The sequence below is a fragment of the Nicotiana tabacum genome, chromosome 17 (assembly GCF_000715075.1).
Source record: "Nicotiana tabacum cultivar K326 chromosome 17, ASM71507v2, whole genome shotgun sequence".
NCBI lineage: Eukaryota > Viridiplantae > Streptophyta > Magnoliopsida > Solanales > Solanaceae > Nicotiana > Nicotiana tabacum.
The window spans coordinates 26623766-26695854 of record NC_134096.1 but is presented as its reverse complement, the minus strand read 5'-3'; the positions used below and the strand labels follow the sequence as shown (position 1 = coordinate 26695854).

Genomic DNA, 72089 nt, shown 5'->3' with positions numbered 1-72089 from the left:
AAATGAGATTTTGAAAGAGATATAAGATGTTTGTATTTTAAGAAAGTATGTGAAAAGGAGAACTAAATTAAATCACTTGTTCCTAAAGCATAGAGGTGCATATTCTTCTAATGAGAAGAGGGTACTATGGGGAGTAGGCCTAAGATGTACCTTAATTTTTTAGACTTAAGAAAACCATTTTTGAAAATCGTTTTGGGCGACAACACTTCATGTTTTCGAAATGAATTGATTTCCCTTTTGAAGATAAAGCTTACGATTCAGTTTTGGTGTTTTCTTTTTTTGAAAGAGGGGCTGCCGTCCTTTGCTAAGCTTTGGGAATCAAAATCTTTAAGAAACGTTAGCGTAAAACACAGCAGAATAACATATAATTAGCGAAGGTGGGTTTGGTTACTAACTAATACTTCTTTTAATCCTATGTTATTCAAGGCTTGCCTAAGTTTTATATGACTTAAGATATAAAGTAAAGCATCCAAACCAATATATAATTGTTATATATATGTGAGATAAAATAACAACAAGGATGCAGCAAAGTGCGACAAAGCTATAAAACTAAGGTAACGAAGCAGTAAATAATAAAGGAGTTTAAAGGAGAGGATTGAACTCTAGCATTTGGGCCTCAAAGAGGCAAGCCCAGTAGTAATAGGGACGACGGCAACTGACTTCGAATTTCCAGGAAGATACAACAATGTTGGACTTGAACCTGAGTTCCTTAAGAACCCAGCAGGCCCAAACAAAGGTACATGTTCAAAAAAAGAAAGAGAAGGTCATTAGATACACATTCTATATGTTCAACCATGCATGAAACACATAAGCAAATGATTAGAGCAAAATATAACAAACTATCAATACTCAAATACCATGAGAACTTATACTAATATGGTGGTTGTATATGGTAAATAATTTATATTAAAAACCTTTCGTTGTTATTAAACACTAAACCCAAGGAGAATAACAAGTGTCAATGAATTAAGGGCGAATAAGAGAGTTCCACTCAAGGCCGATGCCCCCTTTGAATCCCCGATACTTCAAAGTTCCCAAAGGTCTCAAGGCCCAGGGCAATGCTTGTGACGGGGAGAGCAGCCCAATCTAGAGTTAAACTCTACTCCCAAATACCTTTAACCACTGACAAATCATTTTTCTCTATAGGTTTAAGTGTCAATGAGGCTCTTTCAATGTAAACAAACTACCATGATACACCTACCATAGAAGTATACTTTCTCTTGGTAGAATAACATAAGGACACAGAAAAAAAATTATTTTTTATAACTAAATTTCCAATACTAAATGAAACACACATTAACAAGTCTGAAGGACAGGTTCCAACCACACATAGAGATAGGAATACTATGATGTTACTGCCAAAAGAACCAAGAACTTGAGATCCCTTCTAAAAGAGCACACAGTTCAGATATGCAGCAATACGAATGCATTTGTCTTAGCAGACTAATCATAGATTGGTTAGCCTAGGTTTTACTACTAGCACATACATAGGTTAACAATATGGCTTGGAACTCTTTAAAAGCATCAATAAACGTTCAGACAAACAATCATAGTTAGCAAAGTCCATAGGTGTTATTAAAGATACCAGAATATTATCTCAATTCTTAGGCTGACTACAAGTTTACAGATTCAAACATAGAATTCCAAAAGGTGCTCAACAAGATCGCATTTTCATAATAGTATTAACCTTAAGCAAACCATTATGCCCATGCAGTAGAAATAAAGAGCTTCTCATAGGATTTACATACCAGATTCAGTTCAGATTAGCATGAAGGAGAGGACTGAGTGCAATTTCAAAGAAATGTGAAATCGTGAAGACAAACAATGGTACAACATTTTTATCAACTACACATAGATATTTCAAATGAGGTTATGATCTTACAAAGACAGGGTAAGTTTCACCTATTATGATACCAAGTCAGCAATGTCATAAAGGGGATTAAAATCAAGGAAAGTATTATGGCAAACATGTTTAACTCAGCTATACAGACTGAGATTTACATCTAAACATGAGGCAGTTATACTCAGCTTGAAAACAACTATCATTTAACTATAACAAACATAACTATAACCTATTTTTATGAAAAAAGATAACTTGATCATAACAGAATATATGCAGAAGGATTGCGGATATTTATAAATGTTCACCTTAATGAGATTGTTTCATGTAGAGAGACCTAGAGATGCAACCAACAGTTAAACTCAAACATAAGACTATCATAGTAATGATTCATATGCTGCTCTTAGAGTTAACAAACACATATATAGGGAAAGAGAGTCTTTAGACACTTAAACTTTTCATGCTTCGGTTAAATGGTGAAGGATTAGACTATGAACTTTCATGTTTCTCCTAATTAGAACTATCAAACAACAATCTCGACTACAGAACAACAGAATGCAGGAAACAGTATGGTAGAGACAATGATCACAACAGAATCATTAAAAGAAAATATGAAGTCTAGGCAAACATGAGAAATCATTAAGGTACATTAAGGAAACTTTAATCATGTAGACTATTTGAAATCAGAATGAAAGTCATTAGGGTCACATAGCAACTCGATCAACACTAATTAAAGATATTCAGAAGTATGGCAAATGACCACAAAATTAACGACACACTATCATGAACTGGAAATAACATCTACATACTAATACCAAACATCATAAACGAACACAATCAGTAAAAAGATAACAACATATTCGTGATACTTGAAAAAATAATCAAAAGAGAAAAGTTGGAGGTGTACTGACCTTATCTAGGGCGGCAGACCAAACACAAATTTCTTTCTAATTGCTTAGGACCAAAGCTTCAAGCTTGAGCAATGAAAGCACTCAGAAACATAGAGAGAAAACCAGAAATCAGTAAAGAAACCTAAATATTTATGAAATCTAGTGTTGCTTTTGTGTTCGTGTTAGGTCTGATATGGTATTTCTGGTGAGAGAATTGAAGGCTTCTTTTATAGTGGCATTCAATACCTCTAGGGTTAAACAAAATTCAAAATGATAGTGGAAGATGACGATGAGCCGATGATGATAGCAGAGAGGGTAAAATCAGAGTGAATCTGAAGGGAAAATGAATGAGACTCTTACCTGAGTGCAAGACAGTTGTTACAAGTGAAGAATCCATCGGATAAAGACTAGAGGTCTAGAGGTCATTGCATTTGACCTCTGGTTCATAATAATCATCATGAGGAGCTCATGCATGCTCTAATTTGGTTGCAGCATAAAGAAATATGAGGACTTGAGTTTTTACCTTTGTGTTTGGGTTAGAACACTCGAGATTTTGAATCTCTATGACGAAACGGGAAAGCGACGGCGAGAATCACGGATAGGGAAGCATAAGGAATGATTCTGGGTCAAGATTTGTGACCTTGCACAAATTTGTGCAAGGTCGAGAGAGTTTAGAGAGGAAAAGGAAAGAGAGGCGGCATAGTTAGTAGGAAATGATTCTAGGGTTTGAGAGATTTGGGGGGGGGGTTGTCTCTAGGTTAAACTTAGGAGATAAAATATTGGCCATTGATCTTTGAGATCAACGGTCCAAATAATTTGAGACTAAACGTGCTTTATGGACGAAATTTGAGGGCCGTTAGATTCCTTGGTTTCAACGACCAAGATTAAGCTTGCTGGGGTTATTAAAATTAAAAGGGAAATGGAGACGAATTCAGAGCTATTGATCTGTGGAATGGACGGCTCGTATCAGTTGTGTTTTTTTTGTGAGGGGATGGGAAAGGCGACATGGCATGTTGTGATTGGCTCAATCGTGATGGCATAGATTGCCAAAGTGGAAAAGAAGAGATTGTTTGGACTAGGTATTTTCGGATTGGGCTTAGGTGTTGGGCTGGAGATGATTTAAAGAATGGCCAATTGATCTTTAATAGAAAATTGCGATTATAGCCTTTAGCCTATTTTGATCCTTTTTATAATTAAATTAAATAAGCTTAATAATTTTCAATATAATGTAGTAAAATTATAATTATTATATACATTTCTAAATAATATAATTAATTGTTTATAAATACTTCATTTTAGCATTAATTCAATTTTTAACATAGTAGTCTAATTAACTAGACATTAAGGAGTAATTTATCAAATTAATTATAAGGCCTATGTGATGTATAGAAAAGTTATTTTAATAATCTTAAAATAATAAGTATATTTGTAATTACATAATACTAATGCTAGGTGACTAATTTCAAAATTAATAATTAAGTAATTTGCAGAAATAGGTATTTATTATTAGAAAATACTTTCAAAATATTTATTGTAAATTATTAAGTATAAGTAAATTAATTTTAAAAGGGAGGATCAACACCGGCCTAGGATGATTTTTGGGAATTCTTCAAAGATCAAAGCTTTATGGATTGGGATCGCTTCCTATGACATTGTTTGACGTCCTTGGATGATGCTTGGCTTGGATTTGCATGATTGGAGGGCTAGAACGTGGTTTTGATGCGATTTGTAGTTGAAGCTAGCCCGAAAAGAGGTAAGTCTCTTGGCTAACCTTGTTAAGAGGGAAACCCCTAGGATTTGACTTGTTTGTTATGTGTTTAAGGTATTGGAGGTGGTGTATATGCGTGGTGGCGAGCGTATATGTATTTACCGAGTTTATATCATGACCGGGTATAATTTGAATATTGTATGCCTTGTTTTAACTATGTGCTCATTTGATTCATGATTTATTTGACTTATGTGACTCAGTTTTCTCTCTTATTCATGTTAGAAATCATGCCTAGGTTTATGATTAATTACGAGGTATGGGAACTTACCCTTGATATGTTGAATTATTTAAATTGCCCGTAGTCACATAGAGATTCCATGAGCACATATCCATATGATTTTTATTAATTCCTTGTGCACCTTTTATCTATAATTCTTGAGCATATGATTACATTTTGAATATAGATACTTGATTTGGATTGAGAATTTGGGCACGAAAGGTAAAGCGTGCGGATAATATATAGTTATGGCACACAAGACATGATGATCAGATATTGATTTATAAGGGATGTGTAACACCCCGGAAAATTTTTGAAGTACTTAAGTGTAAAGCCCGGTAAAGTTTGCAAAGAAAATAATGTTTTATGGTGTCGGATTAGGCTTACCCGCGGCTCGAACATTTTGGGTTGAACAATGTACCGGAAAGTAAAGGAAATTTTTTGGTGGAACAGTGCATTTCTGCAGTCCATTATGCGACCGCAGAATCACTCCGCGAACCGCATAATGGCCGCATAGTAAGGTAGTTAATTGGGCCAATTGGAAGCAATTATGCGGTCGACTATGCGACCGCATAACTGTTATGCGGTGCATTATGCGACCGCATAACGGATATGCAGACCGCATAGTGACCGCATACACACACAGTTCTTTTGGCTATTTTGTAACTAACTATGCGACCGATATACGATCCGCATATCATTTATGCGATCGCATACCTTGTTCCGGAGCTCCATTTTTGGATTTTTAAAACCCGACCCTAATTCATTAAATACACTCTTTGGGTCATTTTTGAGCTATTATCTGACATTTTAGAGTGAGAGAGGGTGCCCTAGAGTGAGAAGGTGTTCTTCAATATTTGTCCTTCAATTCTTGCCCAAGTTTTGGAAGATTAAGAAGGGAAACTCACTAGGTCTTCATCCTAGAGGTAAGATTCTACACCCTAACCCTCAATTTTGAATTTTGTGTAGAAATGGATAATAAGCAAGATAATTTATGGGCAAGAGGATTGGTTATCTTACATGCATGTGTTGTCAAAGGATGTAGGAAGATTGTTGAGCTAAAAATGATAATGATTGGGTTGTGGGATGATGGAATCCTTCATAAAAAGGGCCGTGAAACCTTAATGCACACCTAGTGTTTGATAAAATACTCAAATGAGCTAGAACCATAATCATCTTCCTAATTTTGGTTCAATTTGTTATATTTCTAAAATAGATTGAAGTTGCTAAGAATTGTGGAACGTTTTAGAGTTTAAGGAAGCTCAATTGAGGTATGTTGGCTAAACTCTTCTTTAAGAATTGGATTCCCAATATCCTTGTAAGTCCGAGATGTTGATTATAAATGGAGTATTCCGATAAGTTTTGTGATGAAGATATATGTTCAATTTGTGTTTCAAATGCTCTTATCATATTGCATTATAAATTGAGGATGTGTCCTAAACTATGGGATATGTATCCACATGTTATAATTTCTAGTTGTGATTTATGTGAAAGTTATTATGACAAGTTGTGTAGAGATTGTGATTGTGATACACCTCCACCCACATACATTGGGGTGAGGCGGCATGACCGCTTTGTGTGGGGATTATGGTATAGAGATTGTGATTGTTATACACCTCCACCCGCATATATATTGGGGTGAGGCGGCATGACCGCTTTGTGTAGGGATTATGGTATTGTGGGACTGCACCTCCACCCGCTTACATTGGGGTAAGGCGGTACGACCGCTTTGTGTATAGTTTTGGTATTGTTGTGACACCACCACCCGCATACATTGGGGTGAGGCGGCATATCCGCTTTGTGTTGGTATTGGTATCGTTGATGCATTTCCACCCGCATACATTGGGGTGAGGAGACATAGCTGCTTTGTGTTGGTTCTTGGTACTGTGGTTATACATCCACTCACATGCATTGAGGTGAGGCGGTAGGACCGTTTGATTTGAGTTGTGGTATTGTACGTACACCTCCACCTGCATACATCGGGTGAGGCGACGAGCCCGCTTTGTGTGAAGATGGTTACAGAGGATCTCATCATAAATCCTGTAAATGTTGTTGATAACTTTTAATAAGCTTGCTATGGTTGAGACAGTGATCTACATTATTTTATCGCCGCATTGGTTCATCATAATTATCTTGTATTTCTATATTCTTAAATTGGTGTTTAGTTTTCATACTAGTACTATTCGGCGATACTAACGTCCCTTTTGTCGGGGGCGTTGTATCTTTAAATGGATGCAAGTGGTTCCATAGCGGGAGACCTTGATCAGTGATAGCAGTACACCTTCTTCCTAGCTAAATTGGTGAGCCCCACTTCATCCTGGGGTCATGTATTTTTTGTTCTTTATGTATTATGGTTGAGGTATAGCCGGGGCCTTGTTGTTGGCATTATCATTGTACTCTTCTTTATCTATAGAGGCTCCGTAGACATAGTGTGGGTTGTGTATTGGTGCTAGGAAAGACAAACTATGCTATGTTGTGGTTGTATTACTTGTCCATTTGAGACTTTAAAAATGGTGAAACTTATGGTAAGAAATTGGTAATTGCAGACATGACCACTTTATTGTTTAATTAAGGAAAACATATATTCTCTTTATTCTTGAATGAGTTTGGGTAGAAGGAATCTAACAGGCTTGCTCGGTCGGGTTCACTCGGTTGAGTGTCGGTCGGGCTCATCGGTTTTGGGGCGTGACAGGATGCTATTATGTCCCTCTTTGCGCTTTGATTTGGATTCGTCCCTCCAGAGTCAAGTAATAACCCATGTTACTTTGGGACTTGTGAGTGTGGTCGGTACATGGATTTTGTATCGAGTCGATACATGAATTTTGTATCAGATTATTGTGATACAAGGATTTTGTACGGGATACATGGATCTTGTATCGGGGTACATGGATCTTGTATTGCTTTGAGCATGCATTCATATTCTTGATTCATTTAGAAGCATACTTTTAAATACTAATTGTTGCATGCCATGTATACATGCTAGTTGGAGCCTCGACTCTGCTGATTGAAGCATGCCAGCTTCACTTGCCATACTTGAGCAGCACTATGATTATCTCTTGAGTTGGAAAAGCATTCTTTAGGTATTTGGACTGTTTTATATCTTGATACATGTTGATCACGAGGATATTTACCGTTCCAGCTCCAGGCTTGTTATTATATATGTTGTAACAATTCAGATTCATATAGCCTCGCCACTACTTCTTCGAGGTTAGACTTGATACTTAATAGGTGCCGACTGTGGTGTACTCATACTATGCTTTTGCACATTTTTGTGTAATTTTTGAGACTGGTACTACGGTACCCTTTGAGCTGTCTAGGAGTGTGTTATTTGAGACTTCATGGTGAGCTGCTATATTGTTTCACCACATCACATGGAGTCCCTGTCCTTATTTATCTCCTGTCTATTTTTCTTTCTCACAAACAACTATGATCATGCATTCAGACTTGTACTTATTTAGAGGTGCTCGAGTACTTGTGTCACCTAGTTATTGGGGGTTGTACTGATTTGGTCATGATTAGACCATGCTACACTTGTAGCACATATTTTACTGCTTGAGAATATTCCTGCTTATATTATGATATCACTTTTTTAATTAAAGGAAATTGGACTATATTCTGTTGACTGTGAGTTGGCTTATTTATCAAGTACGAGCACACCATCGCAATTGCAAGGTCTGTAGCACCAGCAAAATCTAAACCTTCCCAAAACCAATCTGAAACTCACCTGAGCCCCTCAGGCCCCACACGAAACATCAACACTAATATATAAACCTCATATGAATTCGCTCGTAAGCTCAAAACATCAAAACATCATACATCACCAACAATCAAACACCAAAACATATCATGCAAGCCTTTAAGTTCAAGAACTTAAAATATTCACAACCAAACCTCTGATTCATACCAAACCAACTCAGAATTAGACCAACCTTGCACACAAGTTCCAAATGATAAAACAGACATATTGCAAGTCCCAAAATAACAATCCGAACCCAATAGCCTCAAAGTCAACTCATGGTCAAACTTATAAAATATTTAAACCTTCAAATTGTCAACTCTCGGCAAATAGGGCCAGATCATTCTAGGAACATTCAAATAAAAATTTGAACATACACCTAAGTCCAAAATCACCATATAAACTTACTGGACCCCCCCCCCCCCCACAAAAAAAAGCTAATTTGAGGTCGTTTACACAAAATTCAAACCTTGGTAAACTCTTACAACTTAAGCTTCCAACAATAGAACTAAGTATTCTAATTCACTCCAAAACCTTCCCGAAATCAAACCAACCATCCCCACAAGTTATAAACAATAACTAATCATACAAGTGTTATCAAATGGGGAAACGAAGCTCAAATATACAAAACGACCGGCCGTGGAATCCAAATCCTACTGAACAATTTCATTCCAAATGATAATAATTGGCAAGGAGATGGGGAACCACGAAGAACACTTAAACAGAAGGCAAGATGTGTTATTGAGCTTGATAATTTCTCAACCATGAGAGAAGATATAGCAAAGTTAGCAAATCAGATGAATAAGATGACAAGGCAACAGATGCAACATATGCAACAGATGTCCACTTGCTGCGAGTTATGTGGTGAAGGTCACATGGTGACATATGTCCCTCGAATCGTGAATCCATCTATTATGCGGGGCGATAAGCTAGGGGTCTAATAAATCAGAATGCACAATATGGGAATACATACAATCCAAATTGAAAGAATCACCCTAACTTTTCTTGGGGTGGAAATCAAACGACTCGGAATCAATATAGACCTCAAGGAAATTACAACCAACCTTAGAAGCCACCCAGCAAGTAGATGAGAGTACGAATGACCTGTTAAAGAATTTGTTGCTTAACAATCAATAACTCACGACCAATTTTAGAAATCGTGAGAGACAAGTTGGGCAGTTGAGGAATATTTTTGGCTGAATAGGGCATTTTTGCGGTCGCAGAACCGATTTGCGAACCGCAAATCTGGCGCAGAGTGAAGCAGAGAACTGGGCAATTTTTGGATGTATTTTGCGGTCAATTATGCGACCACATAACCATTTCACGGGCTGCACATCATCCGCAGAACCCGACATTATGAATTTCGGAGGGGAGTTCTACGGCGCATTATGCGACCGCAGACCTGCCGCAGACCCAATCAGAACATCCCAATTTTGGGACCCTTTCTGCGGTCCCTTTTGCGGGCCGCATACCTGTTTTGCGGTCCGGTATACGACCGCATACCCGACTTCGTAGAGTTTAAGTTTGAGAAATTTCACCTGATTCCATTTTCATAAAAACACCTTGTGGGTTATTTTAGCTGATCCTAACTAATATTTAGAGATATGGGAGTGATCTAGAGTGAGGGGGGAAGTTCCTAAGGTTATTGTTCATCAACTCTTGCTCAAAGTTGAAGAATTCACAAGGGAAACTCATTGGGTCTTCATCCTAGAGGTAAGATTCTACTCCCTAACCCTCTATTCTGGGATTTAATTTGAAAATAGATAATGAGAAAAACAATTCCTGGGCGTGGGAGTTATTTATTATGCATGCATGTACCATCAAGGGTAATGGGAGGATTGTTGAACTCTTTTGGGTAGACTTTGGGTAGTGGGATGAAGGAATCCACCATAGAAGGACCTTGAAACCTTAATGCACACCTAATGCTTGATAAAATGCTTAAATGAACGGGAATCATGAACTCCTTCCTAATTTGTGTTCAATTTTACTATATTTCTAAATAGATTGAAGTGGCTAAGAATTTTGGAATGTCGTAGTAATTTAAAAGCTCAAGACGAGGTATGTTGGCTAAACTCTTCTCTGAGAATTGAACTCCACGATGTCCTTGTAAGTCCCAAATTGTTCATTATAATTGATTATTCCGAATAAGCTTTGTGACATAAGGAATATACTAAATATATGTTTCAAATTCTCTTATTAAGTTGTGCTATTATTTGAGAAAGTGTTCAAAGCATGGATCACATATCTAAATATTATAATCTCAAGTCATGTGTCCAATGATAGCTATTATGCCAAATTGCGTAAGAAATCCTTATGTGCTTAAGGATCTTACTTGCTCACATGTGGACTTAAAGTCTTGCATATAAATGCTTGTTGTTGATGTTTGAAAGTGAAAAGAGGTGAACATGAAATATAAAACGCGGCCAATGTGCCATGAATGATATTACAATTGGGGCCACTAGAGCCAATGAAATTGAGAGACGTGTAAAAGATATTGAAATGCGTTGAAAGCCCTTTAAATAAATAAACACTTTGGGAGTATCGCTAGTCATCCAGGAATGGTAGGTTAAAATAACCTAGCCTCGAAACTACACGTGCTGGTGTAGTAGTAAATTGTGGCTATTCCCCTTATTTGGGGTGAGATTGATATGATGAGAGCATTACCTGTTATTGGGATGAGATGATTACTAGAAAAGGGTGATGTCGATCCATATGGCATTGTGGTGAGACGGCCTAGCTGGTCGGGTTGTGATCGGACGTCATGCCGCACATATGGTGGTGATTGTGCTTGAAATGGTGAATGAGATAATGATTGAGATTGAGATAGTGATTGCGATTGTAGTTGATGTATTAGGTGAGACAGCCTAGCCGATCGGGCCGTGATCGGACTCCGTGCAAAATACACGGTGGTATATCTATATCGGTGCTAAGATCTCCCAATCTAAAATATGAAAATTAAATGAAAACTTGTCTTATTCCTAATTTGATGTTTTGGGTATTGTTTGAGACTCCCATTGATTTTTATGATTTTTCCCTTTCTTTCATTGGCATTCTATTTTGAAAGAGGACAGTTAGCTTTTCATACTAGTACTATTCCATATGTACTAACGTCCCTTTTGCCGGGGGCGCTACATCTTTAATGGATGCAGGTGGCTCATCAGCGGGCTACTTTGGTCCTCGTTAGCAGTCACACCCTCTTCCCAACTGACTTGGTATGCCCCACTTCACTTCGGGGTCGTATATATTTTGTCCTTATGTACTATGTTTTGAGGAATAGACGGGGCCTTGTCGCCGACACTATCAGTGCACTCTTTTGTATCTATTAGAGGCTCCATAGACATAGTGTAGGTGGTATGTTGGTGTTGGGAAGTCAAACTAGTAATGCTGTAATTATATCACACGTTCCACATCAAACTATGGAAGTGTATATATTTTGAAACTTATAAATGATGTAAATGCTGATAACGAATTTGTGTTGTTGTTCACATGATCCTTCTTACTGTTTAATTAATGAATTGGATTTTATCATTATTCATGAGTAAGTTCGGGTAGAAGGTATTGTGCATGCTTGCTCGGTCAGGTAATCTCAGTTGAGCGCCGGTCGCGCTCCCCGAGGTCGGGGCGTGACAGCAGTTACCGAGTGCCGAGTGTACCGAGTGTGAGACAGTGAGATTGAGTACTCTGAGAGTGCGAGTACATGAGTTCATCACTATGATGCATTACATTTGACATGCATACTTGGCATGTAGGCATAGAGATGCATTTCCTCATGCTAAATGGTATTGTGACATTCATGGCTTCACATGCACATTGACATGTAAACATAGTGGTGTACTTTTTCTCATGCTATCTGGCAATAAAACATTTTATCTGTTGTTGAAAGTTATTAAGAAAAATCACAGTTTTATGATATACTCATATTTTGGTGATTTTGGTGAAAGATTTGGGTTTTATTGTGATACCTGGAAAGCATGCCTATTTTAAGTAACTGTGAACGAGCTGAGCATTATATCTTTGAGTTATTACTTGTACTGCTTTCATTATACTGTTACGATTTGTTCTTGGCTATTGGTGTTGGACTTATTGAGTACATGAGGTCTGTTGTACTCATACTACACTTCTGCACCTTGCGTACATATTTTGGAGTTGATGTTGCTGCATATGGCGGGAGCTGGCATTGAAGATATACCTACGTTCAGGTTATAACTGCCTCTTGTTCTTGGTGGCTTTATATTTATAAATTTGTTTATGTATATTTCGAACAGATGATGTATTTATTTCATACCAACTTTGTAAACTCTAAATCTTAGAAGCTCATGATTTGTACTACTAATCCCTGGGAAGTTTTATATAAGTTCAATTATTTCTTCATTTATTTTCTCTATAAATCTCATTTGAATTGGATTGTTACTAATTGATTTACCTAGTGAGTTGAGTTAGGTGCCATCACAACTTGTTGGATTTTGAGTCGTGACAAACACATAGTTCAAGGATCCCTAATTCTCTCAAGTCAAGGTTAGACCCAACACTTATCTCACTTTGCGAATTAAAGCAATCAACCAACCACGACCTTGCCTTTCCAACAAGCCTCCAAACCAACCAAATATAGCAAATTGTCGATCAAATGATTCAAAATAAGCTTTAGAACTACCCAATAATGAAAGAGATTCAATTTTGATCATTTTTTAAAAAGTTAACCCCCGGCCTGCTTGGTCAAAACCCGAGGTTCAGACTAAAACTCAATTACTCATTCATCCCCGAGCCCAGTTATGTGATTTGTTTCGATATCCGACCTCAATTTGAGGTTTAAATATCAATTTTATAAAAATTTCCAATTTCTACCTAAGCCCCTAATTTCTACTATAGAAATCCTAAATTTGATGTTGGAATCTCATGAAAAGTAATGGGGAATTGAAAAAAATTGGATTAAAGTCACTTACCAATAAATTTGGGAAGAAAAGTCTCTTGAAAAATCGCCTCTAGAATGTTTAGGGTTGAGAAATGGTGTAAAATGAGCTAAGTCCCGATTTTCCCTCTTTTACCCACCTACAAATGTCACATTTGCAAAGACTTGTTCACAATTACGAGCATCGCAAATGCGAGACAAGGGTCGCAAATCCGAACCCTGCCTTAGAAGAACAGAAGTCGCAAATACGGCAAATTGACCGCAAATGCGAATAACCAGCCATCGCAAATGCGACCCTTGTCTCTGAGGGCCGCATTTGCCAGGCAACGCAAATGCGACCAAGTCCCTTTTTTGCTGCATCGCAATATCTTTGTAATTCCGAAGAAGTCCTATTTTTGCCAGGCATCGCAAATGCGACCAAGTGATCGCAAAAACGATCATGTGCTGTTCGCAATTGCGAACCATTTCCTCGCAAATGTGAGGTTACCCAATCCCAAGCCCTGCTCGCAAATGCGAACTCTTGTCCGCAAAAGCGAGGCTCGCAAATGCGAGCCAGACCTCGCAATTGCGAGATCTGCATCAGAACACCAGAGCTGGAAGGACACCAGCTAACTTCAAACCATCCAAACTCATCTGAAACGCGTCTGAAACTCACCCGAGCCCCTCGGGCTCCAAACCAAACATGCACACACTGTAATAACATCATATGAACTTGCTCGCGCAATCAAATCACCAAAATAACATCTAATTTTATAAATCGAACATCAAAATGAATGAAATTTCAAAGTAAACTCAAGAACAACTAGAATCATATCTAAGCGTCCGAATCATGTAAAATCAATTCCGAATTGGAACAAATTTTGCAGACAAGTTTCAAATAGCAATATAGACCTATTCCAAGTTTCAACATCAAAATCTGAACCCGTTAGCTATGAAGTCAACTTACAGTCACACTTAGGAAATTTTCAAACATTCAAAATACTAGTTTTCGGCAAAATGAGTCAAATCAATATAGGACCTCTAATTTCAATTCCGGGCATACGCCCAAGTCTAAAATTACGATACGGACCTGCCAGAATCGTCAAAATACCAATCCGAGGCCGTTTTCACAAAATGTTGAGTGTGGTCAACTCAAGTTGCTTTTAAGGCCAAAATTCATGTTTTTTTAAAATTTTCACATAAAAATTTCAAAAGCGACACAAATCACGCACGCAAACCAAGAAACATCAAACGGAGCTAACGTGGGTCTCGAAATACGGAAATAAAGGCTAATATTCAAAGCGACCTATCAGATCGTCACATCTTGAGATATGTACACGCGCAAATGCAAAGCACGTACCTCAAGACTACTTCTTGAAATAGTATTAACTTGTTAATTAGATAAACTCAATGCCTGACAACTGCCCTTAAAAAGTAAGAACCAGTTATTTGAAAAATAAAACATGAAAATTATTAGAACATATTAAATTACATTTAAAGATAAAAATCAAGTGTAGATAAGTTAAATCTTTAGCTTATATATATGAGATTATATGCACATCTCAACTCTCAAGCAGCCTTTGAGCTCGTTGCCCCGAGATAAAGGAGGAGTAGAAATCTCCTAAAAATGGCGGATGCCTCAATATCTATTCTTTAAAATATCTATAGGCGAGGGCATGGGCATGGGCATGGGCATGGGCATGGAGTAATATATAGTAAGAAAAGAATGGGAGAGATGCTGACATAACAAGCAACAAGCTTCGGCGCCAGCGAATTTGACGGCCAAATCACTAACTCCTATTTATGGCGTCATTGGCACCAATATTTCATCATCATTATTTCCCTCAATTTAAGCACCATTCTCATTCCAAAAACAATTCCTTCTTATCTTCCAATCCATATTCCTCCTCTTACCCTTACTGTTGTTCTTCATCGGCGTCCTTTAATTGGAAGAACTTTGTCATCTTTTTTGGTAAGTTATTTTCCCTCCTTTTACAGCTTATATCAAATTCTAATTGAAATTTGTGCTTGCTCAAATGAATGTTAACATGAGGTGTTTGTTCTGTTTATTGTTTGGCTACGCTTATGCATTTTAATTTGATCGTTAATTGGATGCAGTAATGATTCCATTAAATTTCATTCAATTAGTAAATTGGTTAATGCTTGAAGGCAGAAGCAACTGATACACGGATTAACATAGTAATGCTAAATACAACTGAAATCTTTGTTTTGAATTCTGTGCCTTGAGCAGATATGTGCAGATATTCTGTTGAAGCTGAAACATTCAACTCGTCTTCTTTAAGTTGAAAGCGATAAGCCAGAAATACGTATCTGTCTTAATTTGTCTTATTATTGCTAAGAAGCTTTCGTACACCTCAACTATTCCATCAGGGGCCACGATTTAGGTAGATGAGAAGAAATCACTCAACCATTTTGCCTCTGCTGGAATTCAGACCTTGGTCTCTCATGGTCTTCATCCTAGCTTCATCGATCGCTAGGCGGCACCCTTGGATGCAAAGCTTGCAATTTTAATCTCAAATAAATAACTAAATTGTTTCTTACATAGGGGCTTTATCTGAAGCCTTTTGTTTCCATTCCTATTGTCAATGGCATTTAACTTACTGTTTGTTTGACACTTCTGTGGCTAGAGAAAAGTAGCAGACTATGGTTTCTATTGCTAAATAGTTATTGATTATTAGTGTACTTGCACTAAATAGTAGGACTCTCTCTCTGTACATCATTTATCTGCGTAGTTATTCATTTGACTCTATGTCTTGTTCTTTATGTTATCTTTTGGGACCTTCAATATCAACTACCTTTGCTTGGAGTAGCTGGTATATCATTATAACTTTATTCTGTAAGAAAAACTCTAAAAGTAAACTTGGGTGGGTCAATTCCATAGAGCACCCTAAATGGGGTCATTTGCAGGGTTGAACAAAGCTGGTGTTATACCATAGTCAGCCTAGGACAACCATTTGCACCACTAACCGAGTTTATGATGAGTCATACATTTAGGGTGGTCTAAACATCTGTACAGTCTCCCTTTTTGTCTACTGGTTCGTGGTTGATAGGTTGAACTAAAGAGAATTTCGGTCTGTGGTCCCTTAAAGCAACCCCTCCAAAATATGCTAAGAAACATCTTGTCTTGGTCAGTCACGATACTATCTGGGGAACCATGTAACTTGTAGATATTTTCTAAAAATGGCCTGGTCACTTGCTGAGCAGTGGAAGGACCTGACAATGGGAGGAAATGAGCGAAGTTACTATACCTATTCACTACCACAAAAAAGTATCCGTACCCCCCGATTCAGGAGCCCTGTGTGGTAATGTTCGTCCAAACCTTATGAAGTATAAGCTAGGGCTACAAGTGAAATGTTAAGGAACATATCAACAATCTTGTATCTACTTCTTAAAATCAGTCAACATTGAAGGCCAGTAAAATACACCTGTCATCATATGTTGACTAGCTAGGATCCTTCAATGACCCCAACCCCAAGAGATGAGGGGTGTGTAGCACCAGTGTTGTGAAGAGCGTGAAGCGAGGAAAAGCGACAACCCCCATTTCGCTTAAAGCGAGAAGCGAGAAGCGAAGCGATCGCTTTTTTGAAGTGAAGCGGAATTTTTAAAAAAAGAATATTAAAATAAATATTGCATAGACAACACATGTAACTGTGTAACTGTAAGCAAATGTTCAATACTTCAATGTAAAAATTAAAGAGTAGCATCAATTAAAGCACAAAATGAGCATCCTATTCTTCTACAAGATTGTCATTAAAAGGACAACTACATAACACATAATAAAGGCAATATTAACTAAGAATAAATGATATAAAAATAAGAGGAAGGGCAGTATACCATTCTGTTAAAAACTGGGCAGCATAAAAATAATGAAAGAAGAACTGGGCAGCATTTCAACGAAGAGGAGAAGACGGAGAAAGAAGAACCGAAGGTCCAAAAAAAAATTCGCCAGCATTTCGCTGCTATTTGGACGCTGAAACAGTGAAAGAAAAAGAAAAAGAAGAAGAAGAAGAAGAAGAAGAAATCATCACATACTTGTTGCTGCTGAATCTCTGTTGAAGTTGAAAAGGGAACCCTACTTAGAATCTCTGTTGCTGCTGGTCGTGTTTTAATAAAAGAACACTGAACACCTTTCTGTTTTAATTAAATAGGCTGGCAGCTGTTTAAAACAGAGAAGCGACCGAAGCGCTTTGATTCTCGCTTCGTCGCTTCTCGCTTTTTAGTGGGAAGCGCACGCTTTTGTCTACCTGAGTCGCTTCATATAGCAGAAGCGGGTTAAGGGTCGCTTCGCTTCGCTTCTCGCTTTAAGCGAGGAAGCGACCGCTTTTCACAACCCTGTGTAGCACTAAGTAGCTGTCCCCCAAGCTTACAAGTGCTGCCAGTCTATGTTTTAACATTCATTTCTGCAAAGTCAAGGATTGCATGCGGGTTAATATTATTGACTGCAACTATGACTTAGCCTGTTTGGCCAAGCTTCTCCAATCCTAGAAGCACTTTTTTTGCTTTTTTTTTCAAAGTTGAAGTGTTTGGCCAAGCTTTTGGACGAAAAAAAGTGCTTTTGAGGAGAAGCAGAAAAAAGTAGCTTCTCTCATGTGAGAAGGCACGGGAGAAAATATGTTATTGATATATTGAATGAATAAATACAATACAAGAGGTCCCTATTTATAGCTATACACTACAAGGAGATATTACTCCTCTTCCAATGTGGGACAAGACTACACTATACATATCTATAAACTAACACTCCCCCTCAAGCCGGTGCATACACATCATATGTATCGAGCTTGTTACACATGTATGTAACTAATACGAGAACCAGTAAGAGACTTAGTGAAAATATCTGCTAGTTGATCATTCGACTTTACAAACTTTGTAACAATATCTCCTGAAAGTATTTTTTCTCTGACAAAGTGACAGTCGATCTCAATGTGTTTAGTCCTCTCATGGAACACCGGATTTGACGCAATATGAAGAGCAGCTTGGTTATCACACACTAGTTCCATCTTGCTGATTTCTCCGAACTTTAACTCCTTGAGCAACTGCTTGACCCAAACTAACTCACACGTCGCCATAGCCATGGCCCGATATTCGGCTTCGGCGCTAGATCGAGCAACTACATTCTGTTTCTTGCTCTTCCACGAGACCAAATTACCTCCTACTAGAACACAATATCCAGACGTAGAACGTCTATCAAAAGGTGATCCTGCCCAATCAGCATCTGTGTACCCAACAATCTGCTCGTGGCCTCGATCCTCGAATAGTAATCCTTTGCCTGGAGCTGACTTTATATACCGAAGAATGCGAACAACTGCATCCCAGTGACTATCACATGGAGAATCCATAAACTGACTTACAACACTCACCGGAAAAGAAATGTCAGGTCTAGTCAATGTGAGGTAATTCAATTTGCCAACCAACCTTCTATATCTCGTAGGGTCTCTAAGAGGCTCCCCATGTCCAGGCAGAAGCTTAGCATTCGGATCCATAGGAGAGTCAATAGGTCTGCAACCCATCATTCCAGTCTCCTCAAGAATGTCTAAGGCATACTTCCGCTGTGAAATAACAATACCTGAGCTAGATTGAGCGACCTCAATACCTAGAAAATACTTCAATCTGCCCATATCCTTAGTCTGGAAGTGCTGAAAGAGATGTTCCTTCAGATTAGTAATACCATCTTGATCATTACCAGTAATAACAATATCATCAACATAAACCACTAGATAAATACACAGATTAGGAGCAGAATGCCGATAAAACACAGAGTGATCAGCCTCACTACGAGTCATGCCGAACTCCTGAATAATTGTGCTGAACTTACCAAACCAAGCTCGAGGGGACTGTTTCAAACCATATAGTGACTTGCGCAATCTACACACACAACCATTAAACTCCCCCTGAGCAACAAAACCAGGTGGTTGCTCCATATAAACTTCTTCCTCAAGATCACCGTGGAGAAAAGCATTCTTAATGTCTAACTGATAAAGAGGCCATTGACGTACATCAGCCATGGACAAAAAGAGACGAATAGATGCTACTTTAGCCACGGGAGAGAAAGTATCACTATAATCAAGCCCAAAAATCTGAGTATATCCTTTTGCAACAAGACGAGCCTTAAGCCGATCAATCTGGCCATCCAGGCCGACTTTGACTGCATAAACCCAACGACAACCAACAGTAGACTTACCTGCAGGAAGAGGAACAAGCTCCCAAGTGTCACTCGCATGTAAAGCAGACATCTCGTCAATCATAGCATGTCGCCATCCTGGATGAGATAGTGCCTCACCTGTAGACTTAGGGATAGAAACAGTGGACAAAGAAGATATAAAAGCATAATGTGGTGACGACAGACGATGATAACTTAAACCGACATAGTGGGGATTAGGATTAAGTGTGGATCGTACACCTTTGCGGAGTGCAATTGGTTGACTAAGAGGAGACAAGTCCGCAGTAGGTACAATTGGTTGTAGTAGTAGCTGAAGAAATAGCTTGAAAAACACTGTTTACAGCAGGAAAACAGAACACTGTTTTGCGCCGGAACACTGTAGCTCGCCGGAAAATCCCAAAGTTGTCGGAATTTGTTCCTTTGTAAGCAAGCTGTCCTGAAGAAATATTTTCAAAAAATGGCCAGAAAAGTCACTGTTCACGCCGGAAAAATATAAAAGTGGCCGGAATTTGATTTGAATTAGATGGGTAGGCTTGGAATGTTGAGGAGAACACACTGTCCTGAAGAAGCTTCGCGAAAAAATGGCCGGAAAGTGGCCGGAACCCTCGCCGGAAAAGTTGTTTCCGGCGCGTGGCGGCTTTTCTGCCGGATAAAATTTCAAGGGGTTGGTAGTCGGAGGGTGATCTACCTGATGGTGGTGTTGGTTTTAGCACAACACCGACAGAAAGTGACTTTCACTTAGACAAGCCTTAGGTCACCGGAAAAATTACACGATGACTAAGTTCTTTCTTCCCGGTTAACGCTGGAATGACGCACAGCGATAAATCTCTCACAATTGCTCTGATACCATGTGAGAAGGCACGGGAGAAAATATGTTATTGATATATTGAATGAATAAATACAATACAAGAGGTCCCTATTTATAGCTATACACTACAAGGAGATATTACTCCTCTTCCAATGTGGGACAAGACTACACTATACATATCTATAAACTAACATCTCCCAAAGCACTTTTTTGAAAAACACTTTTGAGAAAAATACACTTAGAAGCTGTTTTTAAAAGCTTGGCCAAACACTAATTGCTGCTCAGAATTGCTTTTCAAATTAATTAGCCAAACACAAACTGCTTCTCACCAAAAGTACTTTTGAGAAAAAGCACTTATCAAAATAAGCTGATTTTTGCAGCTTGGCCAAACATGCTATTAGTCATGTCCACATCACCTTCATATCTAGCTAGAACCTCCTGTGTCCAAGTAGGTTGTAATTGAGGTATGTTGCTGCATTAATCAAGTTCTGCATGTCTGTGAGATAGAGCATCAGTAGATGAATAGTCCACTGCTTTCTTGTAATGTACTTCATAGCTCGAATCCATAGTTTAGTGAAACCCTTCTACTATGGTTTAGTGGTGATCTTATTTTCATTGAATTTTCTCAAACTAAAATGATTGGTCTTTGCTGTAAAATTGGTAGGCTGTAAATAATGCCTTCGTGCTTTTATTACAATCCACAAGATAATTAACTTCTTTAATCTGTAGGCAAACCTTGACGTGTAGCGCTTAGAGCTATCAAATGCCACAGCAACTAATTCAGGATATTGCTGGTTCATTGAGACACATAGATATTGCTTTTATAATTCACTCCCCCTATGTTAGTGTGTAGTTTGTCAAGAAATAATTTCTGAGCATGTCCGCTGATATGTGAGGATTCAAATTGCTCTGGGAACTCGATCATTTGGCTCTAGCATGTAATGATAATGCTATGTTCTAAATAAATGGAAATGAACTCTAGTACTCTACTTTAGTCAATGCCATGTTGCTTGTGGTGTCCTTCCACTTGTCGGTGCTGTAGCTTGCTTCCAGCCCATCCTCCTATGTAGGTTGCGTGGATATCTGCTAAATGATAAGAGTTGAAGACTTGAAGCTGCTTCAGGGACTTACTGATATATGAAATCTGCTTTAGGCAGTTCTATATTGCTCGTTATGTGCTTTCAGGTGTCAGCGATATGTACCTACAGCTAGCTTCCTCCTCTACTTTGGGTAGGTTGCTTGATAAAAAGGGTGATGTTAACGTTTGAAGTCTTATGTGTTTGTGGTGTCCTTTGGAAAATAATGAGTGTCAAGTTGCAACAGTTTGCTCCTGCTTATTTTATGAATTTGGAATATTAACTTTCTATATCATAATTCAGATATGATGGCAATATGCTCTTTTGCAACCTCCACATCTTTGTTTATGCTACAGATGTTTTGGATAGTATTGCATTCTTTTTTTTTTTTTTTTTGCAAATTCTTTTTCTACAGTTTTGAGAAAGTTACCCGCCCTTTCAGCAGGCATAAATAGTTTTTGGAGAAATCGAAGCCTTAGAGCCCAGGTGATGTGTTCAATTGAAAGAAGTGTTTTGTCACCAAGTTGGTTGTTGGACATGGAGGATAAGCCTGAGCATCTTCTTGTTCTTGTTCATGGCATCTTGGCAAGGTAGGCAAATTCTTTGCTCACCCAATGAGGGTAGCATCCATATATCTACTTTCTAATTGAAGTATAAAAGAGTACTTAAAAGAAGGATCAAAAGAGAAAAATAGAAAGTGAATAATGAATGAGTCACTGTTGATATCAACAATTTGAGATGGCAAATGCTTAGGATAAAAGTTAAACAAACTAGTGTGTCACCTGTTTCCATGTTCATCCAAGCATACGTTCGGGCTTAATTGATGTTATCCTTCTGCAAACAGAAAGCGTTAGCATTTATAGGGTGCATGTGGTAGAACCTAAGAAAAAGTTTCAAGAGGTAATAATGCATGTATCTTCTACATAACTGATAGAAGGTGTGAAGTCTTGAATGCAGTAACAGTTATTTATAGTTCTTATCTCTCATACATGTCTCTTAATTGGGTTGTCTGATGGCGATATTCTTTACTTTGGTCAAGCTCAATCTTTGTCATTCTAAATTGCTGAAGAGAAAGTTTCAGCAGGGAGAAATATCTCAATCAGATAACAAATGAGTACAGTCAGACCTCTCTATAACAACTATCCTCTATAACAACATTTCGCTATGACGGCCAAGTTTTCTTTGGAACCGATTTTTTATGTGATATTATATTATATGTTCTCTATAACAACATTTCGTTATTGCAACCAAAAACTTTCCGGACAAACGATACCGTTATAGAGAGGTTTGACTGTACTTGATTATTGCGTTTATTGCTGTTGGTATACTAGGTCTGGGTTCAAGTTGTCTTTTTTCATTATTACAACATGTTTTACTTTTTCTCGAATTTCGAAGGAGCATGAAGTTCTATCTGAGTCTTCTCTCCTTGCTTCTCCATGGTTGACATGCATCACCTTTATCTATTTTGGGTAAAATGCTTTTGTGGTATTCATGAGTTGAGCTTCTAAAGGTGGATGTACAATTACCTCAATTCATCAGGTTGTCGATGATATTGTACCTGATATTTTAATGGGTACTATGCTAATTGCTGATCTCATGCATAGATCTTATAGTAGCATCTGGCACTCAACTAGCTTGTCATGTTGTTTGCATGGGATGCAGCCCAAGTGATTGGACGTATGCACAAGCAGAGCTTAAAAAGCGGTTGGGAAGAAACTTTGTGATCTATGGTATAGCTTTCTGTCAAAATTGTCTAATGTCATGCTTTCTTGCTTTTGCTTAATAGTTTCGATTTTCTTGCTTCAATTGCACTCTACTCTGAGATACTGAAGTGCCAAAAAGCTCTTGCTTCCATCACATGAGAATGTCGTGTCCGTGAAAGTAAAGTATATTATGAATACTTCACTTCCAAAATTTACAAGCTGTGTAAACCAGAATATTTAACTCCAATACATTTTGGAAGCTCGATGCTTAACATTTCAACATTTGGAACCATCTTAATGCATTTTAAATGAAATGATTATTAGATTTGTCAGGAAGAAAGTTCTGGGTCCGAACACTGTACTTATATTCTGGTATAGAGAATCACACTCTGACAGCTTAGTAAGTTATTGTCTATTAAACATAGGCGCTTTTCAATCGCCCTCGTTTTCCTGTCTGAATACAAGATGAAGTCACTGCGACAATTAACAACAAAGTAAGCTTTATGCTTCTCTCTAACTATTTTTTACTAAGGAACGGTAAATGAGATTAGCTATATATCCTATGCATAGAATCCAATTCTTTACATCTTTGCATCCCTTTTGAAAAGAAACTTTTGTTCATTCAGCAAGGAAGGATAAGTTATTTCTGCATCGTCTTCTTTCCTCCATTCTTGTCCTTGTGGTCAAGGAAGATTGAATTGCATTGTAGGAGTTACCTGTTAAACAGGATATGGATATTTTTCTCTAATGCAGAACCAGATAAAGGGCAGGCCTGTGCACAAAGTATCCCTCGTTCACGTAGGGTTCGGGCAAGGACCGCACCCCAAGGGGTGTGATGTAGACAACCTACCCTAATGCAGAACCAGATCAGTGGGAAAATTTCAGTTATACTTTTGGGGGAATAGTGTTCATGTCCCAGTAGAGTCAAGAAACTCTAGGTGATTTTTCTCCATCTACCTAATTGGTGGGCTGAGTTACATAGTATCTCTGTTAGTGGGAGGTAGCAGGTATCGTTTGGAATAGTTAAGGTGCACGCAAGCTAGGTCTGACACCACCATTATAAAAAATAGCTTCTCCTTCTCCTTTTTGATTGGAGGAAAGAAGAGGAGAGGGTATGGAAGAGGGAGAAGAAGACAATTAATAGCGACCAATTTAGTTCTAATGGGACATGAATTCTCCGTTGGAATTGGTAACGGTGACTAAACTATAGTTTCAGTTGAATGTGGTTTCTTCTTCATGAAATAATTATGAATTTGAAGCCTGATCTCAGAACTTGAACATATGTTAAATGATGAACCAAAAGTTAGCCAGTTGGTATTGCCAGTTGACTCTTTTTCTTCCTTCTTTTCTTTGCAGCAAGTTCATGTAACACTTTCACTAAAACCTTCTCCGGGATTGATGGAGCTGGGAAAAGGCTAGCAGATGAAGTGAGTAAAAGAAGTGGTGCATGGAGTTAGTTGTGCCTGTGATATTACTACGCAGTGTCATGGTGTAAGTTAGGTCTAAGTCTGGTGCAAATAAGCAAATATAGGGTATACTCTCAATCAATCAAGCAATCAACTTCCCTTAGTCCCAACCTTGTTGGGCTCGCTATATGAATCGTTTGTACTCATTTTTTCTCTATTTAGCATTCTTGAGTTTTCAGATGTTTACTATTTAGACTATTTTTTCATTGGCCGTCAACCTACTCTCTCCCTCCTCCTTCATTCGAGCTTGGACCCAATTGTGCTTGCACATAGACGGAGTTTCTAGAGGTATATTTTATCCATCATAATAGATAACTGTAAATGGATGTAATCCGACCTGGTAGCTGCTATCCAGGAAGCTCGGCTTCCTAAGCGGGATACAAATATGGCATAATGCGGAGACTTTTCTAGTAGTTCTGTGGTGGTGGATATGACCCTTTTCACATATTTATAAGAACTGAAAGAAACAGACCCAGATGATATATTGTACTATCGAATTTTCCAAGTTATCTGAATATTTTTTCTCCTTTCGTCTGATCTCAAATGGTTCTTTGAATACTAGTAAAAAGACCTTCTCTCTGCCTACTTCTTGGAATTAGCAATGAACTTTTATTAATGCACCACTAGTTATGCGAATTGGATTATCACCTTCATTTTTAAATAAGTTCTTTCTTGATTTTCATGATGGAAGTGTTCAATCTGCATTCCTTATCATAGTTTTCTTTTTAAAAAAACTGAATGGTCAAATTGTTTCCAAGTACACTTCTCTGATTTGAAATCATAATTTTTTCCATTCCATGCTTCTCAGAAGTTAGATGCCTATTTTAAAGTTGTCGGATTTTACCTTGTGATTGCTGAATGATTTGCCTTTAATATATGTCACAACTAATTATGAACAGGTCATGCTGGTTGTAAAGAAGCGAGAGAGCCTAAAGAAGATTTCCTTTCTAGCTCATTCTCTTGGTGGATTGATTGCAAGATATGCTGCTGCTGTTCTTTATACATCAACCAACCATAATGACCCTTCTGATGATGTGGTCGCTTCAACTAATGCAAACTTCAAAATGACATGCTTCTCAAATAAAGGCTTAATTGCCGGGCTGGAACCAATCAATTTTATCACCTTGGCAACGCCACATCTTGGTGTGAGAGGGAAAAAGCAGGTTAGTTCTCTTGTTGCCATCTGTTGAATGTCTATGATGCTAATTGTGGTTCTTTCTTATTACAAGGTTTATGGTAAATGTGATTTCTTTGGATGGTATATGTGGTAATATATCCTTGAGAAGTTACTCGACTTTTTACCGTGGTAAATCCTTCTTCGGAATTTTTTTGTAGGGCATATAATAAAGTTCTATTGGAAAATTGAGTGTAAAAAGAGTTCCTGTTTTCGAATTTCATCAAATCATCAATATATGATTTTCAGTTGTCTTTACACATTTAATCATATACTGGCTTTGTTCTTATCCTGATTCATTTTTTTAATAAGGTAAAGGTTTTATTAAATCGTACCAAGATGGTCAGAAGAAAGCACAAAAGCAAAGTACATAACATGCAGCCTATTACATTCTCCTTCCTAAGAGATCTATAAAATCCATATATTGATTTAGACTTACTAGAAGGCTACTTTTACACCAGAAATACTAGTTTTGTAAGCATCTATTTTTAGTTCTAGGAATAAGAATTCTCTGCCCTTCAGAACAAGCCTTGTTCCCCTCCAGCCAGATAGTCCAGCAAATGCACAATGGAACAGTCCTCCATATATACTTTTTAGGAACCACCTGTTGCTGCCAACTTTCCATTAATCCCTTCACATTTTGAGGTATCACCCAAGCAATACCTCTACAACAACAACATACCCAGTGTAATCCTACAAGTGGGGTCTAGGGAGGCTAGTGTGTACGCAGACCTTACCTCTACCTTGTGAAGGTAGAGAGGCTGTTTCCGATAGATCCTCGGCTCAAGGAAAGTATAAACACAACAGTTTTGAAAAAGAGATACGGTAATGGAGAAGCCATGCCACGGAAAGAAAAGCAGTAACAACAGCCAGAAAAATAAGATAATCGAAGCAAAAGAAACAACATGTTCTAATAAAAGTCTAAGAATAAGGAATACAAAAATAATACCAGTACTACATGTATGGAAAAGAATTATAGGTATGAAAAAGAAAAATGCTCGACTACCTACAAACCTACTACCCTAATCCTCGACCTCCACACCTTCCTATCAAGGGTCATGTCCTCGGTAAGCTGAAGATGTGCTTTGTCCTGCCTAATCACCTCACCCCAATACTTCTTCGGCCTACCTCTACCTCTCCTTGGACCCACCATAGCCAACCTTCCACACCTCCTCACTAGTGCATCTGTGCATCTCCTCTTCACATGCCTGAACCATCTCAGCTTCGTTTCTCGCATCTTGTCCACCATAGAGGTCACTTCCACCTTGTCCCAAATATCTTCTTTCCTAATCATATCTCTCCAAGTATGCTCATACATCCATCTCAACATCCTCATTTCCGCCACTTTCATCTTCTAAACATGAGATGTCTTGCCTGGCCAACATTCCGCCCGCTACAACATTGTCGGTATAACAACCACTCTGTAGAACTTACCTTTAAGACTTGGTGGCACATTCTTATCACACAAGACGCCGGATGCGAGCCTCTATTTCATCTACTTCGCTCCAATACGATGTGTGACATCATATTCGATCTCCCTATTACATTGGATTATAGACCCAAGATACTTGAAACTTTTTCTCTTTGGGATGACTGTGTATCCAACCTCACTTCCACGTAAGCCTCCAAAGTCACGTCACTGAACTTGCACTCCAAGTTTTCCGTTTTAGTCCTGCTCAACCTGAAACCTTTAGATTCCAGGATTTTCCTCAAAACCTCTAGTTTAGCATTAACATCGCCTCATGTCTCGTCAATTAGTATTATGTCATCTTCAAATAACATACACCAAGGCACCTGCCCTTGAATGTGTCGCGTCTACTCATCCATCACCAAGGCACATAAGAACGAGCTGACCGCTGATCCATAGTGCAACCCCATCACGAATGGGAAATGTTTCGAGCCTCCTCTTATTGTCCTTACCAGGTCTTGGCTTCATTGTACATGCCCTTAATCGCCCTAGTGTATGCGACGCGTACACCTTTAGCCTCCAAACATCTCCACAGAATCTCCTTGGGACTTTGTCGTATGCTTTTTCTAGGTCGACAAACACCTTATGTAAGTCCCTCTTCCTCTTCCTATACTGCTTCATCAATCTCCTAACAAGATGTATGGCTTCTGTAGTCGATTGCCTCGGCATAAATCCGAACTGGTTCTCCGAAATGGACACACCCCTCCTCACCTCTCCACCACCCTCTCCCAAACTTTCATAGTGTAGTTTAGTAGCTTGATACCCCTATTGTTATTGCAATTTTGAATATCACCCTTGTTCTTGTACAAGGGAATCATTGTTCTCCACCTAATTCCTCGGGCATTTTTGCCATCCTAAAAATGACATTAAACAACCCAGTGAGCCCAGCTGCCCTTCCTAGGCTCTTCCATAATTTTATCAGGATCTCGTTTGGCCCGGTCGCTCTTTCCCTGCTCATCTTACGCATAGCCCCCTCAACCTCCTCAACCTTTACACGCCTACAATACCCACAATCCCGACTACTCTAGGAGTGCTCAAAATCACTCAGCACGATGTTTATGTCCCTTTCTTCATTCAAGAGTCTATGGAAGTATGTTTGCCATCTACGTCCAATGTATGCCTCTTCCACCAATACTTTGCCATCCTCGTCTTTGATGCATTTCACTTGTTCTAGGTCTCGGGCCCTCCTTTCTCTCACCTTAGCTAGCCTGTACTGCTTCTTACCCTCGCCTTTGTCCTCAATATTCTTCATATAAGCATTCAAACGCATATGTTTTTGCTGTCGTAATCGCTAACTTCGCCTCCTTCTTCGCCGCCTTATGCCTCTTCCTATGCGCGTCCGCTTATCTTCCTCGTCTTGCGCTCCACTAACTTCAAATACGTGGCCTTCTTGCCTTCCACTTTCCCTTGGACCTCTCTGTACCCCCACCAATCCTCTCGATATCTACCAACGTTACCCCTCGAGGCGCCCAAACCTCTCTAGCTGTTTCCCGAATGAAACTAGCGGTCTTATGCCACATGTTTGCATCCCTACTACACCCCCAAGCCCCCATCTCCACCAATTTCTCCCCCATCCTCTGAGCTCTGACAGTAGTCAAGCTAACCCATTTGATCCTTGGCCTGTCGCATAAAGTCCTCTTTTTCCTCTTTGTCTTAATCTCTAAATCCATCGCCTAGAGCTTATCTTAGATTGTAAGATTCTCACTCGGGTTAACCTTGCAGTCCTTACAAAAGAACTCTATCACCCTTCCTAAGGAGTAAGTAATCTATGTGAGTCTTAGCCACTATATTATGAAAGGTCACCAAATGCTCCTCCTTCCTCGGGAAACTCGAATTAGCTGTCACAAACTCAAAAGTTTCCGCAAAATCCAAAAGCGAGACTCCTCATTTGTTTCTATCCCCAAAAACAAAACCACCATGAACAACGTTATACCCCCCTGAAGTTGTCCCGATGTGGCCATCAAAATCTCATCCTATGAATAGCTTCTCAGTGAGCGGTATACCTCTCACAACCTGATCCAAATCCTCCCAAAACGCTTCTTGGCCTCCTCTCCCAATCTCGCTTGAGGTGTGTAAACACTAATTATGTTTAAAGTAAGCTCTCCAACGACTAGCTTAATCCCATCATCCTGTCGTTCATCCTCTTAACCTCTACCACCTGCTCTCTGAGTTTCTTATCAACTAAAATGCCTGCGCCATTCCTATTCTTCGAGCCTCATGAGTACCACAATTTAAACCTGTCCACATCCTGTGTCTTAATCCGTACCCATTTGGTTTCCTGGACACAAGCTATATTGATCCTCCTTTTCTTGAGAATCTTCACCAACTCTATAGACTTCCCGTCAATGTTCCTATGTTCCAAGACCCAACTCTCATCCTAGAGGCTCCCTTAACCCACTTGACCCTCACCCCCAGCCCCAACGGAGGACATGACCTTAATATACCATCGTTCATCAGAGCCACTACAACAGGGGTTACTAAAAATGACAATAAAACAAGCGGCGGTTCTAGAGTTAAAGAAAGGCAAGTGGGACTAAATGCAAGCATCGATATTAAAGGACAGGAAAGCAAATACGAATGAGCGAAACAGAATATAGCAAATCAAGAAAGATAGAACCTGGATTGTAGTCGGAGACGTCAAGACGATGTTGCCACTCCTTGGCAGGAGGAATTACAGTAGAGGACACCTGGATGGATGGAGGTCGACGGAAACAATGGAGCTCATCGGAAAACTGACCGGAATGACTGTATCCCGTCGGAACTGGCTGGAAATTGGGTGGGCCAGGTTGATTTGAGGAGGCGACCACCAAAGAGGGAAAATCTTGCCGGAAATCTGACTGTATGGTTGCTCATGCGCCGACGCGTGGCTGTATCTCGCCGGAATAGTTCTGGTTCGGCCGGCCCTGTTCACTGTACACAGATGCAAACACACACACATACAAGGAGAGGGAGAAGGAGAGAGGAGGGAGAAGGGGTGGGATGTTTGTCGCCGTCGGTCACTGGTGGTGAAAGAACAGCTCAGGGAGAAGAAAAGAAAGAAAAGAAAAAGAAGGAAGAGAAGAGGAGAGAGAGAGAGGAGAGAGAAGGGGCCTACCTGCTGGGGATGGTGGTCGGCGGCTGTTGGTCATTGGCGGAGAAAGATTCGTTAGAGAGTTCAAAGAGAGAGAGAGAGAGAGAGAGAGTTTGAAGAGAAAGAGAGGTGGGACCTCACTACAGATTATGTAGCAATCCCAAGCAATACCTCTAATTGTTAGAAATAAAATCCCAACATTGTCTGGCAAAACTGCAATGGGGAAAAAGATGTCAACATAGCATCTGCTACATAGGAAAAAAACCCCTCTTCTGCAAGTTATTCTCAGTTAAACATGCCCCGCAAGCTGTTATCTGCCCAAAGCAAGCTACTATGACAGGAGCTTTTGTCTTCCATATCATCTTCCAGGGCCAAGAAGCTTTCCACTGTCCTGATTGCTTAATCAACAATCTGTAGCAATTTTTAACTGAAAATACCATGATTTTGCCGACAACTGTATTCGAACTTGTAACGTGTGGCTAACCCACACATAGGTTTTGTGCTCTTACTACTTGACCAAAGCCTTAGAGACTAAAATTTTCTTTATCTTCACAATTGTTTTCTGAAAATAATTCAAAAGAGACTTGTTACTATGATGTGTTGATCTTCTTGTCCTTAGTTAACTACCGTCTTCATTAAGGTCCATTTTCTAGATCAATGCTGGTAACTACACTATTTGATACAAAAACCGAAGAAGTACTCATGTATTTTATTTCTTATTGGAAGGCAAAAGAAGCACAAATTGATAGTTTACATTTAAAAAGTACTCCAAAGAAACTAGAAATTATCCTTGTTTCAGGAAAGTAGATGCCATTTAGGGATGTCAAAAATATAAATGATGACTCTTATTATGCAATATAAAAGGTATGTAACCAATATAATCGAGTTATTGGTATTATTCAAGAAGGAAATATGACAGATAAAAAAATAGCTTATCATATCTGCAATAAATTCTTTAGGTCAACAAAGACCCCAAACAGGTGATGTTTTAGGGTCCTGTTATCTTCCCTCCTTGCGTCACAGGATATACAAATCCGGGAAAGTAATTGGTAGGTTTTATTCATCAGCAAGTGTTTTTATATAATCCAACTGTAAGAAAATGGCTCCAGCAAGATTTGAACAATCGTTGTGATTATTTATGTTGGCTCTTGACATCCCGACTGTTGATTATCTTTTATTTTTTAGCTTCCATTTCTCCTGGGAGTTCCTATATTAGAGAAACTTGCAGCACCAGTTGCTCCCATTTTTGCTGGTCGAACTGGTAGTCAGCTCTTCCTCACAGAGGGCAAGCCCAACAAACCACCTCTTCTACTTAGAATGGCATCCGACTGTGATGATGGTAAATTTTTGTGAGTCAAAAAATCTTTCTACCATTCCCGAGCAGCAGTTTCCTATTCCATCCTTATGCTTCTTACACATGTTTTTTCCTTCTTGCAGATCGGCCCTCGGTGCTTTCAAATGTCGTGTTCTTTATGCTAATGTCTCTTATGACCGTATCCTTTGCATCTCCTTGTAGTTTCTCAAGCTTCATATTTCCTTTAAATTTTATATATATATATATATATCAGTTTTCTTTTTTCTCTTTTGGCTAAAGTATTTTTTTGTTTGTTCCTAGTATTAGTTTTACTTCCGTTGCAGTAATTGCACTAATTTCTTGACATAATCTAGATATGGTTGGTTGGCGTACATCCTCTATAAGAAGGGAGACAGAACTTTTCAAGGTAATCTTATAATTATTAAATACTCTATTACTTTTCAAGGAGATAATCATTCATTCTGATTAGATGTCTACAATATCGCACTATGAATTCGGGTAGTTAGTCTGAATAAATTGGTGTGAGGTCAAGTATAGCTACTGTTTCAGGTAAAGAGTAATTAAACAAGGTTCAGATCTAAAGTTTAAGCTTTCATTATGTTTTGGAATAGACATTGATTATTTGCAATCATGAAACACTCAGTGCTGAGGTTTTGATGTCTCAGACAAGGGCTTTCCTTTCTGTCATGCAAACTTTGTTTCCTTTCTGTTCAAGCTGTGTTTCTCTTCAAAGAGGCTTAAGTTGGTTAACTTTAGTGGTAATTTTTGTATTAGCATTCTATAGTATGATTCTATTCTCATGGGCTGTTAAAAGGAGAAACACAAATGCCACAGTCAGGAGGTGTGAGAGATTGACCTTGGAGGATACGAGGAAGGTAGAGGTAGGCCAAAGAAGTCTTGGGGAGAGGTGATCAGGCGGGACATGGCGCAGCTTGAGCTAACCGAGGACATGACCCTTGATAAGAGGGTGTGAAGGTTGAGAATTAGGGTAGAAGGTTAGTAGGTAGTCGAGCGTTTCCCTTTGTCTTCTTTAGTTCAATAGTATTATTGTTAGTATGGTATCTCTTTATCCTTAGTTTGCTATTACCACATATCTTGTACTGTTATTACTTGCCATCAGTACTACCTTAGTTTGCTATCACTGCATATCTTGTACTATTATTACTTACTATCAGTACTTTTTTCATATTCTCTTTTGCTATCTTGGATTTAGTTTTCTAAATATCATGTATTGTTATTACTTGCTATTAGTGCTTCTTCCATCTTTTCTTTAGCCGAGGGTCTATCGGAAACAATCTCTCTGCCCTTCCAGGGTAGGGGTAAGACTGCGTACATCCTACCCTACCCAGACTCCACTTGTAGGATTACACTGGGTTGTTGTTGCTTTAATATGGAGAAATGAAGCACCGAAGTAGTATTTTCCATTCATTGCAACAACTACACCTCAATTCCAAGTCAGTTGTTGTTGGCTATCTAAATCCTCAATATCCATTTTGGTCCAATACCAAGCACGTCCCAACTTATTCAATATTGCTTAAGATTCATCATAAATTGACTAGTTTTTCTTAACTGTCAACGTACTACAACCCTCTTCTTTTTTGGAGGCTTGAAACTTATTATAGGGGCGGAGTTAATATTCTCACTTCACTACTTTCAAAGATAATCCTCCTGACATTCTACTTTAGCAAAGAACACGTGATTTGGCTGTTAAATGCTCATAGATAGAAAAAGGAACTTTATGTACATAGAATTATGACGGAGAATATCATATACTTTGCAATGGGATTCAAATCCTACGAAATAGAGAGACGATCAACCAATGCTGAAGACTGGTTCGGGTGGACTGAACGAGGAAGAAACTTTATAAGGACTGCATTTAGCAAAAAGACGATGGTGTGGCTATGCGAGAATCTGAAGGAAGCTTCAAGGGAGAAAGGAAACTATGTCAAAAGATGGAAAAACAGAGATCAATTTTCAGAGACTGTGCGAGAAACTTTAATAGATATGGTCGCTATATAACCATTATCAGGGTCCACATATCGATCATTATTGTACCAGAGGCGGCTTTCAACTCAGGTTGGTTGGATATAGCGACAAAAATTGAAAGGGTCATTAATAGTGGGGTAAGAAGGAATGCCTTTAAAGCTCATAGGGTGGTTGAAGAGGGCTTACTGTACTCAAACACTGTCAGGAATCATAAATGGGCCAATAGAGAAATGAATGAAGTGGAAATACAACGAGATGGAGGCATTATTCACATAACTGGAGACCAAATTCACAACGAGGTCCTAGACAGATGTCTGGTGGGTCTCATCTCAGAAGGGAATTCAGAAATGGTAACTTTATCGGAAGTACGTAAATGGACTTCAAAGCTCTGGAAACAAGCTAATGGAATCAACATCTATGAAATGGACCAGAATAGATTTTTGTTTGAATTTCCTTCGAAAATTGCTGCTGACAATGTGCTGAAAAATGACTGGTACCGGAAGAAGGACAAAGTTAAGCTCCAATGGTGGAATCCAATGGTGGGAACGGTTCCAAGAAACAAAAGGATAAATCAGATGTGGATTAGAATAATAGGGCTTCCACTCCATCTATGGTCTCAAAACGTTTTTAAAGAAGTGGGTGAAGTTTGTGGTGGATGGCTCGAAACGGAAGAGGAAACAGAACTCAAGAATCATCTGAAATGGGCAAGAATAAAAGTGAGAGGAGATGGAACTTTGATCCCTAAAACAGTGAAAATAGAGGTCGAAGGAGTTTTGTTCGAGATTCAGATATGGTGTGAGGCGCCGGTGAGGTCCAGTGCTGAGGAGAACGAAGAAGATGAGAGCTGCAACCAGTGGGTAAAAGAGAATGTCTCAAACCAGCGGGTAAAGGAAAATAACCTAATTGCAGGGGGTGGGGCTCGAGGTTTCAAAATTCAAGTAGGGCACGTGGGAAGCTCAAACCAGTACAACCTTAAAAAGCACGTGACCAGTCACGTGAGGGCTTAGGAACAATTAAAAAGGCTGATCAGAAAAGGAGTTTGGGCCCAGGTTCTTTGGCCCAAGTGATATCTGAAGAAAAGAACAATTACAAGCCCAACCCAATCCACATAACTGACCCTCTTAATGATGAAATAAAAGCTCTACAGTATAACCCATTCAAGAAAAAACAGAGCTTGTCTCTGACGGAGGCAACCAAGGAAAGCAATATTAGTAACGATGAAAAATTAGAAGATGAAGAGAAAGAAAAGAGGGAAGAGGATGGAGAAGAAGGAAAACAACAAGAAAGCCAACTTGAGGAGAATGCCATTACAATTGTTACAGAGAATGACAAGGAAGACGAAAATTCAGAGAACTATAACAACATGCAACTGCATGCAACAGAAAATGACAGGTCCATGGACTGGGCAATTGAAGAAGTTGAGCCTCTCAACCAACAGGTCTTAGAGGCAGAGGAAGACTTGGAGTTTGAGGTGTCCATCTGGGTACACCAGAATATTATAAAACTGAGCAAGGAATTTGTGGTAGATTTCAGTGGGTGTGAGCGAGAAGCACTGGAGCTGTTTATGAAAATAGACAGCAGAAGACAGACCAACAAAGAGAAAGGAGTGACACAGTCTACCCAGACACCAAAGAAAAAGGGAGCCAATGAGTTAAAAGCTTTGGAAATCGGGAGTAACTTTAAAAGCAATGGAACTAGAAGTAGGGGGGTGGGTACATATTGAATCATAATTAATAATTGTAAATATCTTATCATGGAATGTGAGGGGGTTGAATAGAGTTAGGAAAAGGAGAGTGATTAAAAGTTTGTTACTTAGTTGGAAAGCAAGGATTGTGTGTCTTCAAGAATAAAAAATAGAGGGGGATATTAGGGATTTAGTGAGGGAGTTGTGGGGTAACATATGGGTAAGATTTGCTCAACTAGAGGCTAGAGGGACAAGAGGGGGAATTATAGTAATGTGGGATGGTAGAGTATGGGAGGGGGAGGTGGTTTGTATTGGAGCTCACACTATCACTTGCAAATTTTCAGGAAAGACTCAGGAGTATACATGGCACCTCTCAGTGGTGTATGCTCCAAATGACAGAAAAAAGAGGGAGGAAAGTTTGGTGGGAGTTGGCAGGGGTAAAAGGTCTCTTTGATGGGCCTTGGGGATCCCTTCTCTCCTTTTCTGTTCATTATTGCCGTGGAAGGATTGAATGACATGTTAAAGGTAGCCCAAACAAATGATTGGATTAGGGGATTTAAAGTGAGTAGTAAAGCTGATAGCAACAAGAGGATATCACACTTGTAGTATGCTGATGACACCTTAGTGTTTTGTGAAGTTGAAAGAGAACAAGTAAAGATACTTAGGGTAATCTTCATTCTATTTGAAGCAATATTTGGGCTACACATTAACTGGCAGAAAAGTTTCATCTACCCAGTTAATGAGGTACTGGAAATCCAAAGCTTGGCTAATATTCTGGGTGAGAAAGTAGGGGAACTACCAACTGTATACTTGGGGATGCCTTTGGGTGCAAAAAGCAAGTCAAAAGGTATATGGAATACTGTGCTGGAGAAATGTGAGAAGAAACTAGCAAATTGGACAAATCAATACCTATCCATGGGGGTAGATTGATTCTGATCAATTCAGTACTTGATGCCATGCCTACATACATGATGTCTTTGTTCCCAATTCCAGTCTATGTAGTGAAGAGAATTGATGCTCTAAGAAGGAACTTACTGTGGGAAGGCAACAGTGAGAAAAAGAAGTTCCATCTGATTAGATGGAATGATTTGACTATTAGCAAAAAGGCAGGGGGTCTAGGAATCAAAAATTTGAAAGTGCAGAACCAAAGTTTGATGATGAAGTGGCTATGGAAACTGGCGGCAGAAGAACAAACACTGTGGACAGAGGTTATCAGGGAGAAATATGGAAAGGAAGGAAACTGGACAACCAAGTCAGTGAGAAGTCCATATGGTGTCAGCCTGTGGAGATCAATCAGAAACCTTTGGCCAAAAGTGATCAACAAATCAAAGTTCAAAGTTGGAAATGGAAGTAAAATAAGAAACCTTTGGCCAAAAGTGATCAACAAATCAAAGTTCAAAGTTGGAAATGGAAGTAAAATATCACTATGGAATGACAACTGGCTAGGACAAGGAGCCCTGAAGGGACTTTTCCCTGACATTCATGATCTGAATCAGCAACAACAAGCAACTTTAGAAGAGGTATGGATAGTCCAGGGATGGAACTTCACTTTCAGGAGAATGTTAAATGATTGGGAGATTGACAGAGTGATTGAGTTCTATAGGATCTTGGAACAGTTCAGTGGCATCAATGCTAGTCAAGATCTTATCATATGGCAAGGGAAGGGACAAGGGAAGTTCTCAGTTAAGAGTGCTTACAAGGAATACAATCTATCCAACAATCAAATTGGATGCTGGCCATGGAAGATGATATGGAAAGTAAAAATTCCATACAAGATTGCTTGCTTTACATGGTTATTGGCCAAAGAAGCAGTTTTAACACAAGACAACCTAACAAAAAGAGGATTCCAATTGTGCTCTAGGTGTTACTTAGGTGGAGAAAAGGCAGAGACAATTAGCCATCTCTTTTTGCATTGCACATTCACTATACAGTTTCCTTGATGGAGGATTTTTATCAGTCTAAGGGGAATTCTATGGGCAATGCCGGGAAGAATCCTTGATATGCTAGCTAGCTGGAATAAAGAGGGTGCACTTTCGAGAGACAAAGAGATGGAGAATTGTCCCAGCTTGTATATGGTGGACAGTCTGGGAAGAGAGAAACCAAAGATGCTTTGAAGAAAATTTCAGCAACATCCAGAAGATAAAGATGAAATGTTTAGCTCTTTTTTTATTTTTGGTGTAAAGGAAAACTTTTGGAGCATCATGAATCCATTTTAGATGCACTAGATTCATTGTAAGAAGAACAAGGGTGAATAGTGTCCTTTTTGTTTAGTTTTGTATGGGCACTTACTTTGTAATTATGGGTGACTTCACAATTTCAGTGAAGTCTTTATATTAATATACAAAATTGTTACCTTCTCAAAAAAAAAAAATGCTCATAGACCAGTTTCTGTAACTTTGTTTAAATTCTCACACATTGACTGCATGCTTACTGTTATAGATTACCTCTTTGTGAAGTTACTTCGATCTGTAGATATATAATCATTTTACAAGAGTTCGACCGATGGTTCCACAGTCTAGTCATCAGTACATTGGACTCTGATTCCTGCAGGCTGAGTTCAGATCTAAGTGGAACCTTTAGCTTTCACAGCACATAGAGGAAAAACATATATTTACAGTCGTATTTTGCACCTTTTACCCTTGCTTTTTTGGGTAACTTGCTTTTACTTTTATGATCGTGCAAATCACCCCAGAATTTTTGTAATAGACAACTAAACTAAGTGGGTTCTTAATAACATCACTAACTTTTGCTGCCTTTTCCACACTACATCACTGACCTTGTTCCTCAAACCTCTTGAAACTTCCCCCAAATCCTGCAAGGTTGTGAGTTTGTAGAAGGAGGATGGGTGTTGGTGGATGAGTTGTTGGTCCCGGCGACAGGGACTGTGGAGCTTCTTATCAGGGCCCATATTAGCGGTGGTGGCAGGTGGACAGTGTGCTAGATTTGTCTACTTTATATGGAACACTCCTTCAAGGTCAAACATACTCGATAGGATTATACAGTCAAACCTCTCTATAACAGCTACCTTTAAAACATCATTTCACTATAACAGACAAACTTTCTTTGGAACACAATTTTTATGTTACCTCTCTATAACGGCCTTACTCAAATATTTATATATTTATTGGAGTAGTTTATAATAACCAAATATACTCTAACAATTATAGTTTAGTGGAAACATAACTTTATGAAATTTTATGAGTTCCAACGAGAACTCTGGAATGTCAAAAACTCTTGGTAGCTTGGAACAAGAGAAATTAAAAGATGAAATTGCGGACTTTTTGTATTCTGCCATTTTCCATATGTTCCACCTTATTATTATTGTATTAGCTTTCTTAATTATTTAATTAGTGAAATATGAATATCATTTGAGGTTTTAAAATAAAATAATTTTATTATCTTTTATAATATAAACAAATTGGAAAAAGAATAGTTTTTGGGTATCTTTCTTTGAAACAACCAAGTAAGAACTAAACATCAAATATTGTTATAGGTGTAGTTCAGCTGATCACTGTAAAAGACTACAAAAGATCGGAATAAACAAGGTTATTATAGAGAGGTGTGACTGTATAAGAACTTAAATTAGCTCAAACACGAGAGATTAGGATGAAAAGCACAACAGCAATTTTGTGAAAAAAGAACCCCGGTAATCTCTTGTCCAGCAACCGCTAATCATTTTCATTTGGATTGTAGCAATACTTGAAGGCGTATCAGATGGATACCTATAGCTTTAGTTCTATACATTTTGCCTTGTTGGTGAAATAAAACCGGAAAGTTAGACTAATTTATTGACATTCCCAAAAAACAGGGACCCCTTGTATTTTGCTTACTATGTGCAAGAGTTTCTTCGATATCGGATAAGCTGCACATGGATAGGTTAAATGTATCTTTTCATTGAGATATACCACATAACTTGAGCTTATCAAATTTTTTGCTTTGTAGGTGTTACAATCAATTGAGTTTTCTTGAAAACAGGGGAACCTTGATTTTTATGTTGTCTTATTATGAAGTCAGAAACTGCAGGTTTTGGACCTTTCAAGTGAATATGAGAGATCTGGCAGTTTCCTTGAATTGGAAATTTAATTCCTTATTTCCTGTGTTTGATGTCAATCATTTTCTCATTCTCTGGAGAAAAATTAGATCTATTTTCATGGTGAGTTATTGTGATTTCCGAGTGAAAAATATACAATGATTTAACTTTTGAACTAAAACTGGAGTAGCTTCGATGCAGTTTAACCACCAAGAAAGACTATGTGCATGTTGTTGGATGAAGGAAGCAGTGTAGATATTATTTCCTTAAAAGGCTGCTCTTCTGTTCTCTCCTCTAACACTGCAAATCTAAGGATCATTTGTGTTATTAGTCTTGATTTTTGCAGTAGCTATTTTAGTCGTGCCGTGTGTACATACTTTTAGTTCTAGTAGGATGTACTATTTGCAAAAATATTTTATCATATTTCATATTTATCATGATAGGACCATCTTTGGTGGGGGAATGTGATGCAGAGTAGAATCATCCTTCAAAGACACTTTTCTGATAAAATCCTTTAGGAGTTCATTATAACAGGATGAATGTGTTTCTCTATCAGTCTAAAGATTTCTTAAACTTGCAGCCTCCCCGGCGATCTTTGGATGGATACAAGCATGTTGTAGATATGGAATATTGTCCAGCCGTTCCATCTGAAGGTCCCCATTTCCCTCCTGAGGCAGCCAAAGCAAAGGAGGCAGCTCAAAATGCACCCAGCGCACAGACCACATTGGAATACCATGAAATTATGGAAGGTAATATTACTAAGAAGCTGTTTCTGACAGTTGAAAATGAATCTCAAAGCCCTTACGTCTGCTTATTTTACGGCACACTGAATCTCAGTACTCTTTTTCGAACAGAGGAAATGATACGTGGCTTACAGCAGTTCAGTTGGAAGAAAGTTGATGTTAGCTTTCACTCAGCATTTTGGCCTTTCTTCGCCCATAACAATATCCATGTAAAGTCCTGGAAAATATGTTAAGGTTCCAAAATTTCTATCCGTTTCTAATATGATCACTATTCCTGGTAACAGGTAAAGAATGAATGGTTTCACAATGCTGGAGCTGGAGTAATTGCACATGTGGCAGACCACATAAAGCAACAAGAGAAGCAACAGGAATACTCCTTATTTTTTACTGCTAGTTTGTAGTTCATGCAGCTAGTCAACAATTGATATAGTTTAGAAAGGAATGACACTAGTTACTTCCTTTTAATAGCTATAATTGATTGCAATGTTACTCTGTTTTAAGTTGCTGTCAAGTACTTGGGCAAACTGCTGGATACAAGAAAAACATTTGGAAGTCTTGTGGAACTGGACAATGTTATACTAAAATGGTGTTGCTTTCGTTGTGTAACTGAAGGGAGAAACTATGATGCCAACATTTTGCTTACAAGACGAATAAATCAAAGAAATGTGAGAGCAAGAACTTCCAACCTGGAATTGTTTGGAGGAAAATGCATTCTGATGAAAATTTGAGAAGATATAGCAGGGAAGGCATTCTAGAAATAGTTTGGGGTAAAACTATTTTCCATCGTTAGCTGGAAAACAAACAGAAGAATATTGTTGACAAGCTAAGATTAACTTAAGCTAAACATTGACCAAATGAAACATTGCACCAAAAAGAACACAGCATGTTATCCACTCCTAAGATAACATAATGAACGTCAACCCTACAAGTAGTTGTGACCAAATATAATTAAGGTACTATTGGACATGCAAAATAAGCTCTTGATTGGACTGATTCCATTTAGATACGTAGGCAGTCTGAGTCAGACTCGGCCATTTTCGTTCTTAATCTCATCATTTTGCATCTATTGTGATTGAACTATGTCTTGACCTAATTCCATTTGGATACGTCAGCTGCCTGAGTCAGGCTCGGTCATCTTCATCATATTTTATCATAATCCACGAACTATGTTCAGACCTGATTCTGTTTCGGATATATAGGCAACCTGAAAGGGTTCAGTCATAACCTTAGGAAAATCTTTATAATGCATTAGTTCGAATTAGGACGCAGTCGCAACGGTGAGTAGCCGTGTTGTCAGAAGCATCACGAAAGATCGACATCAATGGATAAAGCTTTTAAGAAGAAACGTTCGTGTGTGGAGAACTTTTCGTAACATGTCATAATCAGGAACAACGACTTTGCCTTATAAAATAAAGTATTTTCAAAAAGTTTTCTAAAAATACAGTAATTTGTTCTACCTACCGAACTTTGCGACCCAACCATATCAAAGGCGGGGGAAAACCAACACTGTGGTCGACACAAACCAACATCCCCGCCCCCACTAAGAATTTGTCTTTGAGTGCAGGGTCAACAAGGAGCAAGGAAGCATTAAGACCGCATTGGGGCCAATGATGGATCCCCCACTTGCCTAAGATTATCTCTCTTTCTCCTTTACTTGAATTTTTCTCGTACAACTAGGGATAATCTTTGAATCCTTTACAGGTACCTCGGAGTCAGACCGCTGATATGGGAAACACCTGTACATAGCAAACCGCCTGCTCAAACAATCGGAGCACCTTGTACAAATCGAATGTTGGCTTCATCAATGGAAGCCTTGTATATAGCAAACCGCCCGCTCAACGAATCGGACCACCTTGTACAAATGAGTTGTCGGCTTCACCGATTGAAGTCCTGTATATAGCAAACCATCAGCTCAATCGATCGGAGCACTTTGTACAAATCAAACGTCGACTCGCCAATCGTAGCCTTGTACATAGCAAACTGCACTTTCCTAACAAAACAATTTGCATCGCCACTCCCTCGCAACGGATGCCATAATAGACAGTCGCGAACCTCGTCACCAACGTTCTGCCAATCAATGGCCGCAACTTAGCTTCGCAGTCATGTGCATCTCTTGGGCATGCTTTTATGTTCTTTGCTATTACTTTGAATGTTTTGACGTTGTAATCATGCGCTTTTGGCATGATTACTGTTTTAATCAATCACTCCCAAGCAGAGATTAGTTTACATTTCAGTGCAAAGCTCTCCCAACAAGTGGAGACGCACTCTACAAATCAATCTCTCCCAACAAGCAGAGACATTTCTCAGTGCAAAGCTCTCCCAAGAAGCGGAGACGCACTCAACAAATCAAGCTCTCCCAATAAGAGGAGATAATTTTCAAATGCTCCGACAACTGCGGAATGGTACACAGCACGACTAACAAATCGAGTCAAGATCAAGCATCCCGTCATCCCGATCCCAAATAGCGGCTCGCCGGTAGCCAAGAGTCATCAATCCTGCATCATTTACATCGCATCTTAATATATTACCCATTGCAATATATTGGTATGCGTGTATTTCATTTGTTTTGCAGGAATAAATATCGCAATGTGGAACTCTTTTCTACGCAGTAGACCAAACTACAACACTACGAGGGACATCAAACCCATTAGCAGGCCAAGGATCCAAGTTCAAGCACAAAATGACTAGTGAAACTCAAATTTTCAAATCCTTCAAATCAAGCCGCAAAATTCAAGCTATCATGAGTGCCCAATCTTCTGTCTCACCATATCGTCATAATACGATACTGGGGCAATCCTTGCAAGTATCGTTCCCTAAAAAAAAAATCTTCACTCCAGAACTATGAGGCGTGATCTTCGTTACGCTCGAGGTATGTAAGCAATTCAAAGCCAGACTTCGGCCCCAGTCTCTCCAAAATTCTTCCCAAAATCCTCCTAGAATCTTCCTTAACTCCCAATCCTGCAGCTCATAATCTTCGTGCCACTCCTGCAATGCATGCCTAAATTCGGGACAAAACTGGTTTTGGTTCAATTTCTTTGCCCGAAAACTCCTTTATCATATTCGGTCAAAGAGGGGGTAGTTGTTGACGGCCAATTTTGACCCTCCCTTTTAAAATAAAGTTATTTATACTTAATAATTACAATAAATATTTTGAAAGTATTTTCTAGTAATAAATACTTATTTTTACAAATTACTTAATTATTAGTTTTGAAATTAATCACCTAGCATTAGTATTATGTAATTACAAATATACTTACTATTTTAAGATTACTAAAAGAACTTTTATATATATCTTATAATTAATTTGATCAAATTACTCCTCACTGTCTAGTTAATTAGACTACTATGTTAATAATTTGGAATTAATGCTTAAATAAAGTATTTATAAGCAATTAATTACAATAGTTAGCAATGTATATAATAATTATAATTTTACTATATTTATTAAAATTTATTTAGCTTATTTAATCTATATATATATAATTGAGGGACACTAACCCAGTGATGTAGATCCTCTTTAACTAGAATACACATTTTCCTAATTTCTCTTTTTTTTTTTTTTACTTTTTTCATATTTCTGCCGTTTACGTTTAGGTGCAATATGCCTTCCGAGAGCGTCGTTTCAAAGTTAAAGCATATACATCCAACTTGGCTTTCTCTTCGTTTTCTAGTGCCAATTCTTCACTTTACTTCCTTTAGTCGCTGATTCAACCATCAATCCAGTCCATTTTGAAGGTAATCTACAATATTTTATTTTATTCATTGGCAATTATAGAATACATTACATAATTTATGTACTAGATTGTGCTGTAGATAATTGAAATCGGTCATTTTATAGAGTTTAAATATATTTTGAAACTTCATGAGTACAAGTCTCATCTTCGTATGAGGGAAAAAAATAAAACAGTTTACTATATAGTACTTAATTATTTTTAATTTAGGATTTAACACAATTAGTTTTGCTTCCTTCTTTTCTTAAAGTATATTTTGTTAACTATTTTTTTTTCTTTCTAATGTTCTGCTTTAAGAATTAGCGAAATGCATGAGAAACTACTGTTATATCTAAGTTTCAATGATGACAAGTATACAAAACTAATACCTATCTACTTACATATGTACAAAACTAATACCTATCTCTTTTGACGGTAGAGAACAAGGCATCAACCGAAGGGCCTGATGCAAGCTATCAAAAAGGCAAAAACTCAAATCAAACAAAGATCAAGAAGGAAGGACAAAAGAAATGGGAGACAAGTTGGATGGAAAACATATCATAGTGAAAAACAATTGGAAGTTGTGCTTCTTGTCATCAAGCACTCCTTGATTATTTAAACCATCCCACCAACTGGAAACCATTTAATATGCGCTCATCTCTTCAAGAAAAGTATGAAGCATCTCAGCATGGAAACGGCATGGAACAAAGCACTCCATGATTTAACAAATTTCAGCTCATCTCTCTTGAAGAAATCAGAGACACCATGCTCTAATCCAACACCCATCTCTCTTGAAAGAATCAAGACACCTTGCTGGAATCAGACACAAACACACAACAATACTTTCCTATAAGGTCACTAGCGAACTCAAGGGAGCAAGGTGCGCAACTACAAACACTGTCTTCTAAGTCTCTCTAAGTCTAAGTACAAACACTGTATTCTTGAGTGTATAAGTATCATAAAAGATAGAAGGAGTTAGAACACAAAAGAGAGTTGTGTCAACATCCAGAAATTATTATTGTTAAACATCGTTGGTGGTGAACGAGCAAAAATTATCATTGTTGTAATTCTTTATCAAAAATCTAAAAAGAACCCTTGTGACCCAAGGAAAACTGGACGTAAGTACCACACCGATACTGAACCAGTATAAAAATTATTGTGTCTTGTGTTGCCATCAAATTCATTGCATTCATCTCTATCTTATTTGTGTACTGCACAAAAGCTAGTCGACTAAGTGAAAACTTAGTCAACTAAGAAATTAATAGTCCACAATTCACTCTCCCCCTCCGTACTTTCAATTGGTATCAGAGCAAGGCTCACAAACATTTCTTAACAGCTAGTGAGAAAAAGATCATGGGATCAAACACAGTCGTCAGTGTATTATTTCAAGAAGGGACCTCTCAAGTATGACCTCCATACTTCAATGGACAATATTTTTCTCATTGGAAAGTTCGCATGAAAACATACACTATGTCATATGACATCAAAGTTTGGCGTGTTATAAAAAAAAGGAAATCTTCCAATTCCACCAAAGAAAGATGAAAATGATCAAATCATTGTATCAACTGATCCACTTGACTTGGATGATTACACTGATGAACAAACTGTTGCTATAACTGTGAATGCCAAAGTAAAAAATCTACTGTATAATGCCATCAGTGGAGAAGAGTATGAAAAGATTTCAAGCTGTGAAACTGCCAAGGAAATGTGGGATAAATTGGAAATCACATATGAGGGAACCAACAAGGTAAAAGAAACAAGGATCAATCTTCTAGTTCGTGACTATGAGCTATTTCAAATGAAGGATGGAGAATCAGTGGAGGAAATGTTCTCCAGGTTCACCAAAATCCTTGGAGATCTAAAATCCTTTGGTAGACCAATAAAAAATGGTGAACAGGTCAGGAAAATCCTCAGAAGCCTACCCACAATCTGGCAGCCCAAAGTTATTTCTCTAGAATGTCAAGACCTTGACAAAATATCCTATGATGAACTTAGAGGTGATTTAATTGCCTTTGAGAAAACTCACTTGTACAGGCAAATTCAACAAGAAAATAAAAAAGTAGTAGCTTTTAAAGCGACTGTGGCTGAACCAGAAAATGAAGAAGAAGAGGAAGAAGGAGAACATGATAAAAACATAGCTATGCTTTCTCAAGTTGTATCTAGCATAATGAGGAAGAACAGATTCAGCAAAAGAGGGAAATCAAACTTCAGAAGAGGAAGGACAAACAATGAAATGATAAAAATAATGGAAGATGCTATGAATGTGTAAAATATGGGCACATTCAAGCTGATAATCCCATACTGAAGACAAAACTCAGCAGGAACTTTCAAAAGAAGAAGTCTTTTGGAGCCTGGAGTGATGAAGAAGAATCTGACATTGAAGAAATTTCAAATATGTGTTTCATGACCATAAAAGAAGATAGCAATGAGGACTCAGGTGAACTCGGTCTTATGGCAGACGAGGGAACTAGTGAGGTACATCTTCCTACTTGTCCTAACTGTTGTGAACTTCAAGAATTTGTTAATATTGCTCTTGCAGATATTGAAAGAGTTCTAAATAAACTCAGAAAAATCCAAAGAGAAAAAAAGGACTGGGCCTTGAAGCTGGAAGTGTGTGAAATTAAACGTGACATGGTTCAAGAGGAAGTAAATGAACTTCAACTTCAATTGAATGGATTACAAAAATCCACTAGTCATAGTTCCATCAAGTCAAATTCGACCACTCCTTTTGACTATTTGATTAAAACTATAAACCTTCAGGCATGCTCTTATTGTGGTAAAAAAGGTCACAACACTAACCAATGCAGGAACAAAATTAGAGAAGAAAAAGGCTATGAAAATCCCAATAAATCGTCGTATTTTTATTGTGGAAAGCGTGGTCACACTTCTAACCATTGCAGGTTTAAGGACAGCAGGAGATGGGTCTGGCGACCTAAATCCTCTAGTCAATCTAACACTCAGAAATCTAACCATTCAGGACCCAAGCAAGCCTGGGTACCTAAAAACAAGTAGTCTTGACAGCGCGCATTCCAGACATATGACTGGTGACAAATAATTATTCAAAACAGTCATTAAACTAGATGGAGGAATAGTTACTTTTGGAGATAAATCAAAAGGAAATATTATTGGAGTGGGAAAAGTTCCCCTTAGCTCAACATGCGATGTGGACGAAGTATACCTGGTTGATGAACTCGGTTACAATCTTCTCAGTATCAGTCAACTATATGACAATGATTATGAGGTTCATTTTACGAAACATGGTTGGTTTATAGAAGAGAAATTAGGTAAAGTTATTCTTTCAGGTAACAGAGACAAGAATGTCTACACCATCAATAATATAGATAGTCATGGAAATCAAATTTGTCTTGCTTTTGTGATCGATAACCCTTGGGTTTGGCATAGAAAGCTTGGACACGCTATCATGCATACTATCCAAAAACTCTCTAAACATGATCTTGTTATTGGTCTTCCAAAGCTAGATTTTTCAAAAGATCATATTTGTGATACATGTCAACTAGGAAAACAAACTCGCTCATCTTTCAAAATCAAAAATATTGTTTATACTACTAAACCACTTCAACTATTGCATATGGATTTGTTTGGTCCAACAGAACTGCTAGTATAGGTGGTAGAAAATACGCTTTTGTTATTGTGGATGATTTTTCTCGATTTACGTGGTTTATTTTTCTAAGTCATAAAGATGAAGCCCTAAGAAATTTTGAAGTTTCTGTAAGAAGGTTCAACGTGAAAAGGAATACTACATTTCCACTATCAGAAGTGATCACAGAGGAGAATTTGAAAGCAAAGCCTTTGAAAACTTTTCCAATGACCAAGGAATCTCTCATAATTTCTCTTCACCAAGATCGCCTCAATAGAATGGAGTGATAGAACGTAAAAATAGAACCTTACAGGACATGGCTAGAACCATGATTGTGGAAAACTCTCTACCTCACCACTTCTGGGCAGAAGCTGTAAGCACTCCATATCATATTATCAACAGATGTTTGATTCGGCCCATTCTTAAAAAGACTTCATATAAGCTATGGAATAGTAAGAAACCCAACATTAGTTATTTTCATCCTTTTGGATGCAAATGCTTCATTCACAATAATGGAAAGGACAATATGGGTAAGTTTGATCCAAAAAGAGACGAAGGTATATTCCTTGGATACTCTCTCTCAAGTAGAGCATATAGAGTTTACAATAAAAAAATCTTATGTATTGAAGAATCAATTCATGTTATTTTTGTTGACACTAACTCTCACTCAAGGAATGAAAAACTTCCTGAAGATGAGGAAATTTCTATTGTTTCAAAATCTGTTATTACAGGAAAGGACTGTCAAGAGGAGTCGACTGGTCAGCAAGATTAGTCAACTGAGGAACATAATGAAATCCAAAAATCTTCTTCAACAGAACAGTCAACTATTGAGGAAAGGGAAACAACCACAACCATCCCAAATGAATGGAAAAGTGAACTTGGATATCCTCACAAATTCATTATTGGAAATCCACACGATGGAATCACTACCAGAAGATCTCAAAAGCTCAATTCCCACATGGCTCTAATTTCTCAACCTGAGCCAAAGAAAGTGGATGAAGCACTAAAACACGTTCACTGGATCAAATCAATGAAGGATGAACTTGATCAATTTGAAAGAAATAAAGTATGGAAGCTGGTTCCAAAACCTTCAAATGCTTCTATTATAGGAACAAAATGGGTTTACAAAAATAAGTTAAACGAATCTAGACTAGTGATGCAAAATAAAGCACGGCTTGTTGCACAAGGTTATTCTCAGCAAGAGGGAATCGACTATGATGAAACATTCGCACGAGTAGCAAGACTGGAATCTATTCGAATATTACTTGCCTTTGCTGCTCATAAAGGATTCAAATTATTTCAAATGGATGTAAAAAGTGCTTTTCTAAATGGATACATCTCTGAAGAAGTCTATGTAAAGCAACATCCTGGTTTTGTAAATGATACTCTCCCAGATCATGTATATAAGCTGAGAAAAGCTCTATACGGACTCAAGCAAGCTCCCCGAGCCTGGTACGAAAGATTAAGCTCCTTCCTTCTAAATCAAGGCTTCAAACAAGGTAATATCGATACAACTCTGTTTATTAAGCACTCAAATTCAGGTAATCTTATTACTCAAATTTATGTTGACGATATTATTTTTGGAAGTCCTAACTCTGTTTTATGCGAAGAATTTGCTCATTCTATGAAAGGAGAATTCGAAATGAGCATGATGGGAGAGCTAATTTACTTTCTTGGACTACAAATCAAACAGTCTCTCAAAGGGATCTTTATCAGTCAAACCAAGTACATCAAAGAACTTCCAATGAGTCCAACAACTATGCTTGATGAAGATTACCATGGAAAAAGTGTTGATGAAACTATGTACAGAGGAATGATTGGATCCTTATTATATCTCACTGCTAGTCGGCCAGATATAATGTTTAGCATGTGTAAATGTGCAAGGTTTCAGTCGGCTCCAAAGGAATCTCATCTTACTGTTGTTAAATGCATTATAAGATATCTTATTGGGACCTCTGAATTAGGATTATGGTATGCTCACTCTAAAATTTTTGTCTTGAAAGGCTTTTTAGATGCAGATTTTGCAGGTGATAAGATCGACAGGAAAAGTACCAGCGGCACATGCCAACTGTTGAAAAATGCACTAGTTTCCTGGCATAGTAAGAAATAAAATTGTGTTGCCTTATCAACAACTGAAGCAGAATATTTAGTTGTTGGAAGTTGTTGTACACAAGTTCTTTGGATCATGCATCAACTTCTCGACTAAGATTTATCTCTTACCACAACTTCCATATTCTGTGATAATACTAGTTCTATTTGTTTGGCAAAATATTTCGTGCATCACTCCAGAGCAAAGCAAATAGAAATCAAGCATCATTTTATTCGTGATCATGTTGCCAAAGGTGATATTGCATTAGAACTCATTAGTATTGAATCTCAACTTGCTGATATTTTTACAAAATCTCTTTTAGAAGAAAGATTTTATGTACTGCGGAAAAAGATTGGCATCATGTGTGTTTTATAAAACAAATCTTCTATATACGATTAAAACACTTTACTTTTGTCTTATAAGTGTTAATTTTACTTTGATAAAAGTGTAATTATTACACCTCCATCAGTACCGCCGAAACATCTCCTCAGAAGAGTCACTCCTTTCTGAATCCGTACGCTCCTTCAGCCAATGAAACTCTTCAGCCCTCCAAAGTCTAGATAAGAATCCTCCTACCCCATCTCACTCTTCATCCTCTCCAAATAAATCCTCACCATGGTGAAAAGAAACCACTCATCAGCCACTGCTACCAAACGAAGTAGAAGGGTTTGGAAAACCCTCAACCCTGAAGAGACTGTAGATTTGGAATCATCCATTGACTCAGACCCTCTCAGAACCGACAATGAAAACACTAAGTCATCTGAGGATCTTCCCATTAGCCAAAAAAGGCAGAAAAGAGGCCCATGGAGAAAACTCCCAAAATATTTTCATGCAAGAAAGGAAATATGGAGAGTACTGAATTTGGCCCAAAGGACAAATTAATATTCTATGGACCAAATGAGAAATCAAGGTTTGAGTCCTATAAGTCGAAATCTATGTCTTATGGACGCACTGTAAGTCTATCTCTTATGAAAAATCTGCATTGTGATGTGATTGTTATTTTCGATTTTCAATGTCTTTCCTCTCTATTCGATACTATTAAGAGCTCCGTATATGAAGAGCCTGTGAGAATATTCTATGAAAATTTATTTGTGAATGATAAAGATGACTTGGAATCCATGGTTTTAGGCACTCGAATTGTTCTCGACTCTTATTAATTTGAGAAGATTTTTTCTGCTAAGTTTAATGGGTATGCATTTTTTGTGCAAAATTCTTGGCCAAAAAACTTTGAAGTTTCCTTAGAAGAAGCAAAAGCCTTTCTTTCTAATAATCCTCCCGACATTGGTCCCAAAAATCTAAAGTTTGAACACTGGATTTTGGCCCGCATGATAGCCACCACTCTACTTCCTAGAACTGGGTCCCTTAGCACCTTATCCACCAGAGATATCTTTGTTCTCTACTATCTTGTGAACAACAAAAGACTCAACTGGTTTGTATGGATTCGTCAATACATGCTTGAGAGTATCAGGGATATATCCTCTTCCGCTGCTTGTCTACCCTATGGCCTACCTATTTCACATATTCTTGGAGTTATGAAAGTTGACTTGACACCTTTCACACCCAAGCACATTACCAGTACCTATGATAAGACAACCTTCTCTATGATGGGTTACACCTTAAATGATGATGGATGGGTTAAACTAGAGTATCCTAATACAGATTGAAGCTCCCACTGATCCACCAAAGTCTCAGTCAACTGCCTCTCAAAAATTTCAGCAGATTCAGCAATATCTAGACGGTGTAAGACTCATGCTTGTTGAGATGAAAGAACAGGTTAACAAAATTAGAGAAGTCACCAAGGAAACAGGTACAGATGTGCCAAGCTTAGGGTGGATATGGGAGCCACACGGAGACAAGGAACCAGGGCATTAAACTCCATGTCAGAAAAAATAGACAAGCTCGTCAAAGATGTTGAAACCTCCTATGAATCCTTTCGCACCAAAGTAATCAATACCCTCAAATACTTCCTAAGGAGAAATTAAGGCGTGATTGTGTGTGCTAAAAACAATCTCCTGTGCTTGCTTTTGTTTGAAAGATTTATTTTTGCATCTGTATGTATGAACCATCACTCTATACCTCTACTGAAGGCATTACTTATGCTGCCCCAACTAGTATGCATATTATGTGTATATTATTTCCCCATCTAGTGTGCCTATTATCTGAATGCATATTCTTATATACTGGGCATGCACCTTTCTTTTTTTGATTGATGTCAAAGGAGGAGAACATGTATGGAGAAGTAAATCAACAACTCAGGGGAGTAAGTAAATCAATAACTCAGGGGAAGTAAATTAACAACTCAGGGGGAGCAGTAATGAGTACAACAACTCTAAGGGAAGTATACCTTATTTACTCTCTCGTGGTTGTCATCATAAAAAAGGAGGAGATTGTTATATCTAAGTTTCAATGATGACAAGTGTACAAAACTAATACTTGTCTACTTATAATTGTACAAAACTAATACCTATATCATTTGACTATAGAGAACAAGGAATCAACCGAAGGTCCTGATGCAAGCTATCAAAAAGGAAGAAACTCAAATCAAACAAAGATCAAGAAGGAAGGACAGAAGAAATGGGAGACAAGTTGGGTGGGAATCACATCATAGTGGGAAACAATTGGAAGTGGTGCTTCTTGTCATCAAGCACTCCTTGATTATTTAATCCACCCCACCAACTGGAAACCATTTGACATGCGCTCATCTCTTCAAGAAAAGTATGAAGCATCTCGGCATGGAAACAGTATGGAATAGAGCACTCCATGATTTAACAAATTCCAACCCATCTCTCTTGAAGAAATCAGAGACACCATGCTCTAATCCAATACCCATCTCTCTTGAAAGAATCAAGACACCTTGCTGGAATCAGACACAAACACACAACAATACTTTCCTATAAGGTCACTGGCGAACTCAAGGGAGCAAGGTGCGCAACTACAAACATTGTCTTCTAAGTCTCTCTAAGTCTAAGTACAAACACTCTATTCTTGAGTCTACAAGTGTCATAAAAGATATAAGGAGTTAGAACACACAAGAGAGTTGTGTCAACATCCAGAAATCATTATTGCTAAATATCGTTGGTGGTAAACGAGCCAAAACTATCACTGTTGTAATTCTTTATCAAAGATCTAAAAAGAACCCTTGTGACCCAAGGAAAACTTGACGTAAGTACCACAACTGTACTGAACCAGTATAAAATCTGTTGTGTCTTGTGTTGCCATCAAATTCATTGCATTCATCTCTATTTTATCTGTTTACTGCACGAAAGCTAGTCGACTAAGTGAAAACTTAGTCAACTAAGAAATTAATAGTCCACAATTCACCCCTCCCCCCTGTACTTTCAAGTTTCAACTACTGTGAGGCAATAATCATATTTTTAATGATACGATTTATACTAGATTAGTTTTGGTTTCTTTTTCTTATTTTAAGTTTGTAACTAATTTTTCTCAACTTGAATGGTATGTAAATACTTTCTGTTTTTTATTCCTTAATGTGTGTGTCATTTTCTTTAATATAATGTTGCACTTACTCAATAAAATAAACATCTCAATAAATTCATGTTTAGAATAATACAATATTTAATTTTTAACTTTAAATTGAGTTTATAAACAAAAGTTCAATTAAAAAAATAATATATATATATATATAATTACAGGTTCGCTTCAAGTTGAGAGAGAGTGTGTGTGTGTGTATTTGACCACTCCTGCATTTTTTGTCCCTCAAGAATAATTGATGATTTGATTCAAATTTTAATTTCATTTACAATTATAGTTATTTGTAAAATATGCGTTTACACAAGAGAATATAAGAGTTTGGACTCTTGGGTTTCTCAATCATAATATTATATTCTCAATTTTATAGTTCTCTTATATACTAGAAATCTTTGTACCCTCCACGAACATTACTTCGTCACAAAAGTTTTCAAAATATGTTGCAATGACATGAGGCGGTAGTCTATCCTTACGATTATTTGATGCTAATACAAAAAAACTTTGTATTTCATTGATATGATTTCTTTTTCTAATATACAACTAATAAATTTAAATATTTTTATTTGAATCATTTGTAGCTTTAAAATTAAATTTATGCAATTTTAATTCTATTTGGTTTTTTTTTTTTAATCTCCTTAAATCTTTCATAATTATATAAATAATTTTCTTTGTAATGTATAGTAATAAATTATATATAGAATTGCATAGAAGTATTTTCTCTAAATAAATTAATTTATGAACTAAGATGTGAATTAACCCAAATATGTATTGTTTAAAAGAGTTTTTTCTCATAGAAAAAAGGATGATACAACTTCATTATTTAGTCTGCTAATCTCTTTGTAAATTCACTAAATAAAATGTCGCGCGAAGCGCGATTGATTCTACTAGTTTAATTATAAAAAGGATCAAAAGAGGCTAAAGGCAATAATCGCAATTCTCTATTAAAGATCTATTTGGCCATTCTTTAAATCATCTCCAGCCCAACACCCAAGCCCAATCCGCAAAAACCCAGTCCAAACAGTCTCTCCCTTTCGACTTTGGCAATCCATGCCATCACGATTAAGCCAATCACGGCATGCCACATCGCCTTTTCCATCCCCTCACAGAAGAAACACAACTGATCCGAGCCGTCCATCCCATAGATCAACGGCTCTGAATTCCTTTTAATTTTAATAACCCCAGCAAGCTTAATGTTGGCTGTTGAAACCAAGAAATCTAACGGCCCACAAGCTTCGTCCATAAAACATATTTAGTCTCAAATTATCAGGACCGTTGATCTCAAAGATCAACGACCAAGATTTGATCTCCTAAGTTTAACATAGAGACATCCCCCCAATCTCTCAAACCCTAGAGTCATATACTATTGACCTGTCGCCTCTCTTTCCTTTTTCTCTCTAAACTCTCTCGACCCGCCATGAAGGAATCAACCACACACCTTGCACAAATTTGTGCAAGGTCACAAATCTTGACCCAGAATCATTCCTTATGTTTCCCTATCCGTGATTCTCACCGTTGCTTTCCCATTTCGTCATAGATATTCAAAATCTCGAGTCTTCTGACCCAAACACAAAGATAAAATCTCAAGTCCTCAGATTTCCTTATGCTGCGACCAAATTAAAGCATGCATGAGCTCCTCATGATGATTATTCTGAACCAGAGGTCAAATGCAATGACCTCTGGACCTCCGGTCTTTATCCGATGGATTCTTCACTTGTAATGCCTGTCGTGCACTCAGGTAAGAGTCTCATTCATTTTCCCCTCAGATTCAGTCCAATTCACTCTAATTTCGCTATGAATTTACCCTATATGCTATCATCATCGACTCATCGTCATCTTCCACTATCATTTGGAATTTTGTTGAACCTTAGAGGCATTGAATGCCACTATAAAAGGAGCCTTCAATGCTCTCACCAAAAAAGACCAGACCAGACCTAACACGAACACAAAAGCAACATTAGATTTCATAAAAAATTAGGTTTCTTTACTGATTTCTGGTTTTCTCTCTTTATTTCTGAGTGCTTTCACTGATCAAGCTTGAAGATTTGGGTCCTAAGTAATTAGAAAGAAATCTCTGTCTGGTCTTCTGCCCTAGAGAAGGTCAGTACACCTCCAACTTTTCTCTTTTGATTGTTTATTCAAGTATCACGAACATGTTGTTATCTATTTATTGATTGTGTTCATTTATGATGTTTTCCATTAGTAGGTAGATGTTATTTATAGTTCATGATAGTGTGCCATTAATTTTGTGGTCATTTGCCATACTTCTGAATATCTTCAATTAGTGTTGATCAAGTTTCTATGTGACCTTAATGACGTTCATTCTGATTTCAAATAGTCTACATGATTAAAGTTTCCTTAATGTACCTTAATGACTTCTCATGTTTGCCTAGACTTCATTTTTTTTTTTAATGATTCTGTTGTGATCACTCTACCACACTATTTCCTGCATTCTATTATTCTGTAGTCGAGATTGTTATTTGATAATTCTAATTAGGAGAAACCTGAAAGTTCATAGTCTAATCCTTCACCATTTACCGAAGCATAAGAAGTTTAAGTGTCTAAAGGATCTCTTTCCCTATATATGTGTTTGTTAGTTCTAAGAGCAGCATCTGAATCATTACTATGACAGTCTTATGTTTGAGTTTAATTGTTGATTGCATCTCTATGTCTCTCTACATGAAACAGTCTCATTAAGGTGAACCTTTATAAACATCAGTAATCCTTCTGCATATATCATGTTATGATCAAGTGATCTTTTTTTATAAAAATAGGTTATAGCTCTGTTTGTTATAGTTAAATGATAGTTTTTTTCAAACTGAGTATAACTTCCTCTTCTATAGATGTAAATATCAGTATGTATAGCTGAGTTAAACCTGTTTGGCATAATACTTTCCTTATTTTTAATCCTCTTTATGACATTGCTAGACTTGATCTCATAATAGGTGAAACTTACCGTGTATTTGAAACATCATAACCTCATTTGAAATATCTATAAGTAGTTGATTAAAATGTTGTACCATTGTTTGTCTTCACGATTTCACATTCATGTACATTGTTTTGAAATTGCACTCATTCCTGCTAATCTGAGCTGAATCTGGTCTGTAAATTCGATGAGAATATCTTTATTGCTACTGCCTGGACATAATGGTTTGCTTAAGGTTAATATAATTATGAGAATGTGATCCTGTTGAACACCTTTAGGAATTCCATGTTTGAATCTGTTAACATGTAGTCATGCTAAGAGTTCAGATAATATTCTCGTATCTTTAATAGCACCTGTGGAGTTTGCTAACTATAATTGTTTGTTTGAACCTTTATTGATGCTTTTAAAGAGTTCCAAGCCATATTGTTAACCTATGTGTGTGTGCTAGTAGTAAGATCTAGGCCAACCAATCTGTGATTAGTCTGCTAAGACAGAGGCATTTGTATTGCTGCATATCTGAACTGTGTGCTCTTTTAGATGGGATCTCAAGTGTTTGGTTCTTTTGGAAGTAACATCATAGTATTGCTATCTCTATGTGTGTTTGGAATATGACCTTCAGACTTGTTACTGTATGTTTCATTTACTATGTCCTTATGTTATTCTGCCAAGAGAAAGTATACTTCTGTTGTAGGGGTATCATGGTAGTTGGTTTGCATTGAAAGAGCCTCATTTGCACTGAAACCTATGGAGAAAAATGATTCGTCTGTGGTTAATGGTATTTGGAGTAGCGTTTAACTCTAGGTTGGGCTGCTCTCCTCGGCACAAGCATTGCCTTGGGTCTTGAGACCCTTGGAAACTTTAAAGTGTCGGGGATTCAAAGGGGGCATCGACCTTGAGTGAAACTCTCTTCTTAGCCCTTAATTCATTGACACTTTTTATTCTCCTTGGGTTTAGTATTTAATGACAACGAAAGATTTTCAATGTAAATTATTTACTATATACAACCACCATATTAGTATAAGTTCTCATGGTATTTGAGTATTGACAGTTTGCTATATTTTGCTCTAATCATTTTCTTATGTGTTTCGTGCATGGTTGAACATATAGAATGTGTATCTAATGACCTTCTCTTTCTTTTTTGAACATGTATCTTTGTTTAGGCCTGTTGGGTTCTTGAGGAACTCAGGCCCAAGTCCAGCATTGCTAAATCTTCTTGGAAATTCGAAGTCAGTTGTCACCTTCACTATTACTGTTGGGCCTTCCTCTTTGAGGCCCAAATACTAGAGTCCAATACTCTCATTTAAACTCCTTTATTATTTACTGCTTAGTTACCTTAGTTTTACTGCCTTGTCACACTTTGCTACATCCTTGTTGTTATTTTATCTCACATGTATAAAATAATTATATATTGGATTGAATGCTTTATTTTATATTTTAAGTCATATAAAACTTAGGCAAGCCTTACATAGGATTAAAATAAGTATTAGTTAGTAACCAAACCCACCTTGCTAACTATAAGTTATTCTGCTGTGTTTTTCGCTAACGTTTCTTAAAGATTTGGAAGCCCAACGCTTAGCAAAGGACGATAGCCCTCTTTCAAAAAAAGGAAAAAACCAAAACCGAATCGCAAGCTTTATCTTCAAAAGGGAAATCAACTCATTTCGAAAACATGAAGTGTTGTTGCCCAAAAGGATTTTCAAAAATGGTTTTCTTCAAGTCTAAAAATTCAAGGTACATTTTAGGCCTACTACCCATAGTACCCTCATATTATTAGAACAATATGCACCTCTATGCTTCTCACGCCCCAAACCTAAAGAGGCATGGCCGACACCCGGTGCCATATTCAGCCCGAGCGTACCACTCTGTAACTATAAACTCTGGAGGGGTAACCCTCAAATTAGGCCAATGAGGCCATATTCCGAATCATCTGAAAATATCGTCTCTCTCATCTGAGGGGTAAACATACCCAAAAGCTCATATATATATATATATATATATATATATATATATATATATATATATATATAGGTTGTCGAGGCCTCCATGAACATCTACTAATATACAAACTATACAGGACTTGTCTACAAGCCTCTAGAGATAGCTGAATTGTATCATGGTCAGGAAAGGGCCTCGACCTACCCATCAAACCTGTATATATAAAATGGACTCCAACACCTGGGGCCATACAGTATGGTGGAATAGAAATGGGTTGAGTTCCCGGAGCCAAGTCAATACAAAAGTCGATATCTCTGTCGGGTGGCATCCCCGGCAAATCTATAGGAAATACCTCTGGAAACTCGCGCACAACTGGTACTGAATCCATGGAAGGAACCACTAGGATCACGGATATAGGCCAAATATGCTAAACACCTTTCTTGACCATATGTCGAGCCTTAACATAAGAAGTCACCATGCTAGTGTTAATGGACAATTTTGACCCTCCCTTTTAAAATTAATTTATTTGCACTGAAATATTAATGAATGTTTTGAAAGTATTTTCTATCAATAAATATCTATTTTAAAAAATTGATTAAGTATTAGTTTCGAAATTAATAAACTATTATTAACATTATGTAATAATAAATATACTTACTACTTTAAACATAAATAAAATAATTTCTAAAATACACCATCTAGGCTTTATAATTAATTTCATGAATCATTTCTCAAAATCCGATTAATTAGCTTGTTATGTTCAAAATTAGTGTTATAATTTAGAAGGCACAGTATTTTATAAATAATTAATTATAATGATTACTAGTATATTTGATGATTATAATTTCTAATATATTTTATTGAAAATAATTAAGTTTATTTAAATTAATTTTAAAGGGTAAAAAAACTAAAAGGCTACAATTGTAATTCCTAATTAAAATACAAACTGGCTATTTTCTAAATCAATTCCAGCCCAGTGCACAGGTCCATTAGAAATTGACCCAGTCCAAACACCCCATCTCTTTCCCTCTTGGCAATCCGTGCCACTCTCATTGAACCAATCGAAATTTGCCATGTCGCCCTTGCATATCACTCACAAAAGAAGTGCAGTCAATCTAAGTAGTCCATACCTCGGATTAACGACCCACATTTTATCCTCATTTTCCCTTTAATTTTAGTACTCCACCACACTTAATCTCAGCCATCCAAATCCAACAATCTAAAGGCCGTCACTTTATCACATTTCATTATTTAATGCCCAAATTATCAAGGCCGTTGATAAGTAGATCCAACAACCCAGATCCCCTCCCCCCCAAAACTAAAGACCAACCAAAACTATCCAAAACCCTAAATCATTTCCCCAACGACTCGGCTGTCACCTTTCCCCTTCCTCTCTAATATCTCTCAACTCACAGACCTAATCAATCAAAAAAACCTTGCACAAATTTGTGCAAGGTCATAAATCAGCCAAAGATTCATCTCCTTTGCCTTCCCTAGCCGTGATTCTCATTGAACTTTCCGTCTCTCATCATCAGAAGCTTAAAACCCCAAATCTGAACCCTAACCCCTAAAGATAAGACCTCGAATCGCTATTGATCTTTCAAATCCGTGGCACGCATGGCCATTCATTTTGCTCTTATACTTCAGACCTCGTCACTCTTTCCATTTTCATCATTCGATTTCAAAAGCCCTAATCGAAGAAGTCAAATCAGAAAGGTGAAACTTCCATTCACTTATTTCTTCTTCTGTCTTTTCAAATCGAAGCAAGCCTGAGACGTTAGCTGGCTTCAACATTGATATTCGACACTCTGGGTATTAGGGTCCTGACCAGTGGTCTCTCTTCTCTCCTCTGAAGTAAAATCCTTAATGATTTCCCCTCCGTTCCACATATTGTTCACTCGATCTTGCTTGCATCACTTGGCAATCGTCACTCTCCACTACTGAGTTTGAATCTGTGAAACTCTAAGGATTTAATGGCCATTATAAATACAGTATTTAATGTTCTTACCTAACAGATCAAACATCTTTAACCTATAGAGATAACACACCCAATAGACACAAAAAAGCTATCACAAAATTACTTAGAAAGATCTCGATTTTAACCTTGAGTAGTAAATTAAGCTAGGGTTCTAACTAGCTTCTGGTTTCTTTCTGATTTAGAGTATTGCACTGGTCAAGGTGAGTTCTTGATTCTATACGGCTAAACAAGAGTCTTTTGTTTTGGTTTGCTTCTCAAGAGGAGGTTAGTACACCTCTATCGTCTCTCTCAATTACTTCATTTGAAAAATCATGAACGTGTTATTATTTTCCTGATTAAATGCTTTGTTTATAGTGTTTATTCAGTCTATAATTGTTTATTTTTTGGTTCATCATGACTTGTTGATGATCTATGATAAGTTGTTGTATTTATCTAGTGTTAATTAAGTAGTTGCGTGACTTTAATGACCTTAATTTCTGCATTGAACAACCTATGTGTTTAAGTTGCTTAACCTACCTTGATTATTTCTCACATCTACCTAGACTTTAGACTTCACTCTAATGTTCTATTGTAATCTTCATTCTCATCACGTTGTTTTCTGTTTATTCATAATCCTCATGCTCATCATGTTGTATTCTTTCAAGTTCTATTATTCTAATACATAGGGTGCTGATGTAGTCGTCATGCTTATCATGCCCTGTTCTATTGAGTGTTATCATTCTACACTTGGTTTGTTGTTAAATGATTCTAGATAGGGTATGCATGAAGGTATATAGGATAACCCTGCCTCACTTGGCTAAGGCTTGTGAAACCTGAGTATTCAAAATGCTTTCATAAATGCTTGTTAGTCCTCGAGTATCCTTTGAATCCTCATTATGAATGCTTTACATCCATGTCTAACTGTTGATTGAAAAACAGTCCTACAAGGATGAACGTTTGTGCACATCAGTGATACTTGTTATGATCAGTCTATCTCTTATGAGTTAGGGAGTAGTTGTACCTATTGTGGTTGAATACCAATTGTTTTCTGTAATTTGAGTACAACTCCACCATGTCTAGTATTCAACCTATGTCTGTATAACTGATTTAAGTCTGTTCAAGTATGATGTTTCCCCAATTATTAACCCCTAATGATACTAATACCCTGATTCTCCAATGTTTGGGACTCATCTTGTCTTGTGGGATCATAATCTTGATTGAAATCTCAGTATGTATGGGAGTTTGGTATGAACCTTTGTTTATCTCTCATGACTTCATATTTTGAATATTGTTTTGAAACTATACTCAGTCCTTCCTTTCCCTTGTCATTCTGGATTGAATATGGTATAGGAGAACCCTTTTGTTATTGCTTGTTGAGTATAGTACCTTGCTTATATCATTGTATGAATCTTTACTGAGCGTTCCAGAGGATTCAAGTGGTGTTATCCATTTATGTGTACGCTCATGATAATATCTAATGTTGAACTAACATGTGTCAATCCATTAGGGCAATAGCATTTCATGTTACATCTCTAAAACTATATGCCTTATCTGTCTATGAGTCATATGACTCCAGTTCTTTGGTTCTTTAGCAACAGTGGTACAAGTGTTCATGCCTCCATATGTGCTTAAAACTTGACTTCTAAACCTCTTCAATATGTGTTTCACTCACTTAATACTGAAGTATAGTCATATTGTCTCTATGAGTTTTTCCTAAGTTATTCTGTTAAGAAGCAGTATGCTTTTGTGGTAGGAAATGTCATAGTAGTTGGTTTGCATTGAAAGAGCCTCATTGGCATTCAAACCTACTGGGAAGAATTAGTCATTAGTGGTTAAGGGTATTTGGGAGTAGAGTTTAACTCTAGGTTGGGCTGCTCTCCACGGCACAAGCATTGCCCTGGGCCTTGAGACTCTTGAGAACTTTGAAGTGTCGGGGGATTCAAAGGGGGCATCGACCTTGAGTAGAATTCTCTCATTAGCCTTTAATTCATCGATACTTATTACTCTCTTTGGGTTTTGTATTTAATGACAACGAAAGGTGTTCAATGTGGATTGTTTACTATGCATAACCTCCACAGTAGTATGACTTTCCTTAGTATTTATGTATTGCTAGTGATCTTTACTTTTGTTATTTGCTAACAAATTTCATATGGATATGTATATAGTACTGTTATTCTAATGACTTTCTTTTTTCCTTTTTTGAACATGTACAATGATTTGGACATGCTGAGTTCTTTAAGAACTCAGGCCCAAGTCCAGCCTTGCTACGTCTCAGCAGGTTTAGAGTTAGTTGTCGCCCGTGTTGCTTGTCTATGTTACTGTACGGCCTGCTTCTTCAAGGCCCAAACCTCTCAGAGTTATTTCTTTCCCTTTGCTTCTTTATTTACTGTTTTCGTTATTCTCCAGTTGTACTATGTCGTTATTCTTTGCTATGTTTCCTATTGTTTTATTTCACATGTATATGACAATTGTATAATGGGATTGAATGCTGTATTTTATCCTTTAACTTGCATAAAATAATTTAGGCAAGCTTTAAAGAATTTAGGATTAAAAGAGGCATTAGTTAACAATTAATTCTATAACCACTAATCGCGAGCTTGTTATGAATTCATTATGCCCTACTAACCTTTTCCTTAAAGATTTTTGAAGCCCAAAGGCTTAACGAAGGTGGAAATACCTCTTTCAAAACGAAAAACCAGAACTGAGTGGCGAGTTTAAATCTTCTAAAAAGGGAATCAACTATTTCGAAAAGATTAAGGTGCTGCTCCTAAAACAAATGCTTTCAAACAGTTTTTCTATTTAAATCCAAGGTACATATTAGGATCATTTTCTTAACACTTTCACCACATTAAGATAATATGAACTTCTATGCTTTAGGAAACAAGTGCATTAACTTATCTTCTTTTGAACACTTTCATGACAAACGCTTCATTTTTCCAAGTCCTTTTCAAGCTTACATATGCTAACGTTATTTTCCTAAAAATCTTACTTAAAAATCCATCCTCTTTAAACCATGCTTTTACCTTATAGATATTATCCCTTAATATATGGTAAGCTACACTCTTTAAACACTAGTTAAAGCTTAGTACAAATAATTAGTCCCAAATTTAGTCTAAGTCCTATGGAGCTACCTCAGGTTGATTTTAAGGGGTGCCTAACACCTTCCCCTTAGAAGAACAATGTTTCTTACCCATAATCTCACCGGTTAGCAAACCAATAAAGAATATAACCTTTAGTAATTCAATAGGTACCCTAGTATACCTTTAAATATTAGGTGGCGACTCTCTTTCATCAACAATAGAGAAACCACAAGTTGAATCTTGTTTTGACTAGTGCAAAATAGGGTTCAACAATATGGCGACTCTGCTAGGGATTCACACTTAGGTTCTGACCTTAGCAGACTTAGATTGAATTTGGCATTTAGATTTGTTTGCATCTTGCTCTAACTATAGTTAAATTTGCAATTACACGCTTACCTACTTTATTTGCACTTTATGCTTATGCTTATTATTGCTACAAACTTATCTGTTACTGCTTCACATATATTGTCATTGCATTTTTTCCTATCGAGTCTTGATTGTACACTATCACACAATGGCACATGAGGGTTGTCTTTTACACCCCTCCAAATCTTTATTTCAAAACACTCTAGTTTCAGAGAATGGCTTTGTCAGGTCAACTGACATAACTTCTCGTAGTCTTCAGTCCAACAAAAGTAGGAAACACTCTACTCTAGCAAAAATAGGTCATATTGCATAAACCTTAGGTGATTCGATCCTTGTCATTGACACAAAATTAGGAAAACCATCTTAATGTCAATAGGTCGTGCACCCAACGACATGACTTCTTTGTAAAGACGAACAAACCTGATGAGACACTTAAAGATCTGAAGCAAACACTTACCAAAACCTTTCTTTACCCACTTCAGAAAATGGAAATCAACCAAAACATCCCCAAGATTAACATGGTAATGGGAGCGCCACATAAGTTGAAGCAGTGATGGAAGAACATTCGCCGGGAACACGGAGATGAGATTCAGACACACCTGGGAGCACTGACCGCTTTGCTAAACATTCGAGAAAACAGGGTGCTCACTCGCCTGCTGATAGAGTTCTGGGATCCGGCTAAGGTGGTGTTCAAGTTTGCCGACTATGAGTTAGTATCGACAATGGAAGAAGTTACTAGTTTCACGGAGCTGCCACTCATAGAAAGGAAGCCAATACTACCAGTCACTATGCCCGGTTACAGGTTCATGGATGCTTTGGTTCTAGATAATAGTCAGGGTCGGAGAAATATCGAGGAGGGATGGGTGAGCCTCGACTAGATATTTCACACATTTGGACATCGCGAAAGCTATGCGGTGTATTCGGGAGAGTTTCAGTGTGATCAAGCAACGTAGGAGAGTCTCAGGCCTATCACTTTCTTATTGGCATTGTTTGGATTATTGGTATTCTCATAGAGGAGGGGTCGGATCAACATCAACATATTACTCATGGTTCTGGCGACCTTCCGTGGCAACCTTCAAGCTACTTTGATGCCGATGGTGTTAGCTGAGATTCTAAGGGATTTGTCCGCATGTGCACGAGGGTATGATTTCTTTAAAGGTTGTAACTTGTTACTTTAGATCTGGGCAACAGAACATTTCTTCCAGCAAGAGGCCACCACTGACTACTTCGTGGGTTTCAACAACATGATCCGCAGCCACAACGAGAGGATGAGACATTGGGTCTCCCCGCATGGGCAAGAAGAGTGGAGGGAAATGCTGACTAATCTAAGTGGAGAATGGGTCAACTGGAAGCTATCATGGTTAGGTGGGAGGGCAATATTAAGGACTCCTCAAAAATACTTCATTGAGATGATAGGACTTGAGGGCATCAAATCATACTCACCCCTGCAGGTTCTCATACAAATCAGGATGATCCAGGGTATGCCTCTATGGATGAGGACAGCTCTATATGAGGATGAGTATAACAGACAAATTCCAATCCCTAGGATAAGAAGGCTCCAAGAAGAGTGGAACGATCTGGTCACAATGCCGATGGGTAAAAACCCGTGGTGCACTCTGGAGTATTATGTCTAGTTCAATGAGGAAGACGAACTAGCCCAACATAGCAGAGAGGGTATAGCCTGGCTGGAGGACGCAGTGGCTGCTTTGCAGATCTACCATGAGATTTTGCCACATTACCTTGTGACTACCTTCAATGCACCGTCAAGTGGTCCCAGGATCTATCGATCACATGTTACCACCTGCTGAAGACGATGACTAGGTAGTGAAGTGCATTCAGATAGAGTTTGGGATAGAGTTGGAAGAAGATTTAGAGGAAGGGTTTGAGTTCAACGATGACGAGGAGGAGTATGAAGAAGATTCGGAGGAAGATCCAGAAGAAGAAGAGGAGGTGGGAAACTATTATGGGGATGGATACTAGAAGTTGGTTGATTTCCCCTTCTTTTCCACTTTGTACCCTTATCCCTAGTTTTTCTTACTTTCCTAAAGGGCAAGTTATTTAAGCACATGCAGTTCTATAAATATCAGAAACAGTGGTGTAATCTATGTTCCAGCTTATCACAGTCCAAACATTATCAATGAAAACAAATTTGCTTCGGATCTAAATATGTCAAGTCTGATTGTTTGTCAAACATCTGCGATTTAGGCCTACCTCTGGCAATGAGAGGTCCCATGAATTCTAGGAAAACGCGCTAACCTTAATGCGTGAATTAATTTCTCTATGTGATTTCCCACTTGTATAAATGAAGAAACTCACCTTTTTTTTTTCTTCTTATTTTTACTTTATTATTACTCCCCAAAAAGAAAGTTGGCTTGTGTCGACCCGAAACTAGCACAACCACCGTACAATCTAAGATCAAAGGAAAAGATGTCAGCTACAGAAAACCCGACTAAACATGCTCTAGTCGTAGCCGATAGCCCGGGGCGATCGAGAGAGAAGGACAATACTAAGAATGATGAACGCGTGGCCAGGATGGCTCAGAAGATGGAATCTTAAAGGGAGGAAGTACAGCATATCAGGGAACTAGCACATCTGGTCGTGACAACGCTCCCTCAACCACCTCGCTTTCCATCTTTGGATTCAATCCCCGACCACTTTCCTTTCACATCATTCCAAAACAACAATATCCCAACTTCAATCCCTACCACTCAAGTCATACCTCCAGTAACCCCCGCAAACTACCAAATCCACCTATCCAAACTCCCTACGTACCACAATACGTTCAAACATCACAAAACCTGCCTATCACTACCAACGCGACTCACACCCCTCTTTATGATAGAGTCACTTTTACCACTCACCCAAATCAGCACATACTTATACCACATACCTCCACCCATGAGCGATATGTTCCTTTTGTATATGTCATTTCTTAACCAACCTTTACAGTGCCTGTCACGATCAGGGTGCCTTATGAGATTGACCAATACGCCGATGGAGAGGGAAGCTAAGCATAAGGAAGATGAGTAAGTATCGGAGTAGCTACAAATCTTGAGAAAACAAATAAAGAACCTCCAAGTCGCTCAAGGAAGTGAAAGTTTGGACTACGAAGATATGTGTATCCATCCGGATGTGGATATGCCAGCAAGTTATAAGACTCCAAAGTTTGATATCTTCGACAGAACGGTTGATCCCCACATGTATTTGAGGGCATATTATGACAAGTTAGTCGGAGTGGTGAGGAATGAGAAGCTACGAATGAAGTTATTCATAAGGAGCCTGACGGGAGAAGCACTCACCTAGTATACTCGATAGGATCCGCGAAACTGGAGAACCTGGCAAGATATGGCAGAGGACTTCAGGAATCGCTTTCGATTCAACACAAAGATCACTCCTGATATGTTCGCACTGGTAAATCTGTAGAAAAAGACATCCGAGCCATTCCAAGAATATGCACATCGATAGAGGTCAGAAGATGCCAGGGCACAACCTCCGCTAGAAGATAGTGAATTAACCAAGTATTTCATCAAGGCCCAGGAAAGGATATACTTTGAAAAAATGATGGGAATGATGGGATAGAAATTCCTCAAGCTGGTCAAGATGGGAGATTTCTTAGAAGAAGGTATAAAATCCGGTAAAGTACAATCCATGGTTGCACTGCAAACGGCTAGCAAGGCAATCCAATCAGGGTCAGTTGGTAGTGGAAAGAAGAAGAAAGAGGAGGTCTCAGCAGTTGTCCCTTACTATCAACCCAACCCACATCACGGAAACACTTCAAATTCCCCAAACAACCATTCACCACCACCCGCTTATGCTCTAGTCTATAACACCCATCCATATTACCACCCCCAACCTCAATACAACCCTCCTCGAGCCTACAACAACCTGGACCCACAACGTCCATATGCTTTTGTCCAAACCAATACCCACCAAAACTGACCCCACTTATGCACCACGCCCTCGTCCCAATTTTGAAGAGATGGGTCCTAGAAATTATACCCCGATTGTTGAGCCTCTGGACCAATCGTTTGAAAGATTGAGAAGAGAAGGATTGATACATCCAGTGGAAAGAAGGGTTCCTGAGTATCCCTCCAAGTATTTTGATGCAACTAAAAGGTGCGTGTACCATTCTAAAGTACTTGGGCATGAAACTGAAGATTGTTTTAAGCTGAAAATAAAATTGAAACACTAATAAAGAGCGGAGACATTCAGTGCACTCCAGTACCGCCCAATGTGAATCGCAATCTACTGCCAAATCACCAAAACCAGGGGGTCAACATGATCACATTGGACAAAGAATATGATTTGAAGGGAACGATTGTCACAATAGGAAATCCAAAAGCCGCAAGGATCCCACCTCAAAGGGTTCTAATGATTACAGTAGATGTGAGACCTACAGTGACAGTTCAGACTTATCAATAACGACCTGTCGTTGCTACAGGGGACTAGGAGAGTCGAGATTACAAAACCGTCCCATGGACGTACCAACTGTTGAAGGCCAATTTTGACCCTCCCCTTTTAAATTAATTTAATTATACTTAATAATTTACAATAATTATTTTCAAAGTATCTTTTAGTAATAAATATCTATTTTTCATAAATTAACTGAGCATTAACTTTAAAATAAATCACATAGCATTAACATTAATTGATTACAAATATATCTAATATTTTTTAGATTATTAAAATATTTTTTTACATACATTACGTTGGTTCCATAATTAATTTGATAAATTACTCTTTAATTTCTAGGTAATAAGATTATTATGTGAAAATTCAAAATTAGTGTTACAATGTAGAAAGTAAAGCATTTTTATAAATAATCAATTTAAATAATTAGTAGTATATAATAATTATGATTTAAACCACATTTATTAACTATTAAGTTTATTTAAATTAAAATCAAAATGGGTTAAAAGACCAAAAGGCCAAAATTGCAATTCGTTAATCAAAGGTAAAATGGCCATTTTTTATATTAATCTTGGCCCAATTGACAAGCCCAGTCCGAAAATACACCCAACCCAAACACACATCTCTTTCCACTATGGCAATCCAAGTGACTCTATTTGCACCAATCAATGCTTGCCACGTCACTCGTCTCCCACCCTCACATAAGAAACACAAATGATTTGAGCCATTGATCCAAACCATTGACGGCCCACGTTATTTCACATTTTTCTCTTTTAATTCTAACTTGTTACTGGATATTATTTTCACCGTTGGATCACACAAATCCAACGGTTCCCATATTTCCCCAAACTAATTTCTTTAAAAACATAAAGCCCCGATTTATCAGGGTCGTTGATCAAATGATCAAACGGCCCATATTCCATCGTGCATTCTTAACCCTAAAGACCGACCCCCAAATACCCAAACCCTAAATTATTTCCCCTCTGACCTTGCCGCCTCTCTTTCCCTTTCCTCTCTCTTTTCTCTCAACCTCACAAACCAAATCAATCAAAAAACCTTGCACAAATTAGTGCAAGGTCACAAATCGATCAGAGATTCATCTCCTTTTCCTTCTGAATCCGTGAATCCCGATGATTTCTTCACATTTCATCCATCAAATTCAAACGCCTAAAATCTGGAACACTAAGCTCAAACGTGAAACTTCAAATCCTCTTATACTTCGTCAAATCAGAGCATGCATGGAACTTTCTTTAGAGATTCATCATGAAATTCTATACCTAGAGGTCAAACGCAGTGACCTCTAGGTTTTAGGGTTTGACCATTGGTTCAAAACCTTCAACAATCGATTCCTCTTCTCTCAGGTAAACTCAAGATTGAACTCCCCGCTGTCTTCAAGATTTCTTCACTCGATTTGCTATCATCATCTTCCATGCATCACTCTCCACTACTGATTTTGAATTTGTGAAGCCCCAGAGCCTTAAATGTCACTATAAAAGGGGCCTTTAATGTTCTCACCAAACACACATAGATACGAACACTATAACCTAACACTGATATCATGTAAGAGCAATTTTCAGTTCAAAATCCTAAGGTTCCTTACTATTCTTTTCTTTTTATTTTCTGAGTATTTTTGCTGATTCAAACTTGAAGTTCTTGGGGTATTAAGAAACTGAGAGAGCCTTTGTTTGTTCTGTTGACCTCAGAAAGGTCAGCACAACCCTCATCTCTCTCCTTGTTCATCTTTTTTGAATGTTATAGATGTATTAGTTGTTTTTTCTGAGAGTCATAGTAGTTTATGGTGTTAGTGATTAGTATGTTAGTGATTATGTTCTGTTGAGTTTAATGTCTGCTTGTGATTATTTGTCCTGCCATTTCGAGTCTTAATTGATGATTAATTAAGTCATTAAGTGATCCCTGATGATTTTTGTTTTTGAGTTCTAATAGCCTACATGTTCAAGTTGTAATGTGTCTTGACTGACTGGTAATACTTGCCTAAACTCTACAACCTTTCATTAATGACTTTGTAATGACCTTTCCCTTTACATATTGTTTTCCATGTAAGCCATTAGTCTCATGGTTAAGTTTATTGTTTGATAATCAACAGTAAGATGAATCTGAAGGTTCCTCCTTTTCATGAATACCAATGGCTCTACTATACATCTTCTGTTCAGATCAAGTTATCTTTCCTTCATGAAACAATCATGATACTCTTTTCTTTTTCTTTGTTATAAATGGCTCCTAATTTGTTGTTAAGTTGAACTTGGTTGTCTCTTGATTAGTTAACATCTTCAGTTGCATATTCAATTCAAAGCCTACTTGGTATAATACCTCTCTATCTCTAATCCTTTAAGTTAATATTGGTCTTTAAAAAGCTGACATGCATTTTATCTTTCCTTAAAAATAGGACTTAGTTACTCTGTTATAATCAAGTAGTAATTTGTGAAAATAGAAGCATGACCACCCCATACTTAGATGCTAAATTAGACTTATGTTTAAGTTAAACTTGTTTTAATACAGTGCTTCCCCTTATCTTTAACTCCCTCTCTTCATGGCATATTCAACTTGATCTTGGATGTGCAAAATTCCCTTTGTCTATATGAAGTCATAACTTCATTTGAAGAGTTCATGTAACTAACTAAATATTGTATATTCCTATTTGATTCCTGATTTCATGCTTTGTCCAGAACCACCCCAGTCCTTTCCCTGTTGTTGATTTGAAACTAGATATGATCCTTAAATCTTATTAGGTCCTTTGTTGATATTGTCTGAGTATGATGACCTGTTAGGGGCTAATGCTGTTAAGGATATAACTTTGTTGAGCCCTTAAGGATTCCATGTTCAAACCTGTGAAGTCATATTGAGAGTCTAATCTAGTTCTTGATACCTTTGATAACTCCTGTAAAAATGTTTAGCCATGACTGCTTTGTTTGAATCTTCATTGATTACCTTTAAAGTGTTAAGTAGTATTATCAATCCATGTATGTACTAGAAGCAAACCAATCAGTTTACAGTTGGTTTGCCAGAAACAAGAGCACATGTATCTGTTGTTTGTTGCATATATGACCTTGTATAGCTTGCCTTTCCTTAGAATATGTTCTTCTCTAACGTTCAGACCTTTACAGCATGGTTGTGATGTTTCTGTTCCTTTCTTGTATACATTCGAAAGTCAGATTCTTAATTGCACTTGATATGTGTTTTGTTTGGTGTCAAATGTAGATTATATATTCTTATGTTAGGAGAGAAAGTATATTTTGTGGTAGGTAATGCTATAGTATTTAGTTTACATTGAAAGGGCCTTATTGGCATTTAAACCTGTAAGAAAAATATATTGTTAGTGCTTAAGGGTATTTGGGAGGGGATTTTAACTCTAGGTTAGGCTACCCTCCCCGACACAAGCATTGCCTTGGGCCTTGAGTCCCTTGGGAACTTTGAAGTGCCGGAGGATTCAAAGGGAGCATCGATCTGGAGTAGAACTTCCTTCTTAATCCTTAATTCATTGACATATTTAGTTATTTAGGAGTTTAATGTATAATGACAATGAAAAGTTTTCAATGTAAATTATTTTCCGAGTATAACTACCATAATATAATTTCTTATAGTATTCGAATATTGATAAATTTCTTGTTCAGTTGTTTGTCTATATATATTTCATACATGTTTGAAGAAGCTGAGAATGTAGAATATATATCTAATGACCTTATTTCTTTTTGGGCATGTAAATATTTGGGCCTGCTGAGGTCCTAAGGAACTCCGGCCCAAACTAGACCTGCTGCATTTCCTGGAGGGTCCAGTCAGTTATCGCCGCATCTTTCAATTGTTGGGCCTACCTTCTTGAGGCCCGACTATCAGAGTCCAATTTTCTTTTCCCTTATTTCCTTCGTTATTTGTTATTGCTTCCTTATCTTAGTTTAATGCTTTATTACTTTCGCCTATTGTCTTTGACGTTTTATCATATTTAGTTATTATGTATTTAACACTCATCTACTAGAACATGTACTTCACCTTTATGCTTTAATATCACCTGAAACATAGGCAAGCTTTAACTAATATATGATTTAAAGAGAATTAGTTGGTAATTAATCTTCACTCCGCTAATTATAATTTGTTTATCTTGTTCACTCACCTCTCTTAAAAGATTTCTTTTGAACCCCAGAATTTAATCAAAGAAACAGCATCCCCGTTTTTTAGAAAGGAAATCAGAAAGAAACGTTGGTTTATTAACAAGGAACGAAATCAGATTCTTATAAAATAGTAAAGTATTGTCACCCCAAATTAATTTTCAAAGATCGCTCCCCTCGGATTTTTAAATCAAGGTACATTTAGAATCACTCTCTTACAAACCTCTTTTAGAATCATATAAACATCTATTCTCTAAGTTAATTACTTCCATAACTTAATAATTACAAGCCTTATGAAATAGGGATGACTTTAAGAACTCTTTTAACCTTCAATAATTCTTTTATAATCTCGCATCCCTCTTAAATATTACATC

The 72089-nt window shown here is 37.7% G+C and overlaps 1 protein-coding gene across 4 annotated transcripts; it reads left to right on the top strand.

Moving 5' to 3' along the window:
- The first annotated feature begins 14899 nt into the window (after positions 1–14899).
- Positions 14900–40624, top strand: LOC107829213 (putative lipase YDL109C). 4 transcript variants are annotated; one of them, XM_075234129.1, is made up of 11 exons: positions 14900–15308; positions 21847–21991; positions 23064–23131; positions 24461–24531; positions 25470–25733; positions 31468–31631; positions 31720–31775; positions 31951–32003; positions 39878–40046; positions 40152–40249; positions 40325–40624. In XM_075234129.1, the coding sequence occupies exons 1-11, from the start codon at positions 15140–15142 to the stop codon at positions 40439–40441; spliced, it is 1374 nt and encodes a 457-aa protein (XP_075090230.1). In that variant the 5' UTR covers positions 14900–15139; the 3' UTR covers positions 40442–40624. The 4 variants fall into 4 exon arrangements, with proteins under 4 accessions (XP_075090230.1, XP_075090229.1, XP_075090232.1 ...); XM_075234128.1 differs by having other exon boundaries at positions 21844–21991; XM_075234131.1 differs by lacking the exon at positions 14900–15308 and adding an exon at positions 21387–21555.
- The last annotated feature ends 31465 nt before the right edge of the window (positions 40625–72089 follow it).

Excerpts from the sequence above, each read along its gene's own strand:
- LOC107829213 (XM_075234128.1), top strand. The coding sequence starts at position 15,140 with ATGGCGTCATTGGCACCAATATTTCATCATCATTATTTCCCTCAATTT. Across the intron at positions 15,309-21,843 it reads GAACTTTGTCATCTTTTTTG|CAGGCATAAATAGTTTTTGG; the intron begins GTAAGTTATTTT and ends CCGCCCTTTCAG. Across the intron at positions 31,776-31,950 it reads TGCTAATGTCTCTTATGACC|ATATGGTTGGTTGGCGTACA; the intron begins GTATCCTTTGCA and ends GACATAATCTAG.